General features: G+C 40.9%; 1 protein-coding gene and 1 long non-coding RNA gene across 2 annotated transcripts; both read right to left on the minus strand.

Moving 5' to 3' along the window:
* Positions 1 to 17,646: 17,646 nt before the first annotated feature.
* On the minus strand, positions 17,647 to 33,809 carry LOC136866821 (acidic leucine-rich nuclear phosphoprotein 32 family member B-like). Its single transcript, XM_067143926.2, has 2 exons — positions 33,676 to 33,809; positions 17,647 to 18,612 (listed from the first exon to the last, which is right to left on the minus strand). Exons 1-2 carry the CDS (start codon positions 33,748 to 33,750, stop codon positions 18,196 to 18,198), a joined length of 492 nt encoding a protein of 163 aa, XP_067000027.2. The 5' UTR covers positions 33,751 to 33,809; the 3' UTR covers positions 17,647 to 18,195.
* Positions 33,810 to 44,866: 11,057 nt separating this feature from the next.
* On the minus strand, positions 44,867 to 69,056 carry LOC136866415 (uncharacterized). Its single transcript, XR_010859543.2, has 3 exons — positions 68,930 to 69,056; positions 54,649 to 54,854; positions 44,867 to 44,995 (listed from the first exon to the last, which is right to left on the minus strand). It is a non-coding gene; the product is annotated as an uncharacterized lncRNA (long non-coding RNA).
* Positions 69,057 to 72,089: the final 3,033 nt, after the last annotated feature.

Here is a 72,089-nt window from a genome sequence, read left to right on the forward strand (position 1 = left end):
ACTGTTTTATTTATGACAGGGATTGTCTCTCGTCCGTTTGCCAGGGCTGCGAGCTTGTCCCCCGCCATTTATTGTCAGATTTCATTACTACAGGATATTAATTTCCACCTTTTATTTTTCGGTACAGCGTATTTGTAATTCTTTTTCCTTCTATCATACATAGCCTATACACAAAGACTATTTTGAAAGAGAATTACAAGTGTTTCTTCGAAAGAAGTCATTATATCGTGCACAACACACAATGTTTACCTCTGCTCTGATTGGCTGGTTCTTAAAGTTAACGTAAAATTAACCGCAAGAGCTTGGAGTTTGCAATCCCTTAATTTTACGGACTCGCAGTTAAGTTTACGTCGGCGCATTGTGAATGGATCCATTAGATAAGATGGCCGCTAACTTCTAAGTTAACGTTAATTTTAAGTTTACGTTACGTTACGTTTGCATTGTGAATGGGGCTTAACTACGACGTGCGCTGCGTTGCCACAGTTACCTCCCTCTGCGGCATATCATCCTTTAAAACAGGGTGAGTGTCTAATAAAACACGTTGGCCTAATGCAATTCAGTAAACTTTGACCCGTTCCTCGAGCTAAGACAGAACACGTCGCTGCCGATAAATATGAGATCTCATAATCAAAAGCAATAACTAAACCATCAACTGCTGACAACAATATCAACAAATAAATAACATGTAAAGAATTGCAGTTATGGAAAAAGTTATATCTATCAATCAGTCTTAAGGAAGTTATAATACAGAATAGAACAGAACCCACATTTATATTTGTATTATTTAACGCCGATTGTTAACGGTACTCTTCAAGAATGAAACTAAGAAAATTGTCCAACTAAACTAATAACAAACATAATATCCGGAAAACAAATACATGAAGCAATAACAACAAAGCAAACACAAAGCAAACTGAGGGCAAAACAACCACGTGGCGATAGTATCCCTAACATGTGGCGTCACTGGGATCGTCACCATGGCAACAGACCATTTTCGAGCGGCGTTAGTCATTTTTTTTCTCGCTGCTAGCGCTAAACCATACATTTCATCTCTCGTGGGCCGTAGTATAGACAGAAATCGTTGACAACGAACATACGTTTTTCTTTCTTTTTGGCGGGGGGAAGGAAAGTAACCTGTTACATGTTGCTAGAGGCGTGTAAGAGAAGGAAAGGAGTTCGACACTGGAGACAGCGGGGCTGTTAGATATTTCATTGGTAACCTAAATCCGCTGTCCCTCTATGTACCACATTTCCTGCACGCAAGGATACATCTTACTAGTGAAGAGCCCTATACGAACTGTACGGCCGCAAGGAAGTAAATATTCCCCAAGTAGTATAAAATACTCGTTGATTAATTAATGCGTATCAATTAGTATTCAACTGTGTCCTGTTTATATGTACTGTACATAAGTTCAGTACTCTGCTCGCAGATACAAAAGCCCTGGAGGAGCATATTGTGTTCGAAACACTCTGACAGCATGCACACTCTAATTGAAGTGCGACAAACGATAATTTATCACTAATTGCACAGTAAATAACTAACCATAATGGTCGAAAAGTGATTTTTGATACAGCTATTTACTCGTATAATTGTTTCGAATTCAATCCTTGGCTAATTTCTGTTCTCTGTTGTACAAACACATAACCTCCTGAGCATCGGGCATTTTTTTAAGTTAAATTTCCTGATATTGATTCCTTTTTACCAAATATGACACTAATCTGCACAAGGGAAATTCTTATTCTCTTAAATTGACTGATACTAACCGGTTTTCTTACACAATGTACTGATGTTTTCTGAACTGGCGTTACACACACGGATACACGTTTCTTCTAACTAACACTTCTGATCAGTATTTCGATCATTTCATAATTACAAAAATCTTTAGGGAAAGGTAAACTTAATGAGCGAATAACGTTGATCTGTGTGAAGTCTGGTGGCTCCATCTTGTTTGTATCTCTGCAACTGAGTTTTGGTCGAAAACAGCGAAATTTCATGAGATCATACCAACATTAAGTACATTTCCCAGCAACTGAAACGCAAGCATACCCTCGACTTTTTTTTTTTTTTTCGTGAGGAGTTGAATGATTAACTTCATTGTCCTTTTGGAAGAAAACTGGGCCAAAAAAGTACAGTATAAAGGAAGGAAATCTTGCAATTTTACATAATTGTTGACCCTCGGAAGTTCTAGTTTCACTTAGAAACTGGACCACAAGGATGTGACTTTATATTTCCAGATTCTGATATGCATTGGCCGGGATTCGAACCGCAACCGTCTTGGAGAAAAGCTGGTGACAATACCTCTCGGTTATCACGCTCAACCCCGTGTTGTAGAAGAGAATGTCGTAATTAGTCTATATTGCTCCTACTAGACAGTACACGCGCTGTTTAGTACTTGCACATGTATAATCCATCCTTCCTCCGAGTAAAGGTCTTTACTCGCCTGGTCTTTTGACGAGCAAATATGAACGGAAATTGTATAAAGAGTATTGACGTAAATGCTTTAGCCACTGATCTATTTAGCTCTACGTAATTGGACAGTTCGGAAGTACAGAACAGTAGTACAGAGATAAACCATTCGGCTCTCCCGTCTGATATATTCCCAGAGAACTGATCTTTGCTACACTGTAGGTTGTTTTAAAATACGTAACGTTTTACTTTGCTTTGATATTAAAGTGATAACTATTTTTCTATCGTAAAACACAAATGTGTGTACAAGTTATGAAATCAACAAGCGAGTTAGGCATGTTGTCACGTAGTTGAGAGCTTGCATTCGGGAGTTGGTGGGTTTGAATCCCATCTTCGTCAGCACTGAAGATAGTTTTCCGTGGTTTCTCATTTTCACACCAGCCAAATCCGCTGTCCCTCTATGGACTACATTTCCTGCACGCGAGGGTACATCTTACTAGCGAAAAGCCCTATACAACTGTACGGGCGCAAGGAAGTGAATATTCTCCAAGTAGTATAAAGTACTCGGTGATTAATTAATGCGTATCAATTAGTATTCAACTGTGTCCTGTTTATATGTCCAAAATCTCACATACATTGGCCGGAATTCGAACCACAACCGTCTTGGAGAGAAGCTAGTGACAATGCCTCTCGGTTATCAGTATCACGCTCCACTTCCGTGTTGTGTTAGTGCCTTAATGACGGCCACGACCGCTTCCTTTCCCATTCTAGTCCTTTCCCATTTTTGCGTTGCCGGAAACTTTACATGGGTAAGTCCTACGTTAAACAACTAACGTACTGTACCTCCGTAATCTTAAGAGTCCGTAATACCTTTCATCCACTAGAAGTTTCTTCAATTTAAAGGAATGATTTTGGGGCAAAAATGGTAGATGGAGACTAAGGTATTTGCATGACTAATTACAGTGAGGGTCAAGTGCAACAGAGATAAGCACAACAAGAGGTATAGTTAGTAATTCCAGTGGCGGCTGAGCGAGCCTGCTTTTATGGCAGTAGTGTGGAGACAGCACGGCACATTCTAAGGTAGCGCGACCAGAAAAGTTGTACTGGCACCCTCAATAAATATCCCTGGACGTAATTTCCCAACAAACTAACTTAAGACTGCTCTATCGATTGTGCTTATGAAATTAAACTAAAAGAAATTGGTTTGCGGTGTAAATCTAAACTGCTTTTTCCGTTGGCACTGGATGTCGGATGACGTACCTGATTGTTTGGGCTGAATCTAGCTACACATTTTCCGCCTCCGTAGCGTAACGGTTAGCACTATTAGCTGCCGTCCTCGGTGGCCCGGGTTCGATTCCCGGTACTGTCAGAAATTTAAGAATGGCAGGAGGGCTGGTGTGTGGTTGAAATTGTACATGCTGCTCACCTCAATTGGGGGGTGTGCCTGAAAAGAGCTGCACCACCTCAGGATTAGGACACGAGTTTATTTTACTTACCTACACATGACAAAAACGAAATCCAAGATAAGTTACGAAGCACCAAAGTAAAGGCCCCTGACGTCTTTTAGGCGAGGCACTCGGTATAATCAGTATTGGAACAGTGGTCACACATTTACCTACAGGATGAACTACTCAATCTGTTTTCAAATACCATTGATTTTGAATGTTTATTCTACCTGTATCGTAAAATCAAATTCTCCTGAATCAATCAATCAATAAATCAATCAATCAATCAATGAATACTGATCTGCATTTAGGGCAGTCGCCCAGGTGGCAGATTCCCTATCTGTTGCTTTCCTAACATTTTCTTAAATGATTTCAACGAAATTGGAAATTTATTGAACATCTCCCTTGGTAAGTTATTCCAATCCTTAACTCCCCTTCCTATAAATTAATATTCGCCCCAATTTGTTCTCTTGAATTCCACCTTTATCTTCATATTGCGATCTTTTAATTTCTCTGGCTTGGAATTCTCTCGAACCTGTGACGTCATCTGTCCTTTGCTGAGGCCACTGCCGTGAACAGGCTAGCGAAGACGCACGTGAGCGGGCCGCCTATCCACCTCCTGCCAAACTCGTAGAAACATCACCTGATTGCGAGTTGAAGCATGTTGTTCATTTATAACACAAAATACTCAAATAATTGATGTACCCGATACATTTGTAACACAATCGTAATCATTTATTTAAGACATTCACTGTGTAGTTTATACAGGCAAATTCTTCGTAACGAGTTATTTCTGAAATTACAGTCCGTGGAAAAATTATCAACGTGTCCCCTCTGTGCAATTTACATTTAGGAATATTCGCTTCTCAGGCAGTTTGCTTGATAATTAATTTTCCGCTCATATTTTTAAAGTGAAGTATACTAGGTACCCTTACAGAAGAACTGTTTCACTAATATTCATGATCGGTGATTTTCAATAGTATGCCATGAATGGAAATATTTGTATTTCAGTAAAATACGAGGGTGGTTTAGTAAATAAGGTAACTAGACACGCAATTCATTTCCACGTACAAAGTACCATTATTACACATTATTACACATCCCCCTATTTGTTTAAATACTTGTCAGGGTCAAATCTCAGATGTTAGGATACGACTACTCGCTGAACGTTACTGTTCGACCTAAAGCCTATTCACCTAGTTACTTATACAGGGTGTATCCGTGATGATGGTAAAAACTTTCAGGGACGATGGACGACGGCAAATGGATCAATTTGAGATAAGGAACCATATTCTGGGAACGATCGAGTCAAACGTTTAGCAAAATTCTACTCATTTAAGTCCGTTCACCTGCACAAGTTTCAAAAGCTGCTCCATTTACAACAAATGTTGGAAAGGGCGTTTCCTGCGTCAATGCGGGCATGACATTGTCGCACATAGTTCTGTTGTACCCGTTCGAAAATCCCCGGAATCGTTTGTACAGTGTCGCAGGCAGTAGTGAGAATTCTTGCCATGAGATCCTCTTGAGTCTCGACAGGTGTCTCATACACAAGGCTTTTCACATGGCCCCACAAGAAGAAATCAAGTGGGTTGAGATCAGGTAAACGAGCGGGCCATGAAACAGGACCCCCTCTTCATATCCACTTTGCAGAGAATGTCTGATTCAGGTGTTCACCAACCCTCAGTCCAAAGTGAGGTGGGGTTCCATCATGTTGGAACCACATCCGCTCACGAAAGGAAAGTGGGACGTTTTCTATGAACGTGGGTGGTACATCTCTGACAAGGGAACTGTTCATACTGTCATATCGAAATCGACAATGAAATTTCGCAGAGACCATGAGGAGACCCATAAAATAGCGATGAACAAACGTTTAGCTGCCATTTTCGAAATGGATGGTTCCGAAACTTTGATTTTAAAAAATTCCGTGTGACAACGCAGCTTACTGGACAACCCTTGCTTCTTGTTGACTCGCGCGGTGCATAGCGGAGTGGAGTTAGCATTTGTGCCGGAGAGAGGGAGAGAGAGAACGAACTGGTAGGCTGTCACGCGCCAAGGTCACTTTGTTACGGAACGAATGTGAAACGCAAAATGAGGTGCGTTAATCGCGTGATAAAAACACAAATATTTTTGGCACAATGCACAACAAACGTTCACGTGAGGCCACATTTTTCTTCACAGTTTTCTTTACTTGTTTGAAGACAATATTTCGCAGGCACTTCGAACACGGGAGGTCTCTCCGTTGGATAATTGGTTGCGGACCACGAATGTTTAATCATGTCCTTGAACCGCGGGGAAGAAAAATTGAAAATGAATGAAGGACTGCATTTTTAGTATGCTGTTTCTCTGATAAACATCAAACTGAAAGTCTTCACAAGTCGGCACAATATCTGTTAAGCGGCGATACAAAGCCCTCCACTGCCGGAAGAAAAACTTGTCCAAGGGCTGTATTTTCCCTGTAGTTCCGGGAAGAATCTGGATAATTTATATACTGTTGCCTGGAGGAATGTCTTCAAGACAGTTCTTATCACTATAAGTAGTCCAGGAATCTAGTAGTAGCAAACATTTCTCTTCCGCAAATGGGAACAAGGATTCTTTAAACCAATAATTTAATTCCTTTCTCCCCATTTTCCATGATTTTGTGGCTGTCACAATTATATTTCTGGCATGAAACATTTTTTTTGAAAACTCTCGGACCGAAATTTCCAGTTGCCTCCTGTAGTACAATGAATAATTTCGGGAAAAGAGTACCGGCCATACTAATTGTAGGCATAATTGTGTACGAATGGGTGAGTGCACTAACTGATTGAGCAACTGTTTCTATATGTTTATCACCAACAAACGATAGAGTCCTTTTCGCTTTCATTTCGCGCATGAAACCACTCTGATCGGTATTGTATATTGAAGAAGGGGTTGTAGTCTAAAAATCGCTCTGTGGTTGCTTCCACAAATTTCTTTGCGACTTATAATTTTTGTCTTCTTCTGACAGATACGTACGGGATGCACATTTCTTAATTTTTCTACTTTTTATTCTGTACTTTTTCTTAAAACAACTCAACCAACTACCACATGCGCTGAAATTCGTTCGCTCCATTGAAATCTCTCTTGAAATTACCAAGGCCCACAGTCACAGGAATTCATCGCATACATTCCACTTCAGTTTTCTTGCTTCCGTAAAGCGAGAAAATAATTGTGTATGGATCTATTTCCTGTATTCAACGGGGCTTACTGATGTAGATTCTAATTGGTTCTTCCACCTGTACAGTTGTCGTGAACTTTTGCGAACAGTGGTTAATGAAAGCCACTTCTTAACCCCCTACCCCTTATTTAACCAAAAATTTACAGCTTTTCTCTTGTACGCAAGATGTACAGTTTGTTCCACTTTCTTCTGTGGATTGGAAACATAGCCTGAACTAGTAGATTTCCTAGGTCACTGCAGTGTCTCTTCACTGGATCGATGGGAATCAGACTCGGGGCTCAAAATCGGATCCGTAACACATCTTGTTCCTGGTAATGGTGTGCTGCCTTCTCTTTCAGATAATGCAGGTGAGGTGTCGCTGCTTCCACTATCACTTTCACTGTCACTGTTTCTCTCCAGACACAACTTCGAGACGATGCTGGCATCCATGGGATGATTTTCAATTAGTTCGATCAAATGTCGACCCATCTCTCTTTCTTCCGCAGTTATTTTACGGGAAGTGGGGAAACCTTTTTCACGGAAATAACGTAAAGCATACTCTACAATATTAGCCGGATTCATGACTGCTCTTTGCAAAGAACATGTGTCAACTGGCTAGCGCAAAAAGTTCAAGGTAACCCGGTCGCTTCAGCTGGTCACCAGGGCTGTCCACGTCGAGCCATACGCTAACGCGTGCAATTCTCTTAGAGATTCCTGTATCGATTTCAGGACCTTACAGATCGAAGTGGCAGCTGAATGTTTGTACATTGCTTTCTTATGGACCCATCATCCTCTCTTTCTTTCTATTTGCTTTACGTCGCACCGACACAGATATGTCTTATGGCGACGATGAGATAGGAAAGGCCTAGGAAGTGGAAGGAAGCGGCCGTGGCCTTAATTAAGGTACAGCCCCGGCATTTGCCTGGTGTGAAATGGGAAACTACGGAAAACCATCTTCAGGGCTGCCGACAGTGGGGCTCGAACCCACTATCTCCCGATTACTGGATACTGGACGCACTTAAGTGACTGCAGCTATCGAGTTCGGTATCAACCCCTCTACCAAATTTCCTTGTCGATTTCGATATGACAGTATGGACAGTTCCCTTATCACTACCACTGCGTACACTGCTACATTTAGGCGGGGAGGAAGAACAACTTGGATTATTAATAACTTTTGACTCAAACGCTTCCGGACTACAGTTCCTTATCTCAAGGTGATCCATTTGCCCTCCTCTATCATCCCTGAAAGTTTGTAACATCGTCACGGTTACATCCTGTATAATCATACAATACGATTAATAAAGATCAAGCCAGGCCCTAGTATTCATACTAGGTTTTCTCGGTCATCGGATTCTGAGGGACCGACAACATCATGCGGGAATGTGTCGGAGCTTCCCAACTCTCTTCGCCCAAAGGAAAAACATTTAATTGGCACTTTAAACATCAACACGCTTTGCAAAATTGGGAAGTTGAAGCACTTAACAGACACATTAGACCAATTCAACATCCAAATTCTGGCACTCCAAGAAACTAGGTACAGTGACGAAAATCATTTTGAATCAGGAAACTATAGAATTTATAAAGGTAAATCAGCTACCCTCCTCTCTAACAAAATATTACAATTTGGCACTGGTTTTGCAGTGAGAAAAAGTATCACAAATTCGGTATTATACTTTACATCTCCTTCTGAAAGAATTTCGCTAATGACAATCAAATCAGGAAACAAAGCTTGTACAATAATCAATGCACATGCACCTACAAACAATTACAATCAAAAAGACCCACAGAAGGTAGATGACTTCTGGGAATTACTAGAAGAAACTACAGCCAAAATTCCAAAACATCATGTCAAAATTCTGCTGTGGGACTTCAATGCACAAATTGGCAAAGAGAAGAAATTTAGGACCACTGTAGGACTTTACCCTGCTCACAAAAGAACCAATAAAAATGGAGAACGTTTAATTGGCTTCTGCGAGAATTTCGATCAAAAATTGATGTCAACCCATTTCCTGGCACTTCCACAAAAGAAAATGACATGGAGATCCCCGAACATGCATTTAGGAGAATTTCAACTAGACCATGTGGCTATTTTCAAGAAAAACAAAAAAAACAAAAACAAATTATGAACGTTAAAGTCAAAAATGGAATTATTGACCCCGACCACCACCTACCTCTTGTCAAAGCAAAGTTTCAACCCAACAGGAAGAAAACCAAAACAATCAGAAACCCAAGAATCGACCCTGAATTTCTGAGACAGAACTCAACTTCCTTGCGAATATCTCCAACGATGCTCCTTCAAACTGGCTAGAACTCAAGGACACACTCTTGAAAGCTTCACAAAACATCAGCAACCCCCCAAGGAAACGCAAACACAGGTGGTGGAATGACACCTGTGACAAGGCCATAGAAGTCAGAATTAGGTCCTGGCTAAACTGGAGTTCCCATAAAACTGATCAAAATCGTGAAGAATTTTTCAAAACACAGAAACAAACCTCAATCATCAGATCTGAAAAACGAATATATGATCAAAACAGACTGGCAAAAATCGAAGAAGATTTCAAGAAAAACAATTCACGGAACTTCTACAGAACATTCAGAGAAGAATTATCCAATTACCAGGCACCTAGCCTCAGTTTCAAATGTACAGAAGGGACTTTGGAAACAAGTAATAAGGGAAATTGTGAACTCCTCGTAAACCATTTCATGGACCTTTTAAACTGTCAATCTCCGAAAGAACAATTCACCTATGAAAAACCAACACCAAATCCAGATACAGAACCCCCCACATTACAAGAAGTCAAACAAATAATCAGAGATTTAAAATAAAACAAAGCACCAGGAGAAGATGGAATAATCGTTGAAATGTTGAAAATTGGTGGTGACAAACTGGCCCAGAGTATTCAAAAAATCTTACAGAACATCTGGTCTTCTGAAGAAATTCCGGAGGATTGGAAATGTGCATTGATTCCCCACTTCACAAGAAAGGAGACAAATCAGATATTAATAACTACAGAGGAATTTCTCTCCTCTCACTCGTATATAAAATCTCTAAATCTCTGTTTAATAGATTAGAGAAACAAACAGACCACCTGATCGGAGATTCAGGCTGGATTCCGAAAAGGGAGATCCTGCGCAGAACAAATCCTAAACCTAAAAACCATACTACAGATTCGCAAAACCAAACAAACAGTAATCACCTTTGTTGACTTCAAAAAGGCGTATGATTCCATAGATCGGCAGACCCTGTTCAACATATTAGAGGAATTTCAAGTCGACAGGAAAACGAGGGAATTGATTAAACAAACTTTGACCAACACAACATCAAAAGTTAACCGAAACAGACTTTCAACGTATTAGGTCGTGTTACGTACATGTAGTACGTGTTGAAGAGATGTTAAGTACAGAACAAAAATGGCCAGCCGGACACCAGTGGGTGGTTGTGGGTTCGGATCCCACTGGTGTCCGGACACCAGTGGGTGGTTGTGGGTTCGAATCCCACTGGTGTCCAGCTGGCCATTTTTGTTCTGTACTTAACATCTCTTCAACACGTACTACATGTACGTAACACGACGTAATACGTTGAAAGTCTGTTTCGATTACAATGCGGTCGTGAAAATTCAATATTCATCAAAAGTTAAGTTCTTGGGAGAAATTTCTGAACCGTTCGAAATCAGAACTGGTGTCCGACAGGGAGATGGACTATCCCCACTACTATTCAATTTAGTTTTGGAAAAAGTGATTCGTGAATGGAGAAAATAAACTAAAGGTATGAACATTGGCAGACTTCTTAAAGACAAAATTCACCTTGATTGCTTAGCTTTCGCAAATGACCTTGCGATCCTTTCGAACAACAGACAAGAAGCAATCCACTCCATAGAAAAGTTGCATGAAATAGCCGCAAAAACCAGACTTCAAATTTCATTTGCGAAGATACAGTTTATGGAAGGAACTAAATCAAGATTCGACAATCAACCATTAATCACCAAATGTGGAATAATTTCCCAAGTAGACAAATTCAAGTATCTAGATGAAATTATTCAGCCAACAGGGTTAAATCAGGAAGCTAACAAAGAAAGAACTGCTAAACTGCAAAGGGCTTACAAAATCACATGGAACAGGTACAACAAAAGATGTATATCAAAAAATGCAAAATTACGACACTACAATACAGTTATCAAACCAGAGGCAATTTATGCATCTGAAACACTGATCATTGGCGGCAGGTCACAAATGAAAAGCATTGAGAAACAAGAGAGGAAAATTCTCAGAAAAATCCTTCGACCAAAGTTCAAAAATGGATTTTGGATGAAAAAGAAACCACACGAAATTTTCAATTCACAGAAAAAATCACAGATACCATCAGAAAGAGACGACTAAAATTCTACGGACACCTACACAGAATGGATAACAACAGGCTGACAAAGAAAATTCCAAATCTAACTTTAAACCTGAAAATCCGCAACAATTGGTTAGTAGAAATTCATGAAGATCTACAAGAAATGGGTATTGAGGACGAAAACATTCAAGATAGAATGAAATTTAAAAGCTTAGTAAACAAACATAAATTTGCAGAGAAAACAACAAGAAAAAATACAGGCTGGATAGAAACACGCAGAAAGGAACACAGTGAAAATATGAAGAGATATTGGGAAGAAAAGAAGAAGAATCATTGTGCAAAATAAGTTCAAACGCGCTCCACAGTTGGGCACAATGAATCAAAAAAAAATGGTCAATGTTCAATTTGGATACGACGGTCTCTTCTCGCCCAGTGGCAACACAGTACCAACTCACGTGAGCTGTTGACAGAGGGAGACCTAGTGTTGCCGTACATCAACACGGCGCCCATCCACAGCAACACCGATCGTATTGTACAACATTTTGAAATTCTGATGAAAACTTTAGATTTTAAAATAGGACCACACAACGCTACCAACGATTGACCTCATTTCAGCCCACCATCTGACAACTGATAATTGTACCGGCTAACGGGTAGACTATTAAGTGTATTATTTCGGTATGAAATTGAATGAAAGTGAGAACAGTTCACATGTGAGAGTTCTTAATTGACTTAACCACCTACGTATCCACCGTTAAGAAAATGTTTCAAGTACAGTGTACATGCTTTTAATTACACTATTTAGTTCAAGCTCCATTGACCAATCCGGTATAACAATATCAGGAACTTCAACAAACCAACAGTTATCTATCGCCAAAATTGTATCGATTTCTCGATATAACTTTCATTTTATCGCACTTACGTCCCCCTATGCTTATAAAATAGATGGGATTAATGCAGTGAAACATCTTCACTTGACCACGTACCGCACAATCAATAAGATGTAACTTTGTCATTCAAAACAAGCCGGCATCCGATATTTTGGTAGACTGCTGCCTTGAGATTTTAACATTATCTCTACCACGTACAAAGATTTAATTCGTATAAAAGAATGTTTAGATAGGTCCACCTGTTCAATACTTATCGTGCTAATTATACTCAAAGTTCATTAAAACATTAGGACGTTTCTGCCTTTAATTTTGGTCATCTTCAGCTGTGATACCATGCCATAAATTTAGTAGAGTGACGTCTTTACATCGTGTCATTCGATTTACAATGAAGAATTTACTGTAACATTCTCAAACCCACAAACCAGCAAAGCAATGTGCATAGGAAAGACGACACTCGTTTTTTTGCAAAATTAATGTGTCTTATTTTTAACATATATGTCTTTTATGTTGTATCTTTGTAAATGGCACTCCACTTTCAAAGTGATTACATCAATTTTTACACAGTTCAAAAAAATAGGGAAACATGTTTTTGAACGTATGCCATGCTCCACAAAACAATACCCCAAACCCAGGTATATTACCAACTAAACCTTTATTATTTCCCGTTGTATACAAAAGAACATCGATGGATTCGCGTCCATCTTCAGAACACAAACGGAGATTTCCAAATAGGGGCGAAAACAAAGTGATAACAATCCTTAAGGGTGGATTTATATCGCAGTTGGAGAGCTTCAGTATGGTGTATGTCCTCCACGAGCATTTATCACAGCTTGGCACCTACGTGGCATGCTCCGTATAAGTCGACCGAGGTCACGTTGCGGTATCAGATCCCATTCTTTAATGAGAGCCTGTTCGAGGTCTTGGAGAGTCGGTGGTGGAACAGGACGCCCACGAACACTACCGTTTAGCCTATCCCACACATGCTCGATGGGATTAAAGTCGGGACTCACTGCTGGCCATTCCATCTCTTGAATGTTCAGTTCTCGCAAAACAGCTCTGGTGATGCGCACTACATGAGCCGTGGCGTTGTCATGCATGAGTACGAATTCAGGGCCAACACCGTATGCAGCAACCAACACATGCTGCAGCAGTATCTGCTCGATGTACCCCGCAGCGGTAAGATTACTACGGACGACGACAAGATCCGTACGGCCATCAATACTGATGCTACCCCACATCATCACAGAACATTGTCAGAATCGGTCGCCTTCCTGGAGAACATGTGGTATGTACTGCTCACCACGGCGTCTCCATACATGTTGATGTCCATCACGCTATGTCAGGGGAAATCTGTACTCGTCTCAGAACAACACAGGTCTCCATTGGCGAAGTTGCCATTTGACGTGGGTACGCGCAAACAGAAGGCGACCTGCGCGATGTTGCTGCGTTAAACGGGGCACTCGAACAGGACGTCTGGGTCGTAAAGACACTTCCCTTAACCAGTTCCTTACTGTCTGGTCAGACACTGTGACTCCAGTGACCCTCCTGAGGTCTTGTTGCAGTTCTCTGGCAGTTGCTGAACGACTCCGCAACGCACAAATGGTCAGATATCGGTCATCCTGTGGGGTTGCCATGCGTCCACGACCTTGTCCAACCCACTTTGTGAACTGGTATCTATCATTGTAGCGATTCCATAAGCGTTGAATAAATAACGGAGAGACATTTAGATCCACAGCAACACGACGAAAAGTCCATCCTTCCTAGATCAAAGTGACGGCCCTTGCGACTTGAACCTCGTTAAGATGTCTCGCGAGATGTGCTGGTTTACGTACAGCGTGTTCAAGTGAATGCAGTAGTCTGTGTACCTCACAACGGCACAGGACGCACCACTATTCACTTTGTTTTGAGGGGTCACCTGACATTTTAATGCATGGCTAAGCCTACAGATGGAGTACAACTTCGATTTGACATACTCTAAGTAGCTAAGATCTCACGGTATGCTGTACGACCTTTGGAACCCCATCTACCAAATTAGCGTTCACATACCAGATGTTACAAAACATGTTCCGCTATTTTTTAATCTATGTACTATAGCAGAAGGTGGCTAAAATTGAAGGCCGAAACATTTCCCTTGGAAAATTGGTATTGTCTTGCTGGGAGTGCACCTCCTGACATTCGTCGGGAGATAGCGGCATAGAGCGAGAAGAAAAAAGTTGATACATCTGAATCTCACCCTCTGCGTGATCACCAGCCAGCTTGTCCATGTTTGACTTCAAGGAAAAATTTTTTGAGAAAAACGGAGGCACACCAAGCCCGAATTTGTAAATGACGAGGGTGGTTGGTTCAAACGCTCAGAAAAATGGCTGACTCCAATCGAAGATCTCCCTCTTGGTCATACAGAAAGTTGGCTAACGTGGAAATCTCTCAATAGATTGTGCTCAGGTGTTACAAGATGCAAATATAATCTGCTGAACTGGGGATCACGTAGACTCGCCGTTACGTGATTGTGGTTCTCCACAGACAACGCCTCATCTTCTCCATTGCAAACTGTGTCCAACTTCATGTACTATCAAAGACCTCATGCAAACGAAACCTGGATCCCTGGCAAACAATATACGTTTTTCTTCTGCCAACGCAGCATCTACTTTTCCAAGCACCGTGCTCGACAGGAAGTAACCTATAGAGTCCAAACCTATCATACTGTATTGGAACATCTTTCTTTTTAAAGTTAGTATTGTTATTGTTGTATATTATTATTTTTTGTTTGTACAGTTTGTATTCGTATGTATATAGTAGTGCTTCTGATACCATAAATAAATAAATAATGTTTTAATATAATTAGCACGATAAATATTGAGCATTCTTTTATAAGAATTGAATCCCTGTACATTACATTTTCAATACAGATACATGGAATTTTCGTACAAATACTGTACAGTGACTGTCGTCTTCATAGGGCAATGCCAGATGATAGTACCGTGGAACTACAGTGTCAGATTAAACTCGGGACTGGTACAGAGTGTGACATTTGAAATCAAATTAAGACCATATAAGTGATTAATCGTCTTCGAGCTATTTGAATATTTGTCCTACCATCAAACAATGGGAAACGTTTGTATTTTCGAGGATATTGCAGCACATGGAATTTATTCCGAAGTATAGCACTTCAAATAGCTGGGAACAGTCAGAGAACGTGAGCCACTTATTATTACGGTCAGGATTTGACAGATACCCCCAACAGGTAGGATTAATTTACACTGAATGTTTTAACACAATGGGTTAAACATTTCAGAGTCTGACTACTGCCAAAACACGAATGCACATGTGCCACTGAAGCTCAATTTCACACTATTAATTTTACATTCCCGCGGACTTTTGCTTCAAGTGAATTTGATTTTACATTGCAGGTAGAATAAACATTCAAAATCAATGGTACTTTATGTACCGGGAGGTACAGCTCAACGCCGCGCATTCAAAATTTGCGCCTAAATAAACTCACCTATCGAACAAAAGTGGAAACTACTACAACAGGAACTTGGAACTTTAATCAGAAGGTGTCACCACCGTGAAATCAAGTAATTGTTTTGTTGTGAAGTTTCCTAAACTGACTGAATTTCTCCTTGTTTTGTTTGCCATTCATCAAGAAGTTTGGACATTTTTTCTACAGGTGACACTCCTAAAAACTATGATCATGCACTCTGGTGCAAAGTGAAAGAACTTATAATTTAAAGAATTTTTGTATTTCTAGGTTGTCCATAACTGATCTATGTTCATTTATTTTTGGGTTGGCAATACATACTTTTCTTTCCGCCAGTTTTTAATCTAGCCAATCACTAATTTTTGTAATTAATTTTCAACCAATCCCGCATTTCTTGTTTACTTTGAATCTGCCAATAAAAATGAAGAGGGTGTGTCCTGATTAGTCTTGAATGATCTCGAACCTTCCCTGAGGGTTTATAAACTGCGGCTTTTAGCGTTTCCTGACCAATTGATCGTCATCTTTCTGAGTGTGTGTGTGTGTGTGTTAAGCAGGACGCGGGCGGCCTCTTTCGTTGGCAGCTAGAACATCTACAAGGTAACGGCAACATAACTTTATTCTTTCTTGCTATCTCAGCAGTTTAATCCGAGCGAAAAGTCCGAATCTATAACTATGTAACCTACTTTCCTGAAATGTAAATCATCTTTCGGCTAATGTGAAAACTTCGTAAACCATTTAATTGTAAATCGGGGATAGAGAGTGAATGACCCTCTCGAGCTCCCCTTAATCTTGGTTTGAGGTGACTACGTTTTGTAACTGTTTTTCATTCTGTAATGTGGTAAAGTAATTTCTATACGAGTCACCTCAGTAGTTTGGGAATAGCCCCTGTTTTATCGGCTTAGAGCCCTTTAGGTTTTCAAGTTTCCATTGCCTTGGAGCGCAGTGTATGCCTGTATTCCTTTGTTGTTTAGGCCAGTTATTTAACCTGTTCTTTTCCATGAAGGCCTCGGAGGTTGGGTATTAAATACCCCTGTATAAAATCATTTTTCAAATTATAAGTTGTGCCTTGAGAGGCCAGTGATTGTAAGTTGATGTTGCTTTGAGTAGGCTTGGAAAACTGAGAGCCTGTTAGCTCTTTTTCAAAGTTTTTGTAAGATTAACGAGTGCCTCTAGAAGGCTAGAAATTGTATTTTGGGAGCAAGTGCTCCGTGAATTAGGGGATTTCTGCCCTTGAATAAATATGTGCTCTTTTGTAAATTTGAGCTGGGGGCTCAGAAATTGTAAAGCGAGGGGCCTGAAGACCAGGATCTGTAAAGTTCACTAATTTTGGATTTTCCTTGTTTTGTTTCAAGATTGCCATTGTACCTGATGTTTCATTGTTATGAAAAATCGTTAAGTTTGAAGTCCTAAAAGAAATATAACCTTTGTTAAAGTTTTAAATCAATTCTTGATATCGTAGTTAGACCCATTCAAGCCCGCACCTTCTTTAACCTCTTTCTGCTCCACGGGTATCCCCGTAACACATTAAAACAAAGTGAGCCGTTCATCCCCTAGGTAAAAGTGTGACTACGTGGCTGGGACAGTGGAGATTGCGTTGACTTCCGAATTAACTCGAGCGTGGGATGGAAAAGGTTAAATGAAAAATTAAGCCTTACATTACCGAAAATGTTCTTCTCCATATAGGTTGAGGATGGTTACCTAGCTGTACTTGCTCTTAAAACAAGAACCATCACCACCTCTGTATAGGTTATAAATACCTGTATATAGGATTTGTTTTCATTTATACACTTTTATTTAATTAATTATGTAATTGTGTAATTATTTGCTGAATCGCTAAAATAAGTACAACTCAAGCTCCAGATTACCTCTGTATACATTCTGGAGCTCTCGTTATATGACAACAGAAAGTATTGAATGCATGTGCACTTTTGAATTAATTTTGTTCATTTACTACTTGTTACATATTGTTACAAATATATCCTATCAGCAACGAAAGACTGAAAGACGTATACATTGAATATATGACAGTAAGCTGAGGTAATGGGAAAACTTAATGAAAGTAAATTCGTTACAACACAATCAAGTTAGTCTGAGCATTACAGGGTTAACACAGTATTCACTCTCTTCATTCCCCCTGTGAAGTTACCCCAGAATGAAATTTTTAAATATTTATTTCTTCATTTTAGTTTTATTTCTAGACTAGAGGCTAAAGGTTTTGTTAGTACTTCAAAGAAAGTGTAGATATTATATAAAATAGACCTTAATTCCACTACTATTTCCTAATGTCTGTATTTTAAGCTCAAACTCTAATTTCTACTACATGGTGATGTTCTTCCTTATGTCTATCATCCGTCTCGACATCTACTTCGTTTTCTTCACAGTGCTCACATTCATTATCGTCATTGCTTTCGTGATGATGGTGATGGTCATCATCTGTATCATTATATCCTGCATGGGCTCTTTCTTAGAAAGACATACCTACATGTATTTCACCACCTGTTTTTCTACCTTCTTCTCCGCCATCACCATTTGTTCTGTTCTCGTACTCATGATTCAATGTTTCATCATTTTCTCTGCTGCCTTGTCCTTCTCCATACTCACTTGTTCCTCCAGAAGCTTCATTTCCTTCATCTCGTTGGCCGCTATTATCCGCACTGTATTTTCTCGTGCTTCCAACATGTGTTTCGTCACTATCACCTCCCTCACTGGATTCTTCGTAGCTATCGTCACTCGATGCATCGTCATCTTCAGGAGATTCCTCTTGATATCCTTCACCATCCTTTCTTTCTGTATGAGTTTCCTGTACATGGATTCCATAATCGGATTCGTCTTCATTTACTACACCTCCACAAGCTCGCTCTCGTTCAGGAGAGTCTTGTTCCTGAAAACAAGAAACAAAAAATAATTAATAGAATAAATCTGAACAAAACATAAGTGTAGATACACTTGCTTCGATTGAATCTTGAAGAAAATCCGTGCACTATCTAATTGGTGGTGGTGGTGATTATTGTCTCGTGGTCAACAATCGTCTCTTTAATCAGAAGAGACAGAAAAATAGAGATCCAATCCTTCGAAGAACGAAGGTGTCGGTAAATGAGAGGGAAGATCCACGAAAGGCGTGGAAATGAAAGAATCCCAACCCTCGAAAAACTAACACAATCGAAGTCGGAAGATAACAATATTTGACTAGAGGAGGTCGGATAGGAAATATGACAGTCAGTAGCCTGTGACAAATAAGTTAGAAGCAATGTCACACTCGGCCTGTCTCCCCGTGGTTTTCCAACTCACGCTTCCAAATTCGCCCGTTTAGTTGAATCTTCAGACAAGGAGAGGATACTGTATATGTGATCTAATGCACCCACCAAAACTGGACAACCATCTCATCTTAACACCTATCACAGCAAAAAAATTGAGAATGTTGACCCTTCGAACCACCCTAACTCCCCACTGAGAGCTCGGAACATTCTTTTGCGTGAGAAAGTCGATAGCCAAGCTGTAATACTTGTTTCGCTTAGAAAGTTTCAGGATATTTCGTCATCAGCACTGTATTTTGTGACAGATCCCCAATTGACGAGGGCGTTGAATTAATCCATGGTATCCCCCGCGAGTCGTAATAGGCATTTAAAATTCTCACATATGCTGACTCCTCACTTTCATCTTGCCTCTCAGAACTTCCTTGGTCAAGTCTTGTTCTCTTCCTACCCCGACGATATTAGGATTCAATGCCATTTCCTTCGCGTACCTTTCACTTTTTTGTCGATACTACCATTCTTCGAGGAATTTGGTCCATTTCCATTTTGTCCTCTTATTAAGGAGAAGATAGTTGACCAGTTGTACTTTCTCAGAAAAATCATCACTACCATCATCAGCAGCAATGTCCGCATATTACACTAGTGTCAAAAAGTTAAGCATAATCACTAAACGAGGCCATACCGCCTGATATTGATGTCAGACGGATTGCTGAACAAACGGAAGCTGAATCATACACCATATGTCACACAACTTGTCCAAAAAAAAAAAAGTGTCAGAAAGGTTCTGATAGCTAAGGTACACCTTTGATAACAACTAACAAAACTTGGCAATGTCTTCCACAACAAAATATGCTGTTAATAGGGAGTATGGTTACCCATAACGGCCACACATGCTTCGCAGCGACGTGCCATGCTCTCTATCAGATGGTCCAAGAGCTCTTGTGGCAGTCGATCCCATTCCTCCGAAAGGGCATTGCGAAGGTCTTGGAGGGTCCTTGGTGGAGGCTGACGGGATGAAATTCGCCTCCCCAATGCATACCAGGCATGTTCTATAGGATTCTGATCCGCAGACCTCGCTGGCCAGTCCATGAGATGAATGTCTTCCCCAGCCAGAAATTCATCCACCAGAGCAGCGCGCTGCGGTCGGGCATTAAAGTCCACTAAGAGGAAGTCTGGACCAATCACACCTCTGAAGAGTCGAACATGTGGTCTCAGTACCTCATCCCTGTATCTCCGAGCATTAACAGTATTCCTCGGACCACCCATGAAAATGTGCAGGTCCGTACGGCCATTCAACATGATGCCGCTCCACACCATGACGCTACCACCACCACCAACATACTGGTTCCGTTCTACGATGTGGTTGTATCGGCTACCCGGTTCTCTCCAGATTAATGTGCGACGGGAATCGTTCTGCAAACTGAAGCGGGATTCATCTGTGAAGAGCACATGCCTCCATTCATTAATGGTGGTTTCGATGTTGAAGGCTCCGCAGTAAACGGGCCCGCGTCTGTGCTGGAGAGGGCGGGACGCATACCGCTGGATGTAGGGAAAACAGCCCTGCTGTTCTGACCTCCGGTACACAGTTTGCCGGCAAACGGCAACCCCTGACACGGCTGCAAGCTCCGCCGACAATTGTCCTGCAGGTGCACTCCGAATTCTTCGGGCGGTTAAGGTCAGATATCGGTCCCGCTGTGGAGTGATTACCCCTGGCCGACCTGGTACTAGCCTACAACTAACATCTCCTGTGTCTCGAAATGGTTTCGAAAGCCTGGAAATGAATCTTTGTGGCACAATCAATGATACTGCGACTTTGGTCTGTGTCTGGTCTGATTCCAGGCGACCGAGTATTCTGCCCTGCAAAACGGGGTCCAAATGGCGTCGTTGCGCCATTATGTCGCCACGTTCACCACGAGGCTACACTCCGCACATTATAACAGGGCAAATACGACTGAGGGAATATAGGGCGCAAGCACTGGCTGTGTTGACCTGTTGTCGTGCGATTTGCGGTCTGTTTCCTGTTGCCCTGCTTACCCGTAACTTATGCTTAACTTTTGGACACTAGTGTACAAAACAGCTTCAGTCAAATCGAGGAGGTACAGAGGCGGTCCCGTGATAGTCTCCGAAGGTGCCGAGCATGTATGAAATCCATCCATCTATCCATCCATCCGCCCATCCATCCATTCGTCCGTCCGTCCATCCTTCCGTCCTTTCATCCTTGATCTGAATTTAGGGCTGTCGCCCAGGTGACAGATTCCCCATCAGTTATTTACCGAGTCTTTTCGAAAATGATTTCAAGGAGCTTGGAATTTATCGAATTTCCCTTAATGAATTGTTCCAGTCCCTAACTCCTCTTTCTATAAATGAATATTATTGCCCCAATTTATCCTCTAGAATTCCATATTTATCTTCATGTTATGATATTTCTTACCTTTAATAGATTCGCTCAAGCTTACTTGTCTACTGATGCCATTGTACGCCATCTACCGACTGACAACTAGGAACATATCACTTAGTTGAGAAGCTCGTCTCCTCACTCCCCGATCTTCCCAGTCCAAAGTTTACATCATTTTCTTCACACTACACTTTTTTCGTAAATCACCCGAAACAAATCGCGCTACGTTCGTGTGGATATTTTCCAGTTCTCGCATCAAGTAATTTTGGTGTGGGTCCCATACACTGGAACCATCTATATATAGCAAATAACATGTCGTGACTGACTGGCTGACTGACTGACTGGCTGACTGACTGACTGACTGACTGACTGACTGACTGACTGACTGACTGGCTGGCTGGCTGGCTGGCTGGCTGGCTGGCTGACCGACCGACCGACCGACCGACCGACCGACCGACCGACTGACCGACCGACGGACGGACGGACGGACGGACGGACGGACGGACCGACTAGCTGGCTGGCTGGCTGGCTGGCTGGCTGACTGACTGACTGGCTGGCTGGCTGGCTGACCGACCGACCGACCGACAGACCGACGGACGGACGGACGGACGGACGGACTGGCTGGCTGGCTGGCTGACTGACTGACTGACTGGCTGGCTGGCTGGCTAGCTGACTGACCGACCGACCGACCAACCGACCGACCGACCGACCGACCGACCGACCGACCGACGGACGGACTGGCTGGCTGGCTGGCTGGCTGATCATCGCCTAGTCAAAACTACTGGACATAAATAAGTGAAATTAGGGGATACATTTATATTATAGTGTAGGTGCTCACTATGAAAGGGTTTTTTGGATATTCCGTCCCTAGCGGGGTGATAAAGGGGGGGCGGGATGACATTTTAAATTGAGAATATCTAGATCTCAAAAACTTAACAGTTTAAAGACATGAAAATTGGCATTTGGAATCTCCATTAAAAATAAACAAAAACACATTTCTTTGTTTTCGGAAAATTTACTTAAGGGGTAAAACTAAGTGAAAATGTGGTTTGAATAATTTTTATGAGGATACTTATATCTCGAAAACTGAAGATGTTTCAGACGTGAAAATTGGTACATGGGATCTCCTTTAAAAATGAAGGAAAACGTATGGTTTTCTTTTCGGAAACTCACTTAAGATGGGGTTAAAAGAAGTGAAATTGGGGTGAATATTTAAAATTAGTTACACAAGTAAAAATTAGTACTTGGAATCTCCCTTAAAAATAAAGAAACACATAGGCCTATATTTGTCGACTTGAGCGAGGACTGTTTCTCACATGTAGAGTTCTATGTGACATGTTCCAGAGTTACCTCTGCCAGTAGCCGGGTCATCTTAGCCCCAAAAGGTAATACCACAAACGTGATTTAGAAGGAGGTTCTGGAGGTAAATGAAATGCAATTTTTACTACGTTTTTTTACTTTAGGGATTTTCAGATAATGTCGTAGTGCTGTGATTAATGTTATCAAATTACGAAATCCACGCAAGCCAAGCCGACTCTAAGAAGTGTTCTGTCAGAGACTTGTACGTTCTGTACATTCTTACTATATCCACTAAATACCCTCATAAACACATGAAGGTCGGTGACTGCAGAGCGTGCTTCGGCTGATACGACGGCTCTGCACTCCGACCGACCAACCGAGCAGAGGAGGGATGGCCGCGGCTCCGCAGTGGCTCTATGCCTCTGCTTTCGGGAGACGGAGAGCTGTTGGTCCCCACCGTCGGCTGTCCTGAGAATGGTTTTCCGTGGTTTTCCATTCTCCTGCACTAAGGTGAATAGTGGAACATTTCCTAGTCTAGGCCACGGCTGCCAACCCTCTTACCTTCTCCACACATCTTCTTCACCGTAACAAATCGCCTGGGCCGAGAGACAGCGTTACCGTCTAGGAGGCCCGCCTCCCCCTTCAAGGGAGGATAAAAACATTTTAGTAATAGTAGTACCACATGAAGGGGTCTGTAACTTTTATTTACAACCATGTTAATGTTAAGTACTTACAGTGATCCCAGTGAGGTAATTTCACCCTACCAACACAGTAATTAAAACTGTGGGGACTTCTCCCATACAACCAGACTTTTAATCCCGTTCACCATCATACCATAAGCTGTTAATGGTGGGAATTTTGAGCACCTGGTGTAACTATCTGTTCGAATTCGTCACTCTCTTAAGATGTACATTAAACCTTCTACCATTTCAATGTGTTTTCCAACATGTGTTCTCATTACGATACAATTAGTAGAATGCTTCAGTGTCCTTTTATTTAGTTAATACTGTGGCGCTGAATATTTCGCTAGGGGTAAAGTGTTAATTTTTTTTTGTGCTAGGGGCTTTACGTGGCACCGACACAGATAGGTCTTATGGCGACGATGGGATAGGAAAGGCCTAGCAGTTGGAAGGAAGCGGCCGTGGCCTTAATTAAGGTACAGCCCCAGCATTTGCCTGGTGTGAAAATGGGAAACCACGGAAAACCATTTTCAGGGCTGCCGATAGTGGGATTCGAACCTACTATCTCCCAGATGCAAGCTCACAGCCGCGCGCCTCTACGCGCACGGCCAACTAGCCCGGTAAGTGTTAATTTAAGCCCTATTATGGACACAGACATTTTGTCGCACATGAACATTCCTTTAGGATATAACGTTCGGTACTTTCATTGCGTAGTCGTTCATTTGCTCACTGGAAAGCGAGGATGATTACTGATTACGCGTGTTGTCGTTTACATAGGAGTACGGCAGCAGCGGAAGGACACAGCATGGGAAGTACCGGCAATCGTCACGGGCAGTCCCTGTGCAGAGGTTCACAATGCATTTCCTCGAGAACGGTGGAAGCTACAAATACGAGATGAGCGACATTTTAATCTTCTCGCTAATTTAAGAGTCGTGTTTCTGTGCATGAGTTATCCTCCACCTCGTGTACTGGGTGTCTTAGGAGGAATGGTTAATATTCAGGGATATTAATTAATAATTAATGTTGTTTGATTTACGTCCCTTTAACTACTTTTGCGGCTTTCGGAGACGCCGAGGTCCCGGAATTTAGTCCCGCAGGATTTCTTTTACGTGTTAGTAAATCTACCGACGCGAGGATAACGTATTTGAGCACCTTCAAATAACACCGGACTGAGCCAGGTTCGAACCCGCCAAGTTGGGGTCCCCCCTGTGGGTGGGGAACACAGACCAAGAATACACCCTAGGTATCCTCTGCCTGTCTTAAGAGGCGGCTGAAAGGGGTGACCAGGGGATGATTGAATTAGAACCATGAAACTACTTGTGATTACCATCACGCGGGGAAGTCATGGGTCACCTTTACTTGCGAGTAGTACCACTATGTTTGGCACACAATAGGTTTGTGATCAGTAGCAACAGAGAGCGGTTCACTGTGGGTTTCCAGTATCTGTGATTAGTACACCTATGTGAGGTACACCATGGGTTTACGTTGCTTACGAGTGAAGCCATTATGTGAGAAGCACCATAGGTCAGTTTACCTGTACGACGAACAATACTTGTGAGTAGTCCCATAATGTTTGGAACACCGTGAGTTTACGCTATCTTTGACTGGCAACGCAACTGGAGAAATACCATGGTTCTACTTTACTAGCGATAAGTGCCGTTATGAGGGACCGTTGACCTGGATATTGAACCCAGTTAGTCAACAAGCATCATCGATTCAGGACTGTGTTTTGGCAGCAGTCCCTTGGTCAGTAATATTGTTTCTGGGAAGGTGAGACATTGCGGGTCGGATCCACTTTTTAAATTGATATTCTTCCATTCGTTGTTCATAATCACGTTTTGAATTCTGGTCAGTGGATGAATTTTGTACTTTTAAATTGTCATTGCGTTTCGTCTCATTTCGTACCATTAGGGGCCGATGACCTAGATGTTAGACCCCTGTATATAACAAGCATCATCATCGTCATCATCATCATCATCATCATCATCATCAAGTTGGGGTCAGAAGGCCAGCGTCTCAACCGTCTGACCCACTCAGCCCGGCATTCAGGGATATGACAGGAACGATCATTTGAAGCAAGAATCTTCATCTGGAGGTATGCCCTATTCTGAATGGTTTCCTAGATAGAAATTGAATGTGCATTTGTTTCTGGGCACGTATGTGTCTTATACGCCCAACCTCTTCGACGTTTTATTCTTGCCTAGCCTACCTCGTTGCTTTCAACCTCTTTGCTCAGGATGTCTTTCTGCCATTAAACTAGCCCGTTGAAAGTGCATATGTCCATGGTGTGTTATGAGTGAGCTAGTGCGGGAGATTGTAACTTATTCAGTACGTTTGAAACTAAAACATTATGACGATTACCTTTGAAGAACAAGGATCGAGCAAGAAATTAAATGTTACACTCGTTAGATACATACATACATACATACATACACAGTGCGAGTTAGATGAGTGGTTTGGATCACGTGCCTGTGATACTGTATTCGGGAGATAGTGGGTTCCAGGCCCATCATACAACGGCAGCCCTGAAGATGGTTTCCCGTGGTTTTCGATTTTCGCAACAAGTACATGCTTGGGGTCTATTTTAATTAAGGCTGTTACCTTCGCTATCTTTTATTATTATTATTATTATTATTATTATTATTATTATTATTATTATTATTGTCCGACTCGTTGGCTGAATGGTCAGCGTACTGGCCTTCGGTTCAGAGGGTCCCGGGTTTGATTCCCGACTGGGTCGAGGATTTTAATCGCTTCTGATTAATTCTTCTGCCTCGGGGACTGGGTGTATGTGTTCGTTCCAAAACTCTCCTCATCATATTCAGATAACATACCACACTACCAACCACCACAGAAACACGCAATAGTGATTACATCCCTCCATATAGGGTTGGGGTCAGGAAGGGCATCCGGCTGTGAAACAGGGCCAAATCCACATGTGCGACGCAGTTCGCACCCGTGACCCCACAGGTGTGGGAAAAGCGGTAGGAAAAGAATATTATTATTATTATTATTATTATTATTATTATTATTATTATTATTAATCGTATGGCACACAACAAAACAACATGGATACATACATATTTACACAGTTCACAAATTAATGTCAGGCTCATTTGATATTGCTCTGAGTCAGGTGTTACGTGCACAAAATACCTGAGGTAGTCGTGGTAAGTTCTCAAAGGACACTAACTACGTTTACGGTTCTTGGAGACACCGAGGTGCCCGTATACTGTCCCTCAGGAGTCCTTTAACGTGCTTGTAAATGTACCGATACGAGTCTGACGTACAGTATCTGAGCGCCTTCAAATAGTACGTTACTGAGCCAGGATCAAACATTCCAAGTCAGCGCTCTACCATCTTTACTCGTCCGGGCGTCGAATTAGTCTCTTGCTCCTCTTACTCTCTATGGCTAAGTCCCCTAAGTAACCCACCCTACTCCATCGTGGTGGTGACTATTGTTTTAAGACAAAGTCCAACAACCCAACCATCCTCTGTTAACACTAATTAGGGGAAAGATGAAAACAAAACGGTACTTGGAAAATAAAGAAATCGACGAAAGGGAGAGTACAACCACAAAAAGCGGGAAAATGAAGGATGCTCTATAGACTTAATGTTAAAAGAAGCGCTTTGACAGCTAGCGCAGTAGGGGAGGAGCTACTGTGGTGCCGTTGCTGAGAAGTAAAAAATTCTGGCAACTCCCAGCAACTCCAAGTGGACAGCAGGCTCGTCTCCATAGTGACCGCAGTGGGTCCGCCCACGTTTCCATGGCAACCATAGCCATACTGTAAAAAACATTGGCGTCATTTTTTATAAGTACTGTACTTAAACTGGACGGAGCACACGACGAAAATTTGCCAATGATTGTAATTCTTTCTTTGCACACCTTTTAAAGTTTACGGGATCTTTCACTAAACACGGGGAAGTTACTTGTTCAGAACTTAATTCCAGCCATCTTCGATTATGGTGACGTAATATACAACAACCTGAACAAAACAGTTAATGCTAAGCTTCAGTGGACTTATAATACATGAGTCTGTTTTATATCAAATATACCCAGGTATTGTCTTATATCACCCTGTCTTGAACAGATGTCGTGGTTATATTTGGCAAAGAGAAGAAACCTTCACGCCGTCTTGCTTGTCCACAACATCCTCCATACAGACAGACCAAGTTATCTGAGAACGGATCTTAAATACTTGTCATCTGCAAACAGTATACCTATGTGGTCAGAAACCTCTTCCCTGCTGAGCTTCCTAATTTATCGCATGACAAGTAACGGCAACTCCTTCATATTTGCAACCATACGCTCCTGAAATTCCCTTCCAGCTGTAATTAAGGACATACATAGTAGATAGGTACTTAAAAAGAGATGTTGTAAATGGTACATAGACTTAAGGAATCTGTATATAATGCCATGGTTTGTCTTCATAGTGACTCTCAGAAATTTGCATTTCTTTCATAACTATTATTTAAGTTTAATTTCATAACCTTGAGATTCTGTATTACCAGGCGAGATGGCCGTGCGGTTAGGGGTGCGCAGCTTGCATCCGGGAGATAGTGGGTTCGAACCCCACTGTCGGAAGCCCTGAAGATGGCTTTCCGTGTTTTCCCATTTTCACACCAGGCAAATGCTGGGGCTGTATCTTAATTAAGGCCACGGCCGCTTCCTTCCCACTCCTAGGCTTTTCCTGTCCCATCGTCGCGACATAAGGCAAAGTGAAAAAATAATCTGTACTTTGCACAATGCAGAACTTATACGAGAGTTTGGCATAACAGCAGGCTTGATAACCTGAGCCACGCCATATAAAATAAGTTAAACAAAATTAGTACCCCCTTCTGTCCAGCCAGCCAGATAGTAAAAGAACCCTCCCTCCATTAGCTGTGAAAACGCTTATTTTAATATTAGTACTCTAGGTCTCAAAACCTAATACCATAGGCTTCGGAAGAGAACGAAGGTTGACCAATTGAGGCCAGATAGATATTATATATATATTATAACTGACCAAAAATTGTTACTTACAATTATCAACTAATTTGATATAAATACTGTATATGGAAGCGAGAAGGCTGGAAGTGGAAGCAATACCAGATTCCTCAAAGGGCCAAATGGTTACCAAACGACGCTCCCTAATGACGGCCTCCTTGGGATTACCCTTCTAGTCATCTCTTATGATACATACGGTCGATACAATCCTGGGGTGTATCCTCCTCCAGTGGTGGTGATTAGTGGGGTGAAGGAGCAGCTTCCCCCTCTTTGTAGGGAAAATATTACGTTTTTATTCCATTTTAGCCTCCTAAAACTAGGAAAAATAGGTATTATTTTTAATTATTTCCTTACGTTTAATGATTAATCAAGATATTTATCGGAAATACGCGGCTAACCAATTTGTACAGCGCCATAACAAGTAGAGGAGACTCGCGCAGCGTTGTGCCGCGAGCTGTGACGTAGGGTAGCAGGGGTATATTTTTTCCAAGATCATGGACTCTGATGTATGATTTACCCGCTTGCCGCACATTCGTCAGTTTGGCAGTTTCACTCAGGCAATGTGTCTGTTACTTTGTTACTGTGGAGTCAAATACTAAATGATTTTCAATTGTTTAGTCAGGATGTGCTCCTACTGAATTGCAATACATGTGTAATTATTGTTCATTTATTGAAAGGCGTATAGTATAGAATCAAAATCTTAAATAAAACTGTTAACACCGCACAAGACTTCGGACCTTTACTTCTTCGTCGAAATTTGCTCAGGGAACATCAAAAGCTTACAATTGTAGCCATTTTGTTCAACTTTTTGCTATCCATAAGTTTTGTGCCCCCTCCTCCCACAAACGCACACATACATACATACATACGCTACTGTCCACCTACTTCCATCTCACATGACATCACTACCGATGCCGGTTTATACGTACAGTGCTAGCCATCGATTTCATACCGACTACACTCCTGCCATTGTTTCCACTGTTTGCACTAGGTATCATTCTCTAGATTTTCATGTCTGTTACTTCCAAATTACGAATAAAATATTCTTAATCTACCCAGCTATCACTCCCGGACAGGAAATTCTGTCTAAAAGCAGACTGATGTATGATAATAGCGTCCATCCCAAGTGTGAGCTCTCTGCATTAGTCTTGATACACCTTGATTAAGTTTTACTTACTGTTCTCCTATCCCGAAAGATAACATATTCTAAGTAACCTACTTGAAATTATCAACGTGGCCCAGTTTTGTATTTCCTACCTGATATTAAATTCTCCGAGCTTTCTTCTCTACTGACATCGCTTTAGTTTTGGAATGTTAATGATCGTATCATAGTCGCTACTAACTCTTTCCACGCTTCAATATACGTATTACGCTCTTTCGGAGTAAATTATCGACGTAAGTCAAGTTGTTTAATATATTTCCACCGTGCTGAAACCCCCTCTGCCAATATACAGCTTCCAACAAGTGATCAATCATGAGCAATAAGGATGAAATATTACAGCCTTGTCTAACACCTGTAACTACTTTGAACCGAGAACTCGTTCTTCCATTAATTTTCACGAAGGCCTTATTCCTACCTAAATGCCTTTCATTCCTTACGATAATGATCTTTATTATTTTTCTTCAGCGTTTGTCCCTCCTGTTGGCGGGTCGGTTGTTCTGCATTTCATCCAGGCTGCCAATATCCTTGCATTGACTTCTTCGACAAGTCGGCTATGATCAGTGATCGTGGAGCCAAGATACTTGAATCCTGTCACTCGCAGCAGGTCCTCAACGTCTACCTGAATGGTTTCGTTTGCTTGTGGATCTGACGTCATAAATTAAGTCTTCCTTTTATTTAGACGCGGGCCGTATTGCGCCAGCCGATCGCTCCGTTCTTGGATTTGGCATTGCAGAACAATCTGGGTCTCAGAGGCCAAAAGGACATCATCTGCGTAGAGGACCGTCCATGGGAAAGAACGGTGCAGGTCTGCTGTTGCAGTGTCCATCACTAGAATGGAGAATGCATGGTGAACGCCTGAACATAGCTCTTGCGGCGGCCTGAGGTCCCCGAGGTCCCGGAATTTTGTCCCGCAGGAGTTCTATCTATTCAGTCCGGAGAGAGAAAGAAAGAAAGAAAGAGAGAAAGCAGAACATGGTGAAGGTGCTTTTCCTTTAAGAGGAAGTACAGCTGTGTAACCATCCCCTGTTATTACTAATTAGACTTTCCGAAAAACGAAAGTATCCCTAAAAGGAATGGAAGGTCCACGATGGGGTTGAAAACTAAAAACTCCCTACTTCTTGCAAGCATAATACCGCGGCGGTCAAAACAGAACAAGTGTTGACTTATAGACGTGGCGGAGAAGAAAAGTGAAAATGAGGAACTGTGATAAGTAAGTGGATGTTACGCCAAACTCAACCTGGGAGCCCCGTGGTCTTCCAACCCAAGCTTTTAAGTTGAAATCCCCTGGCGTCCCCTGTTTAGTCGCCTCTTAAGGCAAGGATGGAATACCGAGGATGTATTCTACTCCATATACCCACAGAAGGATTCAATTCCTCTAACTATGAGACTGGATGTTCGTGTTCATTTAATTTTTAAGGGGAGGATCCAAATTTACATATGATATATAGATGACAATATACTCGTAGGCCTACCTGCGATTCATCTAAAGTTTGCGGAGAGTGACGGAGAACAAAGCCAGAAGACAGATTATTATTATTATTATTATTATTATTATTATTATTATTATTATTATTATTATTATTATTATTATTATTATTATTATTATTATTGAAGCCTCCGTGGCTCAGGCGGCAGCGCGTCGGCCTCTCACCACTGGGTTCCGTGGTTTAAATCCCGGTCATTGCATGTGAGGTTTGTGCTGGACAGAGCGCAGGCGGGACAGGTTTTCCTCCAGGTACTCCGGTAATGCCTGCCATCTTTCAATCCAGCAACAGTCTCCAATATTATGTCATTTCATCTGCCAGTCGTTAATCATTGCCCCAGAGGAGTGCGACAGGCTTTGGCAGCCGGCACAATTCCTATCCTTACCACAAGATGTGGCTTCATTCATTTCATCCCTGACACGGTCAATGATTGGAAAACAGGTTGTAGGTTTACATGCTCCTTATTTATTATTATCATAGCTCTGTCTGTGGATCATTGGTAGAGTTTATGGCCTCCGGATCCCAAGATAGCGGGTTGAAACTCGGATGTGGTAGTCGATTTTCGAAGGGTGGACACTCCATGTCATTCGATGTCGGCATGTAAATGGTCTCTGGTAACACCTTCGGTGTCTACGTGACAAAATTAATTAAAACTCAGTCTTATACGCCCAAGAGAGATTCCATTTTCTCTGCCATCTGGTAGGCATGGAGTAAAACGGAACGTCGAAATTGATTAGCAAGCAGCAAGATGGCGTAATATTAAAATGCTTGCATTTGGTAACTGAAACAATACGGTTAATACTCGTATTACAGCCGAACCTCTCTTCTGCAGAAACCGCCGGTTCCATGGGAAAATGTCCGGTACGAGGGGTGTCCGCTCAAACAAGGCTGTAAAAATTAATCGTAGATTTTAACGGCAAAGAACACTCACCTTGAATAGAAGCATACATCTAAATAATTTCTAGTAAAATATTTTCCTGGGAGATATTACAAGTGATTTAACAGCTTTTGAATGAATTACAGCTTCGGGAAGTAATCTTTCAGCTCGATGTACAAATATAGCACATTATTCTTTACTGCAATAATCTCGAATAGGTAATAATGACCCAGCGTGACACACAAATTCTGTATTCATTTAACATCAATTTTCAGGTTATTTGCGATTTCTCACGCCTTTCCTTGCATCATTGGCCCGCTCACTTACACTTTCTTTGCTCGAATGTTAACTTCTACGAAAACTGACTCCCATTTTCTTTTCATTCCTCGATTTGAATTTTCCTCCCAGCACTTAAAATGACATTTATATTCTTCACAATTGTATTTTCGCGCAGTTTAATTTTTCACGGAGTTTTTCTCACAACATTTTCTCTTGTCTCGAGATCTAAACACGCTCATCTCCCCTACTCATGCTATGGTATTTCTGCCTCAACGATCATCACATTAAAGTCTCTTCCATGTCGAGACTAACTAAACTACCTAACCTCAACCTTACCAGTGACAATCTGACTTATGAATAGAACGATGCGGTAACTGAGTAAACAGTCGCTGGTAGCACTCCCGGGCAACTAGAATTCTCAGAACACAAGACAACCCTAAAGAAATGTTTGGAAACAGTCTTGCACAGAACAGTTAACTTCTCGGCTATTTCAGCATTCCTACCCGTATGTACGTTGCATCTCTCTTCTCCTTGGACTCGAAATAGTAAAAATATTCAAAAGGAATTCCCGTATATCTGCAGAATTTTATCAAGAGAAAGAATGAGGTAGCTTCCTTTAAAGAAATTGTCCTGGACCACATAAAGCCCTTAATACAATTGGACGAGACTAATGGCAATGTCCTGTGATTGGAATTCGAGGTGTCCGTTTAAATGAGGCTATTTTAAACTCGTGTCTTAATATGTAAAATAAATTCGGCTCCATTGAAAAATGTCCGTGGAGAGTTGTCCGCTGAATAAAGGTGTCCGTTACGGCGGGTTCGATTGTATTATTATTACTAGTTGACGTACCCGTGCTTCGCTACGGAATTCTACATTGCATAATATACAGAATTCTAGCTCTTTACTTCTCTATAGGACCAATTACACAGGTATTTAAAAATTAAATTTCAGGCGTCATCCCCTAAACTACCATATCATCCAGGATGAATAACATTTTTTATAGCCTAGACTCTATTCCCTTATTCCCCGATTTTACATGCTGGTTTTCATTAAAATCTGTTTATCCATTTTTTCGTGATTTAGACTTAGCAACAAAAATTGAAAATCGTGAATATCTCTGTTATCATAGCCAGTACGGTAAAAATGTATAAGATATAAATTATCATAAATAAAATTTTCAGACAGACAGACAGACAGACAGACAGACAGACAGACAGACAGACAGACAGACAGACAGACAGACAGACAGACAGACAGACAGACAGACAGACAGACAGACAGACAGACAGACAGATAAAAATGATGGACAATGAAAAATTGCATTTTATTACTCTGGACACGACCGATACAGAAATGCCATTCGTTTTAAATTCTGAGCAATGTACAGACAAAACTCTTATTTTATATATAGATTATTATTATTATTATTATTATTATTATTATTATTATTATTATTATTATTATTATTATCATCATCATCAGAAAGTCTCCGTTTCCGATGCAGTTATGTAGAAGAGTGGCATACTCTACCTCATGAGCCAGTATCACTATCACGGGAACAAATATGGTGCCCCAGAAGAACAGAAGTAGTAGCGTGTACTGCATGGTGAAGTTAGGTGAGGAACAATAGTCGCTGCTGGCAGCTAGTTTCCTTTATACGCCAATTAGCGTCAGACTTACCTCAAACAGATCACGAAATACTCATCTTAGAATCATTTTGCATGTCCCATTCTCTTTAAGAGAAAACAATCTGCAGTAAAGTCAACTCCATCGCTTCGGTACGAAATAGAACATTTGTTTGAGTGAGGCCATTAACTGACAAGCGAACAATAGCTCTAGGATGAGTTTAGTGTTCTACTGTAAGTCACCTCTAGTTACGCTAATATTGAACACCTGCAAGAAAACATCTTGCTGACATCGAACGTGGATTAACTTTTAGAAATACGTGTATCTTTACTAAGAAATGGAAGTGGAAGTACAGTGATGTATAGAGGTGGTCTGCCAGATATTCAGCCCAAAGACTAGTTATATCCTCAAAAAGCACCACCGAAGATTATGTGGTTATAAAAAACCTAAAATAGCGCTATAATGAGGAATACTACCCAAAATGAGAGGGTGAGGTACTTTGCCATTGCTTTCCTCCCTGCAAGAGGAAGCAATATTTCTGCACGTCCAACCTTATGAGTAGCATTTTTCACTGCATGCAGACGCACGTCATGCTCCCAATGTTGTAAGTTATTACTCAGTATACTTTCCCAGTATTAAATGAGACTCAAACTTTGGTGGAAGCTACAGTATACTTTTCTCTGGCCTGTGTCAAAAGACGTAAAAATAATATTTTCTTTTTAACAATTTGTTTTACGTCGCACCGACACAGATAGGTCTTATGGTGACGATGGGAGAGTGAAGGCCTAGGAGTGGGAAGTAAGCGGCCGTGGCCTTAATTAAGGTACAGCTCCACCATTTGCCTGGTGTGAAAATGGGAAACGACGGAAAACCATCTTCAGGGCTGCTGACAGTGAGGTTCGAACCCATTATCTCGCGAATGCAAATACTCCATCAAGAAATAGCTACGGAAGACTGAAAGGTAGACATAAAAATAAAAATATACATGAGTTAATGAGGCACTCGAAGGCACCCTAGAAATGTATAACTTGAAACTAAAATCCCTATAAAATATCCTCACAAATCTCTGAGGGGACCGAGCTAATGGGGTTCGAAATTGTGATTCAGAAGCAAAACAGCGCAGTGCGCAAGCCTAAGGATTTTCTTCAGCCAGATTTAAACTCGTTTTCCAAAGTGACGACCTATAATTTTCGTGTTTTTAAATTTTGCGTAGATCCAGACTAAATCTTACCATAAAATATCGAGAATGTGTTGTAGGATTCGTTCGAGGTATTAAAGAGATAGCCGGTAGTGGTGATCATTGTTTTAAAAGAAAGTACATCTGGTCTCTCTTAATAATAATCAAAAGGAGAAAGAGTTCCGTCTCTTCGAAGAGTGAAGATATACGGTAAAGATAGACTAAGGCCATAAATTTTACACGGAAATGAAAAACAGCACACCTAGCAAACCTAATACCGTTGGAGTCGGAAGAGAATACGGGATGATCAAGGTGGCGCTGGTGATTGGTAGATATTAAGAATTACAACCGGGCAAACATCCTCTGTCATCTTACACTAATCAGAGGTATATGGAAGATCCCCTGCCCTCCAAAGAGCTTAACCACCCTGGGAAGAGGATACGAATTTACATTTTATTAAGAGATGGTTGTCATTATTGTTGTTTAAGAGGATGTACAACTGAGCAGCTATCCTCCCATACAACTAGTTAGAGAAGAAACGGAGAAGATAGTATTTTCATTTATAGTATTAATAACTATTACATGCAGTTAATTTTTGCTGTGCTGGCCACGCGGTGTAGACGTAGCGTGCGTGCCTCTTACCTGGAGACCTAGGGTTCGATTCCCGGCCAGTTCAAGGATTTTTACTGGATCTGAGAGCTGCTTCATGCTCTACTCGGCCTACGTGAGCAATCTGACGATAATATAGTGGCCCCGGTATAGAAAGCCAAGAATAACGAAGGAAAGGATTCGACGTGCCAAGCACACGACACCTCGTAATCTGCAGGCCTTCGGGATGAGCAGCGGGCACTTGGCAGGCCATGAACCTTCGGGGCTGTGGTGCCAATAGGGTTTGATTTGCCTTTTGCTAGTACTGAAAAATACGAAAAGTATTCCATTTAACGAAGTGTTAAAGAAATATTTAAAATATTTACTAATTTTTTTTGTATGTATGTTTAGTCATCAGCCCGAAGGCTAGTTGGATCCTCAACAGCTCCGCCATCAGCTGTCATAGATGACCTAGGCATCGCTGAAGAGCGTATTAGGGAAATGAGGAGTGAGGTAGTTCCCCGTTGCTTTCCTCACCCGAGCCAAAAGTTGCTATCACATATCAGTCTGCCAAGCCCACTGAAATGCATGCACCAACCGATCCTATGAGCAATATTTTCACACCATTCATAGCAGAGACTGGCTGCATAAGGAATGGCATTACTAGCAGCGCTCATACCTCAGTCACTTTCATATTGTCAAAGCTAAGTATAAGACAGAGACAGATCAATGAAAGTAACAAAATTGCTCTAGCCTAGACCAGAAGACATAGTGCACTATAAACACTAAGTCCCACCAGCAAAGGCACTACTAAAATATATCCCATAAATATTACTTGGACGTATTTTTAAAGTTGGACAACCTTAGCCTTCGGAGGTATTTCCTGTACCTCAAGTAACTTTTGTAGAGTCAAGGATACCTCATAATATATATCTTTACTACATATATTTTGTCTGTTTTCACCTTCTTTTTATTTCTTTTCCAATATTTCTCTGTTAATATTTGTATTGCATAATGTTGCTGTTTTTTTCGCGTTTCTTCCATTCTGTATTTAATAGCTTAGCAAGACTGTAAAGTTCACGTTCATTTTCAGTTTACCTATCTCTTTCCAATTTTTATATTTCCTGGAATATCTTGGCTCTAAAGACATGGAGTAGCTCCTTCCTCAAACCCCTCCGATTGGTAGATATCGTTAATAAACAATAAAAATAATATTGGTGAAAATTTACAAACCTTTTTGAGTCACAGTTTTGGAAATATCTCCTCTACTACGACACCGCCTAGGGAAAAACTGGTTGCCGACCCACGTTCACAATTCGATTACCTGGTTGCCCTTTCAGTCAACTCTTGCAACAGCCAGGAGTAACGTGGTGGTAGTGAGGCTTCTATTCCACTATTAAACATAAATTTTATGATTGTCGAATTAAAACGTGCCGCAAACTTCACGTGCACTTTGCAGAGAGAGCTTAATTGTAACATACCGAGCTACTGTTCATCAACGTTTAGCTTGGTAGATCTCTTACTATCATCATCTCAGTACAAAATTGGTCTACTCTATTATTAGGTCCCTAATTTACATTGCTCTGCGGTATTCAAGAACTGCTTTGCAACTTCCGCCAATAGTTGACGGAAGTTACAACCTACCATCATTAAATGCGCTGCTCCTTTCCAGACAGTTAGCAATGTTTCTGAGAACACTTGTAGAACACATCTTCTTAATGGTGAGACAAATGAGGTGGAGGATTTAGCAGCGGAACGTATGTAGTAGTAATTACATGGGCAATATCCAGGATGTACCAAACTTCCAGCGATGATGGAGGACGGCAAGTGGATCATTTTGAGATAAGGAACCATATTCCGGAAACGATCCAGTCAAAAGTTAAGCAAAATTCTACTCATTTAAATCCTTTTACCTGCACTAGTTTCCCAAGCTGCTCCATTTACAACAAATGTTCGGAATGGCGTCCCCCTGCGTCAATGCAGGCATGGCAACGTCGCACAAAGTTCTGTCGTACCCGTTCGAATATCCCCGGTGTCGTTTGAACAGCGTCGCAGGCAGCGAGAATTCTTGCCAAGAGATTCTCTTCTATTTGCTTTACGTCGCACCGACACAGATATGTCTTATGGCGACGATGAGGTAGGAGAGGCCTAGGAATGGGAAGGAAGTGGCCGTGGCCTTGATTAAGGTACAGCCCCAGCATTTGCCTGGTGTGAAAATGGGAAACCACGGAAAACCATCTTCAGGGCTGCAGAAAGTGGGGTTCGAACCCACTATCTCCCGATTACTGGATACTGGCCGCACTTAAGCGACTGCAGCTATCGAGCTCGGTAAGGAAGATCCTCTTCGGTCTCGACAGGTGTCTCATACACAAGGCTTTTCACATGGCCTTACAAGAAGAAATCAAATTGGATGAGATAAGGCGAACTACTACGGAACGAAATTCCGACACCCCGGCGTCTGTTAAGAACGGACGAACGTTAAACAGCTTGGATTATTGGTAACGTTTGACTCGAACGATTCCTTACCCGATAACCGCGCTGTTAGCCGCAAGATCAACTCCCAGCCTGGAGGATCACCGACTCTTCTGTTACGGTTACCATATCTTCACCAAGATATCTCTATTTTAATGCGCCTGAAACTTGCCCTTGGCCCCTCTACCCAATCTGGAATAGGACATGCTTGAAGCACTAACAGAAAGACCGCCAGCTATGCAAATCTCGAATTTTACCAGAGACACGGACTGGGTATGTGTGAATCCATGAAGAGAAAAATACCAGTTTGTAACTCTCCCTATTTATCGAGCCTTGGGACCATCCCCTAGTACGGTTGGATTACCCTACAGGCGTCTGGGTTATAAAGTGAGTTCCTCTCATCGGTTGGGCGGCAGGCGCGTCCAGCTCACCTGCCTCCCGTTGACTCATCACTTCCCGTTACACAGCGCAGCGACAGCACTTCGCACTTCGCAGTTCAGGTCCGTGCTGACAACGTGTATTAAGTGTTCATCTGTCACTCCAACTGTTCTCGAGTTGTGAAGTGTTACTTTGGGGTGTAATATTCTCATAACGCCTCCACATGTGAAAATGGTAGAGGAAATGGAATATATGTACGATAATTATATGAAAACAGAATCTTGCAGGGAATTCGTCAGGCAATTTGTAATACAATTTCGAGGCGTATGCCCTCCACATAGAGAGACCGTGCGGAAACTCATAAACAAATTGAGATGAATTGGTTCTTTACTCGACAAGAAGCGACGTGTTAAGAAAACGTGTACCTAACGAGGAAAAAAGTAAATGAAATCGCAGAAATATTAGAACATACGCCTAAAAAATTCTTAAAACGACTTGGAGAAGAAGCCGAGGCTTCGGAGAGCTCAGCATGACGGGCTACAACAATGTTAAAATGTGTGTATCGAGTAGGAGAGCATTTCCAGCGTCTCCCGTCATGAGGTTCGACCTTATTTTTTTAAATTTTCAATTACTAATATTCTTGTCTGACTCGTTGGCTGAATGGTCAGCGTACTGGCCTTCTGTTCAGAAGGTCCCGGGTTCGATTCCCGGCCGGGTCGGGGATTTTAACCTTCATCGGTTAATTCCAATGGCCCGGGGGTTGGCTGTTTGTACTGTCCCCAACATCCCTGCAACTCACACACCACACATAACACTATCCTCTACCACAATAACACGCAGTTAGCTACACATGGCAGATGCCGCCCACCCTCATCGGAGGGTCTGCCTTACAAGGGTTGCACTCGTCTAGAAATAGCCACACGAAATTTAAAAACTAATATTCTTCATTTTAATTGTTATCTCATGCCATGCACGGATAAAGTGAACGAAGTGGTGTACTTGTTGCTATGTCGCGGAGCGGGGAGTGATGAGTCAACTGGCGGCAGATAAGCTGGATACGCCTGCCGGCCAACCAATGAGCGAAATTCACTGTATGGTGCGTACTGGTGATTATTTTCAGCGTTCTGAAATCAGAAATTTATCATTTTAATTTGTTCATTTAGTATTTTGTAGAGTTAAAACATTTTGTAGTTTAGTGTTCTATAGATAAATATACAATTTGAATTAAGTCTGATAACTAGACCTAGATAATCTTTATAATATTAATGTGAATTTAAAATAGCATTTGTAAGAGATAACAATAAAAAAGTACATTAAATATAATAAAATTGTACACTATTTTAAATTGATATAGACTAAAGCATAATAGGGAAGGATTTGTTTTTCTATTGATGCAAAATCACAATAATAAAATATACGGAACTGATTTACGTTCATGAAATAAACTACACAGTGGAACATACCTAAATATCTTCTTCTGGCATTCGTATTCCATTACTACTTACACTCAGATTGTATTAACTGAAATATATTTCAGCATCTACAATCTTGGTAGGTCTCCAGGTATACTGTGCAATAACTTGGACAAACTTTGTGTATTTACTGTAAACATAGCAGCCAACAGTTGTGCAGATAATGAAGAGGGCAACAAACACCTCGGTTCATGTACTAGAAGAAGAATGCAATGAAACTATTCGCCAAGAACTTCAAAATATAGACACTACTCAGACTCCAGTCGACATGGAACTACCTCGCCAACACTCAACAGAATTCACATCGAACATGGAATCTACACGGAGAGCCTCTTCAAGTGGGATAGAGTTTACACACCTCAGTGGCTGTGGCACTGAAATTGAGATCATACAGCACAATAATATGCAAAGATGCAAGCTGAGGGCCTATCAGGGAAACACTAGTGACGTCTTTGCTGCCATACAGGCAGCTATTGAACTAAAAGTGTTTTCCCTTTAGGTTAAATTATTGGTCAAAATAAATAATATAATTTGAAATCTAGGCAAATTGCATTATAGTTGCTGGACTTTGGCTAATCGGGATCTAATGTTAAAACAAGAGGTTTATACACATTTTCCTAGGCATATCGCGGTTGTACGGAAGAGGGTTGGTAAAATCTTGAAATTAAATTGACTGACGAGATATTGTGATTCGTAGTTTCAGCATCAGACTGTGTTACTGTTAAATACAGCTTCTACCGTTTACGAAATAGACATAATATTTCAGGTTCCTTTGAAATTTTAACGGTTGTAATATATTGTGATTATAGACAGAGATCTATTTTCTTACCTTCCTTGTGTTATGGCGTGTTTGTCATTATTCTATACGATGACTATGTAATACATTTTAAATAAATATTTTAGGTGTTATTCATGAAAACTCTATCTCATTATTGAGACTTGAATAACCAGTGTTAAATATTTCGAAATCTGCCTAGGCTAATTTCGATTAATATGAAATGTATTACTCACATTTAAATATGCCTTGACAAAATGGGTTCTGCCTTTGACATACACATACTTATAACAGTGGCACTTCTATATCGTTTAAGTCCAAGTTCAGCCACTAACGGTATGGGGGTGAGAAGAGGTGAAATTATTACATTTCTTTTGAAAAAATGGTCATAGACACATCCTTCAATAAAATGTGTCATGCGATATTACCAAGCAATAGTGCTGGCTCTGATGTGAAGTGTTGATGGATGGCCATAATATACTGATCTACGGCCTGTGCAGCTCTCAAGGTACTGTTGCTAGGTAACATCACGTCACACAGTTTGTTACATGACACTATTTCATTACATACGCTGTCGGATGTCAACCCACTCTAGGACATAGTGTCAAAAAGGTAATTTTAGGAGCAGTTATCTGTTAAAAGATAAAGACTGTGGAATTAACTGCCTGCCCCGTGGTGTAGGGGTTGCGTGCCTCCCTCTTATCCGGAGGCCCCGGGTTCGATTCCCGTCCAGGTCAGGGATTTTTACCTGGAACTGAGGGATGGATCGAGGGCCACTCAACCTACGTGATTACAATTGAGAAGCTATCTGACGGTGAGATGGCGGCCCCGGTCTAGAAAACTAAGAATAACGGCCGTGAGGATTCGTCGTGCTGACCACACGGCACCTCGTAATCTGCAGGACTTCGGGCTGAGCAGCGTTGCTTGGTGTGCTATGACTCTTCGACCTGTTGCACCATGGGGTTTTAGTGAGAATATTAAGCGCCTCCATATCCTCTATTTGCATCTATCTGTGTGGTTTCCTTTGGTAACACGCTTCTTATCAATAATTGATTATAAGCTGTGTCTAATCGTCGTCCCTTAGGTCTCTATCTATTTATTTTACTCTCCCTTATCGATTTCATGATTTTCCTATGTAACCCAGTCTCCTCCATTCGCATCACATGACACCACCAAAGTCTACTTACACAGACCGATTCAATGCATCAGATGTATACCAAACGTACCATTTATCTCTACATTACGAGTACCCTCTTGCTATTCTCCAATCTATCCGTACCAGCAATCATTATCGCTATTATCATCCCCATTCCTTTCAGCTTATGAATAATATATCCTCAGTCCACCCAGATTTCACTACCCTTGAGTAAAACAAATACTAAAAAATAAGTCGAGATATGTAGAAACCTTTCTGCTAAATCTGGAGAGGCACATAACTGTGTGTTTTACTCAACCTATAACAATACTGAATACCAGATTCATTCCTGGGAGCGAAGATGTCCGTTCTATCTCACTTAGCGCCGAGTTTGCGTTTTACAGAGGCGTTTACTCAGCGGACCTCAGCGTGTCCTATGCGATTCTGAATAAATAACTCGATGTTCTTGATATAATCACATTTTTAACAATTTGAGATTAATCCACAATTCTCTCAATTTTCGTATCAACGTTACCTCTGTACCACTAATAGGAAAATGTTCGAAGAATACCTCATACAGTCCATACGCAGACTAGAATTAGAATGATCAGTGACCAACTTTTAAAGTGAATTTCCCTCGTGATAATCTGAGAAGCACGAATGTCACAATGGTATTATCTCAGTTTATGGCGTGTTTTAAGGTACAATATCGAACGTTGCTGTCATGTTTGGAAGTTACTAAGCACTGCAGTATTCTAGTACAGGGTCTCTCATTTAAACTGAGACCGTCAAAGTGGCGTCTTTACTCTCGGATACGTAAGCTGCAGTATGGGAGGTGTGCGCATAGTTCTTGACCTTGCAAGCAGCCTGCACGTGTTCGACCCGGCAAGCATCAGTCGCCAATCTGAACCATAGATGTTAACATGGTGAGACAGTTATCATTACAATACCGTATTTTCGTATGTAAACGTTCCGGTTTCATCTTAATGATCGTGTGAACAGTCATAACCCGCATTATGATAGTAAGACTGGCGTTTGGTGTGCTGTTGGTGCAAGACGAATAATTGTTCCTACTTTTTTCTAGACGACAGTAAATGCAGAGATATACCAAGATGAAATTTTGACGCCGATTTTCCATCAGTTAACGGACGAAGAACGAACTCGTGGGTGGTTTCCACAAGATTCAAACCCTGTTCACACAGCAAAAGATTCCCTTCTTACAATCTCAGAAGTGTTTGCAGACAGGGTGATCAGTGCTGATATATTGCCCCTCGTTCTCCAGATCTAACAGTGTGTGAGTTTTTTACTTGTGGGGTAAACTGAAATAAAGAAGTGTCTGGAACAAACGATCACACATTGGAGGAACCGAAAGAAGACATTACAAATGAAATGAGGAATATTACAGCGGCAGAACTCACTCGCGCCAGCCAGAATGTGGTTACCAGATACAGTGCCTGTATAGGGGAGAGTCCTACAGTACCGGCCACCTTAACTTTTTTGCTTATAAAAATTAAAAAGTTGTACGGTATGAGATTTAACCTTGTACTTCATTAAATGCTTTTGCAATGCCATGGTGTGATTTCCATAGAACCTTACTAAAATTTTATAATATTTTAAAATACAACAAAGATTAATTTCCAAGGACTACAAAAATAATCTTCCAGTACCGGCCAGATACTATTTTCTGAGATACATATGTCTAATAAATTACTAACATCAAACAAATTCGGAATGAACTCGACAACACATAATTATTGGAATTAACATCCACTAACTTCAAGTTTGATTTAATTTTTGCAATAATTACAAATAAAATACAAAATATTTTCTTAGTCTACACATCCAACACGCGCCAACATTTCGTACACTGCACCCATTCTTGATTCAATGACTCACAGCAAATAATGCATAATGTGTTTTCTTCAATCTCCTTAGTATTTACATAATAATCATAGTAAAACTGCTTTCCGGCAGTTTTGTTTTACTTATTGAACTGGTGAGGTACTTTTCAATGCTCGGCCAAAGCGAATGCTAATTGTAATTTTTTTCCAGCTCAGGAACATGAAGATTATCTAGATCCTTCAAATAAGCAACCAACTGATTTTGCATATCGTAATCAAAGGATGTTTTAATTCTTCCCATCTGAACAGTTAGATCCACAGCCACACCAACTCTAAATGCTCTCAGATGAGCTCCTAATGTACTTCTTGGCGCACAAAAAGCCTCAGCAGCCTGCCTTGAAGTCATTTTGTTAAACATAATTTAGTTTCGTGCCAACTTCATCCCGTCCTCGGCCCACTTTCATTTTATTTTACCCCCTTTTGTCGGTCATTTCACTCTGGAAAGTGATAAGAAGTAGATATTATTTTATTTCTTTAACAGTCCTATTGGCCGGTACTGGAAGACATCTGGTTGGCTGGTACTGTACGACACTCACGTGAAGGAACTTCCCCAACTGGATATTGTTTAATAGACGATGTCGTGAAACTTTTACCAGCTATAGCGTCCTCAAGGAATGTATATAATATATAAGTAAAGATAAAATCAACAGCTCACCTGGAAATGGAGTACCTGGGGCATGAAAATAACTTTTTGCGCGCGATCGTAAGCCGGTCAACGTACAATACTCGCATCTCACAAACGACTTAACGCTAAACGAAACCCCCAAAGTATGACACGCGGGAATGTAGCATCCTTCATATGCCACGTGTAAGATACTGCCATATAGCACCTAAAACGAGAACCAGCAATGGCCGGTACTGTACGACTCTATCCTAACACAGGAAGGACGACATTTCCAGCATCTTTTATAAGGCAAGATTTCGTATAAGATTGTATACACGCTTAAAGCAGGACGAACGCACGGGTTATAAGTTTGTCTGAGGCAGCTGCCGTAGCGCAGAAGACAAACAACGTGAGTTTGATCTTAGCCTATACGAGAAACTCTGTAGAGCATTGTTAAACCATCTAACATATAGAGTGCTGAGTGTCTTGGGTTCGATCGAAGCACGACTGACAATTGAATCTCGGAACAGAGTTCCAGAGACTACATTATATTACACTCTATTCACTTTAATAGATATGGGTGGACAAATATATAACCTTCAGTTCCAATAAGGATTTATTCAAACAGGAATATACACAAATGTTATATCATAATTCATGTTACAATAATGTGCTGATTTAGATGTATTCTGCTGTATTTGTGCAGTAGTGGTTCAAAACACCTGAAAAAGAAGAACGACATCTAATCAATCACCAACTCCTTATGGATATTGTGTACACGCTTTAAACTAAGGTTACTGAATAATAGCTAATGAGAATTATGTGTGTCTTTAAGCACAAAGGTATTCGTAACAATGATTCGAAGGTTGTTGGGAGAGAACATGGTAGGCCAAGGTGTAATGAATCGGCTTAGGTGGTAGGGGTGTGAGGTAAAGGAAGGCAGATAGATTATCTGAAAAATCTATTATTTTTTTTTTTTTGCTATTTGCTTTACGTCGCACCGACACAGATATGTCTTAAGGCGACGATGGGATAGGAAAGGCCTAGGAAGTGGAAGGAAGCGGCCGTGGCCTTATTTTAGGTTCAGCCCCGCCTTTTGCCTGGCGTGAAAATGGGAAACCACGTAAAGCCATCTTCAGGGCTGCCGACAGTGGGGCTCAAACCCACTATCTCCCGATTACTGGATACTGGCCGCAATTAAGCGACTGCAGCTATCGAGCTCGGTATCTGAAAATTCAAACGAATGTACGAGAAGCGTATGGCGACCTAGGAGACAATGGTGAAATTATACATTTTTAAAACATCTACGTAAGTGGTATAGAAGCAGAAAATGCCACAAACTCAAAGATATTTGGAACCAAATATTGAAAAGAAATACTATATTACTAATACGAACTAGTGTGACATAAACTGGATTGTGATCGTATCCATTTTCGGTATTCAAAATAATTGACCCGGCGAGTTGACCGTGCGGTTAGAAGCGCGCAGCTGTGAGCTTGCATCCGGGAGATAAAGGGTTCGAATCCCATTGTCGGCAGCCCTAAAGATAATTTTCCGTGGTTTCCCAATTTCACATCCGGCAAAAGCTGGCGCTGTACCCTAATCAAGGCCACGGCCGCTCCCTTCCCCCTCCTATTCCCTTCCTGTCCCATCTTCGCCATAATATTTCCCTGTGTCGGTGCGACTAAAGCAATTTCTAAATATGTATATATGAAAATAATTGTCTTTTCAGTTTCTCTCACAATATACTTTTATCTATTCTGTTTTCTGACTATTTGCTTTACATAGCACCAACACAAAGATATCTTATGGGGGCGATGGGAAAGGGAAGGGATAGGATTACTAAGGAAGTGAGCGTGGTCTTAATTAAGTTACAGCCTGATGTGAAAATGAGAAGCTACGGGAAAATCATATTCTGAGCTGCCGAAAATTGGATTCGAACCCGCTATCTTCAGGAAACAAACTAACTGTTACACGACCTGAACAGCACAGCCAAAAGAGGAAGAGCACCGATTTTAAGAAAAGGTATGTAGCCTATGTATCGTCAAAAGAAAGGGAAAGGTCATGATTAAGAGGGTGCAAATGAAAGAGTCTCTGTGTCTTGTAGAGAACGAGAGTTGAAGGAGGGAGGCTGGAGAGAAAGAATGAAAGCAGCGAGACTAGCACAAGTAGGTGGAAGCAGTAATGCACTCAGCTAAGTGTCCTTCGGTCACCAAGCCATACCCCAAAGTTGAGAGCCACTGACGATTCTCGGCATTGTTGCGTGGATCTCAGATCAATCTCCATAAATTTTTATTGCTGTGCTTTTGGATTATTATTATTATTATTATTATTATTATTATTATTATTATTATTATTATTATTATTATTATTATTATTATTATTATTATTATTATTATTAACAAATACATCGCAACGGGGAAATATCCTGGTGGCAATGGTCACTTACAGTAGTGTAATAAGAAAATAAAGTTAAAACATAATTACAAAACAACAACAACAACAACAAGAAACTACAGCAACAAAAGTATGTTAAAACAAGCGATTCCATGGAAAGAAAATGCGACAAGAAATGCTGCTAGTTTAACATTCTAAATCCACCATCATATACAATTTCACACACAACTTAAGTATTTCCACTGATTAACACTACGGCTTACTACAAGCTGAAGTAAAGGTAAAAAATTAATTACCCAGCGAAATGAAAGAAAATATTACAAGAAATGCTACTAGTTTAACATTCTAAATCCAGCATCATCATATTCACCGACTGGAAGCGGTAGTGGCGTGGTGTGAGGGATACTATACCATTTTGATAAACATTGGTACATTATTGGACAGGGTTTGGAATTAAGCTCACTCCCTTCCTCACATACGCTCCCCACAAAAAATAATTTGCACTTGAATGGCAACACATCTCCCTTAAATAGGCCTATAGCTAATTTCCATTTTTAATAAATTTCCCATTAGTATATTAAATGTTGCTTTCATCCCGACCGATAAACGCCAAGCGTGACGTTTCTTGAGAACAACTGACTGAATACCAAACCTATGAGCAAACTGGAAAAATGCTAGTTAAATATAGTAAAAAATTTCTTACTTACAAATATTTCGTTAAATTTAAGAAAATTTATTCTCATTTCCTAATCGATTGCTGGTACTACTAATAACCTTAACCCATAAACATATAATCTTCGGATTTCTCCTGATTGGTGTTAAGAGGGGGAGGATGATCAACTGTAACATCCTCTTAACCTGGCACAGGAGGCGAGGTTACTAGGAACGGAAGCGGGTGCGTGGTGAGATTTCCCTCAGCCATGAAATAAATGAAGATAATCATTTTTATTGTACATTTTTAGATTTAATTGGTTACGTAAAGCTTTCTATATTTATTTTCATAATAATTATTGCAGCTTTACAATTTGTTAGTTGGGCATTCTACCTTTTTTTAATCAGTATCACCAATATATCTTTAACGTGTTACTATTTCACGCATTTTTCGCCTTTTTTAGATTGTATAGTGTGTTACGATCTTGTAATTATAGTGCAATAGTAATTCCTAAGAAAAGAGGGAGGAGGAAGACTCCCATCAACCATATGTTAATGTGCAGTGATAAAATACCAGGCCAAGCAGAGTGCAGGGAAGCGTGAGGTAGGAGATGATTACGCCGTCCGATTATCGTGATCAAGCAACATCAAGCAATAAATATATATCGCAAGACATCAGCGGAGTAACGCACAGAATATATTTTGGGCCTTTTCCCAAGAGGTGTTCCGTGGTAGGGACACTTAGAATAAATGGGAGGGGGTACAAGAATGACAACACCCGAAATGACAGGTTACAAGTAACAAATTGCATTATAATAACATCAAGAAAGAAAGACAACATGTGTTATACAAGAGTGAATAAAATAGATGTCCTTGGTATACACAGGTACAAGAAAAATGGGAATATCAGACGATCAAACAAAAGTTATTATTATTTTTTGGGGGTTAAAATACAAAATAACTAGATCAGAAGGATTTTTACGTGAGTTGAAGTCATGAAAAATTGTACCACGAAGAAATTTTGGGAAAGCATGATCAATTTTACACAAGTAGAATGGAACATTCCCTAAGGTATTAGGAGGCCAAGTAAAACAACATTTTATCCCCCAAAGATCAACACACTTCACTTCAAATAGGAGAGGATAGAATGTTTCACAAGCCAGAGAAGGTATACTATCTGATTCGCAGACCACGATTTTACCATTGAATAGCTTTTAAAATATTCATAATGTAACATAGAAGGAAATGAGGGAGGAAAGGTAGAGGGAAAACACCAGTAAAAGAAAAAAATAAGAAGGCGAAAGAACGGGAATGGAAGAATAGGTAGGGATCAGGCTGCAAAGTCTCAGTTCAAAATGATGGAATACATCGTTCACAACACGGCACAAAAAGGTTCCAGGTCACTTATAAGGTTGCTGATCCACAACTCCTTTTCCTTCACACTCAGACAATAGGTCACAGAAGTGAGAGTTAGTGCACCATAAATTTGTTGAGTCCTGAAGGGACTAAAGTTCAGAGCCAAAAATAGTGGCAAGGCCTATCGAGGCAAGAAAAGGGCAAATATGAAACCATAATAATAATAATAATAATAATAATAATAATAATAATAATAATAATAATAATAATAATAATAATAATAATAATAATAATAATAATAATAATAATAATAATAAGTCTGCTCACCCGGTCTGAAAAAGAAGATTTAAGTGAGGTAAAAATCAGCACGGACCAGCCGTGCGGAAAGTACAAGTTCCCACTGCTTATTACAATATGCAAAGCACACTTGAAGGGAGGCGGCGAGTTATATAGGCCAGGGAAGGCAGGCCTAGAAAGTACTGGAGACAGATGACGTCAAGATGTGGCGCCGAGAGGGGCGAGAGCCCAAGCAGTAGTGAGGGAGAGTAGCAAGCAGACGGAACGAAAGCAGAGCAGTATAATGTCTACAGGAACGGAGCGATGAAATATGCACAAGGTAAGGGAGCACGTACTAAGTGCACAAACTTTGTATAGTGTCTTCAGAGAGAAACAAATATTATGCTTCCGTTGCCGAATTTAAAGTCTATGCTTGTCCTCTGGCACCTGGTAGATGTCTCACGAGATTCTTATGGCTAGTTTGATGTGCCGTGTTTCTGCAGTGTGCATCCCAAGTACACTCCCTTTATATATGGGTCTATTTTGTAACACTTGGTCAGAATTTGCAACAATGGCCTCAGTTTTAATTCCAGAAAGCTCGTTTTCACTATTTTGTACAATATTTTTAACATTATCACTGCAGCTGTCAATTATATCACCTGCTTCCTCCACCCTGTTCATAACGTTCTCCACTTGATCTATACACTGCAACAGTTTCCGTGCGTTCTCGTCACCCATAATTCAATATATTCTATTACAGTCAATATATTTACAGTATTCAACAACGTCAGAAATACCAACGTAACGAGGCGCACGGTGAGGGAAAATCTCACTGAATTGCAAGGATTACAAGAAAGCACCGCAAACGAATATAACGAACCTTCAGCAACATGCAACAGTTGCAGAATGATGCGGAAAACAGTGAAATTTGAATACCTAGAATACACTTGTGCAAAACCATTATGCAGTAGAATTTGACGAAATCAAAGAATGAGGGATTCCCTCACCACGCACCCGGTGCCGGGTTAAAAGAATCACAACCAGGAACACTGCTGGGAAGAGACAACAAGGGTGAACATCCTAAGAGTATAGAAATATATTACACGTCGGTATAATGTCATATTAAATTTATGCAGTTATTAAATAGAAGAAAATGTTTGATAATGTCTGCTTATATGACGCAATAGCCTAAGATGAAGACATCTTCAGGATTAGGATTCGAATCTCTCCCACCTCATCCCGAGTGTGTTGAGAGATGCATTGACTCTACTGAGCCGGGAAACAGACGAGAAAGTCTAACTGAGCATTGAACTGACTGTCTTCCGAGATGTCTTCCTGGAAATTATTAGAGGCACATGAATCCACTTTACAATGACCAAAACGCTTATCATCAGTCATGGCATAAACTTTTCACCGAAAAGCCAGAGTTTTATGACCACCTACTTGATACGATATAGGACCACGTTTATCACGCGAAACCGCGGTCACTGGGAAAGGCATCGATTCACCTAGGTGGTGGCATCCTGGTTCATTTGTTACGAAAAGCGTAACAGCAGGTCCTCCAGTTGGTGTACAGTGCTGGGCAATGGTAATGGTGATGTGCCACAAACCCGCTTCTCCAAGTCCAATCACGTCATTATGGCAAATTCACTATCACGTACCAGTCCTTCACAGTCCTGGCAGTGTAGTATTGTGTGTTGGAAGTAACCGTCACCGTCAGAAGGGAATACTGTTGGCATGTACCGATGGACTTGGTTCCTAGTAACGTCGAAATCCCACCTCTACAGTCACATGCGCAGCAGTATTCGATGACCCGTGTGCTCTTAAACATTGGCCTGGTCTTCACCGTTGTACCTGTTGGCGATTTCTAGAACTGTGGTCCATAGGTCACTTGGAACAATACGCAAGAGCCTCGTCTGGACACTAACATCAATGATCCGGTGTCAACACCTGGCTGGACGATGCGTCGTTGTTTGCCAAATGTTGCACCAGTTTCGATACGTGCTCCCAAAAGCACGTGCCGTTACACAGATGCTGGTAAGAAGGCGCCGTACCATCACAATTTTCCTTCTATCAAACACGAAGAGATCCTCCGATTTCTCCATTCTGATGGCGTAGACGCCACTAACAGCCAGACTGTAGACCTTTCCTACATATTCCATGCTACCAGCACGTCACGTGTTACTCTCCCCGCTCCAACCTCTCTAAATATTCTGGTTTGGGGTGGTGATAATGGAATGGCTCATCGCTGTATAAACCTAGTCACGTATAGAGAACAGGGACATTAAAAGGAAACCATATTAAGATAACTCAGTGGCACGTGAATGTGATAAGAGAGCGAGCAATAAGAAAAGGAAACTACGACAAACATGAAAGCACAAAGAGACGACGACGATCTCCACAACTTATCAATCACACTGCTGTTCTCAAATAGATGAGCTCTCTCCACGTCTTTCATTTTATCCAGTAGTTCCAGGATTACAACTGAAAATCTGTCAGCCCCTCAGAGAGTGTTGCTACCCCAACTTCTGATGAAGAAACGCAACCATAAATGAGCGAATCAGGCTTGAGGAGAAATGGATATGGGCCCTTTAGGGCTCTCATATTGGAAGTATGGATAAGAGACTATGGGGCACCTAGCTGATCCTGGCATTCTCCCACTTACTCTTGTCAGGTCAGTCACTATTATCATTCCTGGGATAGATGTGGAGAGAATGCATTTTGATGACGACAAAGTCGTAAGATGTGGATATTTTCCTCTGTCACTTATGATTCCATGCTTTTGTCCTTGTCACTCTTCCTGTTGTTCCCGCTTCTCACACTGGCGTGTCACTGTTTATATCCTATGATGTGTTCATTTCATGTTTCCACCTTTCTATGTGCGTCTTAGTTTATCATTTGTTTGAACCTTTCCATTATACATGCACACGATACTCAAGAATGGTTTTGGACGATTGCTTCTTTTAAGGATTTTGGATTTTTAAAACTGTTGTACGTTCTTCAGATTTCTCTTTCCGCCTCTTTGACCTTCAATCGTCCACCCTGGTAGAGTAGCAGGTTCGATTGCCGGTACTCTCAGAAGTTTTAAGATCGGCAGGAGGGCTGGTATTTGGTGAAAAAGATACATGCAGCTCGCCATCAATTTGGGTGTGCCTTAAAATAGCTGCAACATTTCGGATCGAGGACACGAGTTTGCTTTAAGAGACTACTGTTTGCTTTATGGGTGAGGGTGGACTCGTTCGGTACTTTTACATTTCAAGTGTGCTGTTATTCAGGGACTACTGTTCCCGTTTGGTGTATTGATTTATATTTCAGTTTAATAAAAAACATTTGTGTTTATTTCCTTCAAATTTTAAATCCATTCATTGGATCAGTGGTAGAGTGTCAACCTCCAGATTCTAAGATCGTGGATTCAAATCAGGTATAGGAATTCGGACGTTTGACGGGCGGAATAAATGTCCATTCGGCTCGCCATGTCGTACAGTATGGGCACGTATAAGATCTCTGGTGACACATTTTATATTTACCAAACTAAATTAAAACTCAGCTATAAATCACCACCAGAGTTCCGATTCTCTGCCATGTGGTGGGGTAAAACGAAACAATGAAATAAGCATGCATTCAAATTGAATAGAGTCAAATCAATCAAAGAATTCGAATGACAATATCGGCAATCTTCGAGATAGTTTTTTGTAGTTTACCGCTTTCATATGAGGTAAATGCATGGCTACAGTCACCACTTTTCTTATCCTAGCAGCGCCGAAAACCGCTAACTGCCAGTGTGACGGTAAACACTAACAAAAGTAAAAGTAGGCACTGATGCTTCCCGGCCTGACCAATAATTTAACACTGACCTTTGAGGTCTGACTCAGGAAAAGTCAGCCACAGAAAAACAACTGAGCTCCTATCCTCAGTTATCCTAAAATGTTCTTCCATAGCTTTTCAATTCAGCTCCATGTGATTACCAGGGTTGTATTTAAGTGTGGGACATTCTCTTCGCAGGCGGGTCATAATTAACTACTAGAGTTCGGAAGTTTATGACCTAAAGAAATTTCGGAATCGTCGTCCACCGAGAGCCTTTTCCAGCTTACCGAACACATTATAATCGCATGACGCTAAATATGGACTGTACGGAGGATGTTGCCACTCCTACTTGGATCGCTGCAGCAGTTCGGAAGTTTTGCGGGCCGTGTGAAGTGTTTGAGTTATCGTGCGACTATCAACTACTGGCCAAGATTTTAGTGAACAGAATCAGAACTATCCTCCCTTCATTAATTACTAATGGACAGGTATGCACACAACATATTACATAATCTACTGGCAATTCGAGATGTAATCATATATCATTCAGTGTGTGACAATGCTTCAGGAGCACTGGCTAGCATTGACCTCAGCAAAGCATTCGATAGGATAATACACACTTATCTTTGGAAAGTGTTAAAAAGTTTCGATTTTCAAACAGTATCATAGAAACAATAAAGCGCTTATAGCACAAGGTATCCTCACGAGTTATGATTAATGGATTTCTCTCAGCCAAATTTTCAATAAACAAATCAATTAGACAAGGATAGCCATTATCAATGCCACTTTTTGTTTTAGCAAAAGAACCCCTGATTCAAAGTTTGAAAAATTATTTAACCGGACTAATCGTGCAATTTTCCATGCGATTATCATATGTTCGGTAAGGTAGAAAAGGATGAGGAGGTATAAACAGCTGTCTCCAGATGGTTACATAGCGCTGGAGGGGATTACTACGCATCCGGAATTGAAAAGATGGTTGACCGTTCCGAAAAATATTTACAGTCTCTTGGGGACTATGTGGAAAAAATGAACTCACATTGTATGTTGTCATAACGTGTTTCCTATGTGTAGGTGGTTTAGTAAATGGCCAAAACTTGGAAGTGTTACTTACGTTTTGATTCGCCCTCGAACTCTAGGTACATTAAAACTTTATACATTTATTCAGTAGCATAGCCCTGATATGCAGTTGTCACTCTCTTTTCGTAAAGCAGGACCAAATAAATGAAGTATTAGCATGCATTCAGCCTGCGTCCGTACAGCATCACATTCTCGGAATCACCTCCTCTAAACCTGCGGCCTGTATGTTTCGGAAAACGAAAGAAAAATACTACAGTATTTTGATATCCTTCGTTTCAAACTCTGCGCAGATAACACGTACCTTGCTGAAAACAACGCCTCAATTTAAACAAAAATTCTTAAAATATAACCAAATATGAGCTTACAGTATGTCAATAAATGACCAAACAACGATCAAAACAGTAAAAATGGCCCAAAATATGCATTTATATGCAACATAAAATACCTTTAAATGGGGTCAGAGACCCGCCACTCATAACTATATTTCAGGGTTAGGTTAAAATGACATCAGGAAAGAAATATGACTTTTCAATAGCACCCGAACTTCATAAATTACAATACTATTGCACAACGACTTTATGGGTTTTAAGACAGAACATAAATAAAAAAATTATACAGGGTTATTGAATTATATTTTACAAGCCATTGGAACCGAAAAACAACCGCAGTAACATAAAATAAGTTGCCCAAGCGAAAATTGGAGCTATGATCAGAAGAAAAGCTGAGGTAAAAACCTATTGGTAAATCCCTATGCTTGTTATGACTGAAAATGTTAAATATGCCATTAAAATAAATAATAAAATAATATTCTACTTGCCTGTAAGGTTCCCATTTCCGACGATCACATCAGATCACTTACTAGCGTCCGCCATACCCACCTACTCCTCCCAACCCAGGCCCGAAACCTGGATATCCATGTCCACCTACTCCTCCAAACGTAGGTCCGAAATTACTTGATCCGTATGGATTTCCATGTCCACTTGAATATTGACCTCCCAGCTCTTTTTGTCGAACTGCATTACCCTGAAAAACATATACAATATTTATTTATTTACGTTTCCTTTTTGTTAATCATTTTACAACAGAATTTGATTTGAATTACACTAGTCTCCTCAAAAAATATAGTTAAAAAACACGCACAGCAAGACTGCAATAGGTAAATATATATTCACACAGAGGGCGTATCCAATCCGGTCGGTAGATGCGGAGTGGGTCTCGGCCCTCAAGTGGCCATGGCTGGCCCGTTGTCAAATAGCTCTACACTCTGACCGGCCAACCGAGCAGAGGAGGTGTGTCTACGGCTCTACCGTGGCTCTACGCCTCAGCATTCGGGAGACGGGACAGGGTTGGACCTCACGACTGTCCCCAACTGTCGACTGTCCTGAAAATGGTTTTCTGTGGTTTTCCATTCTCCTGCACTAAGGCGAATGCTGGGACAGGCCCTGCGAAATCGGTACGAGCCACTCCAGGTAGAGCAACAGAGTTAATATGAGGAACAGGGAACTGTTGCTGAGATGTGTGGAAGTAGGAGGAAGGGAAAAGATAAGAAAGGGAAATGTGGAGTAGAGGATAGGAAAAGATAGGTGGAACAGGGTCATGGAAAGGAGAAAAGGGAGGAGGAAGTAGCTTCTTCAGCTATCAGAAAAGACAGGGCTGACCAGGACGGGAGGCAATCAAATGATGTGGGTAGGGTTGAGGCTCTGGTCATGGAGGATTCCATCGTTCGATATGTGAGGAAAGTGTGTGGAGGAAAGGGAACCACGGTAGAGTGTTATCCAGGAATTAGGTTGAGGCAGATATTGAGGAAAGTAGAACAGAGCGAGGAGGAGAAGGAAAAGGTGGTAGTGTTTCACGTTGGTACCAACAATGTAAGGCAAGCTGATATAAGTACCAACATAGTTGGGGATGTGTGGGATCCGATAAATGCAGCACGGGTGAAGTTTAAGGAAGCGGAGATTCTCATCAGTGGAATTCTGTGTCGGGGCGATTCTGACTGGAGGGAGATTGCGGACTTAAATGAGACTATCGAGTGAGCATGTGGGAAACTGGGACTGAAATGTCTAGATCCTAATGGGTGGGTCGGAGATAGGAATCTGCGCTCAGATGGCCTTCACTTAAACCGCAGTGGTACGTATAAGTTAGGAAATTTGTTCGGAAGAGTAATAGGGAGATACATTCAGGGAAACGGGATTGTCTAGGGAGCAGTTATAAGGGTACAGAGATTTGAAAGTCAAGTAGGGATGACATAAAAATGTTATTGAACTGTAGAAGTATTGTATAGAAAGGAAACGAATTAAGTCATTTAATAGATATATACATACCAGATATTGTAATAGGAGTTGAATAATGGCTGAGAAATGATGTAATGGATGCAGAAATTTTCTCACAGAACTGGAGAGTGTATCGTAGAGATAGGACAGGAATGGTGTGAGGGGGAGTATTCATTTGGGTGAAAGAAGAATTATTGTAAGCTACGAAAAAGTTAAAGATGAGAAACATGAAATTCTAGGTTTAAGGCTAATTTCTAAAGATAATAGGCAACTTGACGTCTTTTGAGTGTTCAGACCGGGAAAGGGTAGTGCTGGCACGGATTCAGAATTATTTGATAAGATAATCAGCTATGTGGGAAAGGACATGGAAAGGAATGTGATTGTAGCGCGGGATCTGAATTTACCAAATGTCAATTGGGAAGGACATGCGAACGACAGAAAGCATAAGCTAATATGGGAAGGACAGCCGACTCAGAAAGTAATGGAACCAACTAGAGGGAAAAATATCCTGGATGTGGTGCTAGTAAAACCAGATGAGCTCTATAGAGGAAACGAAGTAATAGATGACATTAGTGATCATGCCGCTGATTTTGTCGTAGTTAAAATAAATGTTTTAGAAAGTAAGGTCTTAAAAGTAGGACTATTACGCAGTACCACATGGCTGATAAAGCAGGCATGGGGCAGTTTTTAAATAGTAACTATAATCGATGGAAAACGGTAAATAAAAATGTAACCAGACTCTGGGATGGGTTTAAAGCAATTATTTGAATTTGAAATCATTTAAGAAAAGGCTAGGAAAACAACAGATAGGGAATCTGTCACCTGCGCGACTGCCCTAAGTGCAGATCAGTATTGATTGATTGATAGGCCACGGCCGCCAACCCCCTCCCCTTCTCCGAGCATCTCCTTCACCGTAGCAAATTTCCCGGCCTGAAAGACGGCGTCACAGCCTAAGATGCTCGCCTCCCCCTTCAGGGGAGGAATGATAACATTTTAGTAATAGTATCCAATCTTGTGAAAAATAAGAGGAAGTGGATTGTACACCCCAAAACCATACTCAAATTGTACCTATGAACATTTGCCCTACGATCGGTCGTATATACCCTTCGTCGTGTGTAATTTTTTCTAACAGCAGCAATAATGTCATACGTAGAAGACGAATGGCAGCAGAAGAGACAAAGCACACCTCAACTAACAATTAACAGTCAGAGTAGTGTTACTGCTATTGATTGATATAAAACATCACATTTTGTTTTCTTCCGGCTTGGCTGTATTAGGGCATTCGGGGCTTAGGCTTTCATCCTCCTTTTCTGATTCACTATTCCCTCATTCTTCGTGTGATATAGCCATCAAACTTGATAGACTAAATACAGTAGTGTTAATACAAAGTGGTGAATAGCTGCATTATTGTAGGTCATGCGGTAAAGCTGTAACAGATGACCAATCATCACAGATATATAGTTACAACGGTCTCCCAGGTGCCAGAATCCCTATCAGTTGTCTATCCCGACTTTTCTAAAATGCAGAACTTGAAAATGTATTGAACAATTCCCTTGATAAATGATTCCAATCCCTATTTCCTATAAAAGGATATTTACTCCAATTTGTTCTCTTGAATTCAATCTTTATCTATGTACTAGCTAAAGACAACCCGCTTCACAGGGTTATCTGAACAGTACATCCGGCCGTTTTCTCTATACAGGGTGGTCAGAAACAACGTGAACCAGATATAATCCCGTGCTACAAGGTTACTAAAAGGGGAAGAACATTCAAGACTGACAACAGATTTCAGAATTAAAGTTACAAATTTTTAGTCACCCGATTAGAATAGAAGGGGAGGTTTCCGAGGGTAACCACTCGTGCTACCTTACATTTGATTAATTTCCCAGTGGGGAATACAATTTTAAGTCCGAAAATAGTTGGCCGCGGTTAGCGGTGAGAGAAGGTTGTCTGCTCTGCATTCTCCTGCTGTATAGTCGCTCGTGTCACAACAGTGTACTTGTTAAGAAAACTGCGAGTTGTTTCGAGTTCTACTTGTGTGAATTCGTTTAATTGTTTTCAGTGAAACAGTGAAAAGATAAGTAATATCATGGCAACAAAATTTGCAAGGAGGAATACTCTGAAATGCATATTTGAACGTGAGAATAAGCCTTCGGCGTGGGATGTACATAATTGGTCCAGTCACTGCTGAAACTCTCATCAGACCAAATCGCCATGATCCAGCTGGACAATCTTTAAACTGCAGCATATATTACGGTTATTTCAACAGTGATTTACGAACGTTTGATATGTCACTATTCAGGGGTTCAGAAAATAATGTTAAGTGATGGTCGTATAGGATAAGTTACTGTGATGCCAGCTGACAGGGTACAAAAGAATGTTCGAATACTTAATGTTCCTTCGGAAGTGCCTATTGAGTCCATTTCATTTGCGTTAAGTAAATACGGGAAAGTGGTAGAACACAGGGAAAAGGAGTGGTAACAGCCATACCCCTTCTAAGTACTCAACGGTATACGTGCTATTAGAATGGAATTAAAAGACCCAATACCTTCCTTCTTATATATTGAAGGCTTTCGTGCACAGGTTATTTATGATGGCCAAACTAGGACATGCCTTGCTTGTAATTCGCCCAGTCACTTGAAACCGGAGTGTCCGCTACGACTGTATCGCTTTGCAGAGAGGAGGAATATAAACACTGCCACACACAGACCTGTTAACTCCTCCGTCAGTGAACTAGACCCCAGTATATCAGTTTCAACCTCGCTAAGCGAGCCACACAACAACGCCAGTAAACAAGCCCCGTGGGCAGATATACACAATGAGGAAAACACAGAACACAACCCGGCTATTGATAGGAATGAATCTCCTTCGGTCACGGAGAGTCAGAATAAACGTATGAAGACTGAGTTGGAACATAGCATTTCCAAATCGCTACCTTCTGAAATCCATGAACAAATTAATGCACTAAAGACGTGCCCTCCATATCCTTCGCCACAGTAAGCTCCACGCCTGCCCAGGAGATCGTGAATTACCTGATAGATACTCCAAGGACCCCCTTAATCCTGGATCTTAGCCAGACCCCGAACAACGCATCGATTTCCTCTAGGACGGAAAACGAATTTATGGTCAGTGTAGATACGCCCGATAGGGACTTAATAGATACCGAAATGGCAGAGGAAGGTGTGGAAACAGAAGAGTGTATTGGAAAAGAGAAACAACGCACCTAGAGTGAGAAACATAAATAAAACACACAATACGTCATCCACGGCGGCCAAAAGCTTGAAGGACAGTCAATCATCACACACTTCCTTAAGCCATAGGGACCCACGTATACATACAAGAAAGAAGAGTGCCGAGCGGACAGGGTCTAATTCTACATCGTCTGTACCTAACTGACTCTGCAACAACCCGTCTACGCAAACATGAATACAGTTTGCTTTCCCTCTCTGTCTTGTTATGATGAGTCCTCTTACAACGTACGCCACCCTTAATATTAATGGAGCAAGAAGTGTTACAACCTAAGCGCTGTTTAGTTGATTCGTGATGGAATATGATATTGATATCTCATTCCTCCAGAAGACAGCAATTCAGAGTTCGATATTGACAGACACCTTTATCATCTCCAGGGTCATCTAGAAGGAGATGATATCGCACATCTTATCTTGCTGCGAGCGTTAGACTATACTACACCAAACAAGACTCCAGGCTATGATGGGATCCCGTATGAATGGTATAAGGCATTTTGGAACATTATCGGTAAAGACCTGACACAAGTTATTAATTATGATACATTTGCAGAGGGAATTATCATCCTAACTCTCAAACTCTCCAATTGGACGTATATCAATGACTATAGACCTATTACAATATTAAATACCGACTACCAACTACTGGCCAAGATGTTAGCGAACAGAATCAGAACTATCCTCCTTTCATTAATTACTAATGGACAGGTTTGCATTATACTGTACCTGGGAAAAACATATTACATACTGGCAATTCGAGATGTAATCATATATCATTCAGTGTGTGACAGTTCTTCAGGAGCACTGGCTAGCATTGACCTCAGCAAAGCATTCGATAGGATAGTACACTCTTATCTTTGGAAAGTGTAAAAAAATTTCGATTTCCAAACAGTATCATAGAAACAATACAGCGCATATACCACAAGGCACCCTCACGAGTTATGATTAATGTATTTCTCTCAACCAAATTTTCAATAAACAAATCAATTAGACAAGGATGGCCTTTATCAATTGCACTTTTTGTTTTAGCAATAGAACCCCTGATTCAAAGTTTGAAAAATTCTTTAACCTGACTAACTATTAACAACGAATGCTTCACAGTACGTGCATACGCGGATGACATTACCCTACTGTTGACCAGTGAAGAACATGCTAATAATGCGCAAGAGACTCCCGAGGCCTTCTGTAAAGTGCCAGGGGCACAAGTGATTTATAGCAAATCCTCATTGTTGCTATTAGGTTCGAATGAAAATCGACAAATATTTGCCAACTCCCGGATTCCAATTGTAAACTACTGCAAGATATTGGGCATTACCTTCAGTAACGAGATTTCAGAGACGATAGAGACTAATTGGACTTCTGCTCTAAACACCCTACGGTTTCAGCTAAAGGAGGAACTTTCAAGGCGACTCAACATTTTCCAAAAAGTTTGCGCTGTCGAAGCTCTGGTCCCTTGCCCAAATTTCTCCAGCCTCACATGTCATTTGTCAACGTGTTGAAATGGCAATTGGATTTTATCTATGGAAAGGCTACAAATACAGGATAAGAAGAGACCAACTTCATCTGACTGAACAGGATGTGGCTTGCGCCTAAGTGCAGTCGAAATGAAATGCACAGCACTCTTTCTGTCACATATCATTCAAGCTTTGTACTCAAGAGGAGATGTATTTGAGAGTGCAGTGCTAAAATTGTGTATAACAACAAACCTGAAACAAAAATATCCATTTCGAAGCTGGTTCCGGAACACTCTCTCCATTCTACAACTTCCAGAAACAGAAATTACAGCTGGAAAGTTGGATAAAGCTAAAAATATATAAAACTTCAGATTGAAACAATATAAATGTATTCCAATAGTACAACAGAAATACCAACATCGTGACTGGAAGCAGATCTGGAAAAATATTTGGAACAAACGGTTCCCGATTGAATGGAGGGTATCGCTCTACATATACACAAATGAAATCATCCCGACGGGTGAGAAATTGAAACGGCATGGACAAGTATCTGATGACAAATGCCTGGTATGTCATCAGACGGACAGTCTCGTGCATCGAGTTACCACATGCGGCAATGCGGCACTTGTTTGGAGATGGACACTAAACGCTATCTACAGGATATCTGGGACAACAACAACCAGTGACAGAGTGAGGGAGATACTGAATCTGGAACTAAATCACGCACAGAACGAGTGAGGAAACGCTTGCATATGGATAATAGCTGGAGCCATTCACTACAATATCAAGGCGTACCCTCAGCATACAAGTGTGACTTTACCTGAATTTCTGGATCATCTCAGGAAAGAACGCTGGAAGATGGTCAGACAGAAGTGTCTTCAAGAAGCATTTGGAACACATTTTTAAAATTCTGAGTGCCTTGCTGTGTTTTGTGTAACATCTGTCAATTTTATGTTAATATGAAGTGTTTTGTGTTAGTATAATTGTGTAGTGTTAAATGATTTGAAGAATGATGATGACTGGAATAACTTCGTTTGCTCCTAGTGGGCAAAAGGAAAAAGTGATTTTTTTTTTTGCTAGGGACTTTACGTCGCACCGACACAGATAGGTCTCATGGCCACGATGGGATAGGAAAGGCTTAGGAGTTGGAAGGAAGCGGCCGTGGCCTTAATTAAGGTACAGCCCCAGCATTTGGCTGGTGTGAAAATGGGAAACCACGAGAAATCATTTTCAGGGCTGCCGATAGTGGGATTCGAACCTACTATCTCCCGGATGCAAGCTCTTATTCTGCTGTGAAAAACTTAATGTTCTCCTGTGTTAAATTTTAATTTGTTTAGATGCAAACTTATCAACGTTCTGTTTGCGGAATTATCCTATACTTTTTAATTTATTTTTTTCAAACAAAAAGAAAAACAATAAGAAGTTTGTGTAACTTGTTTAAGTTTAAATCTACCTAGAGTTTACTTGTTTTGAAATATTTGTAAGACATCGTCAATAAAAAAACCTGTGCAGAAGGCCCTACATTACTCGAAATTTTAGAAGAAATAATTTGATATCTCGCTCCGTTGTCATTTTATCAGCTGAAGAAATTAGCCAATCAGATTGCTTCACGGGCGGATTCAAATGGGCTTTGTGAGGGGGTGTTGTTTAATCTGCACGTGGCTTAGACAGTTGTTTCCCACCACCTTTTATAATACAGTCAACGTACATAAAAAATCGTGCTCCTCCAGTTGCTTGTTTTATTTTTATTATTTTTGCGGGGCACATAAATATCTTACATACTAAGTAAGTTCATAAAAATACATTCTTATACACTATAATTTACGTCTTGTTGTCTGGCGCATGCACAAATAGATTTTCTACTTGAGAAAGCCTTGTGAGTATTTTATTTCGTGTCAGAGTGTTGAGAAACTTAAAAATATAAATAAGGTATTATATACAAATAAAACAAAATACATTTCATGTCACAAAACATGTTTCACACAATGTCTGCCCAGAAATGGGCAACAGAAATTCCCTCTTCAGTGGCTTGAATCAAGTCTTGAAGTGTACAACGAACAGGGCAGGACTGACAGTCATACAGGTGTTGGGTAGTTAGTTGCTCCCCACAATCGCAGAAGTCTGACTGATCTTTCAGATAACCCCATCTTTTTAGGTTATCCTTGGATTTACCTACTCCACTCCTCAAACGATTCAGTGCCTTCCAGGTTGTCCATTCCAAATGATGACCAGAGGATGGAGATTCAGAAGGCACCATCCAATCAGAAAGATGGAGCCTTGAGAGCAACAAGAATCTTTCAGATTGTTACCGTAATAGTGGAACGTTTGACACAGAGCCATGCTGCCAGTCGCACTATAAGCTAATCTCACTGGAAATTGTAAGCGTTTGAACAAAATGACAAATCTTTTGAGATCACGGAAGGTATGGAAACCGATTTTCATTTTTCTTTTCCGGTTAGGATTACTGCCTCAATGATAATGTTAAGGAACTGTTCCAGTAAGTATCTGCTTTATATTCAGGAATTACAGAAAATACTCACAGATGTACACAAACAGCAAACTGTTATGGATCTGAGATCACCCTTCTCCTGCCATATGAATCATAGATGTTATATAAAACGAAGGAGTACACACCACAGCCTTCTAGAGCACATTCTCACCTTGCAAGCAGCCTGCACGTGTTCGACCCGGCAAGCATCAGTCGCCAGTCTGAATCTTAGCTGTTAACACGGCGAGACAGTTATCATTGCAACACCGTATTTTCGTATGTAAACGTTCTGATTTCATCTTAATGGCCGTGTGAACAGTCATAACTCTCGCTATTGGTGTGGAGAAAATACTAATGGTGTTTATGAAGCCCCTCATTATGATAGGATGATTAGTGTTTGGTGTGCTGTTAGTGCAATACGAATAACTGGGCCTATTATTTTCGAGACGACAGTAAATACATAGAGGTACCAAGATGATATTTTAACTCCGTTGTTCCATCAATTAACGGAAGAAGAACAATTGCGTGGGTGGTTTCAACAAGATTCAGCCCCTGCTCATACAGCAGAAGATTCTCTTCTAACAATCTCGGAAGTGTTTGCATACAGCGTGATCAGTGCTGGTCTGTTTGCCCCTCGTTATCCATATCTAACAGTGTGTGATTTCTTACTCGTTGGGTAAACTGAAAGAAAAAGTGCATGGAACAAATCCTCACACATTGGAGGTACAGAAAAAAGACCATTACCAATGAAATCAAAATTAGCACAGTGGCAAAACACACTCTCGTCAGCCTGAATATGGTTACAAGATTCAGTGCCTGTATAACCCAGAAAGGACGACACGTTCAGCATCTCTTATAAGGTAAGATTTCATATTAGGTTGTATATACGCTTGATGCAGGGGTGGCCGCGCGCGTCATACTGAGTTCATCTGAGGCAACTACCGTACCGCAGAGTACAAACCTCGTGCGTTCGTTGTGGGTTTCTAAGAGGGACCCTGTACAATGCCCTTTATACCACCTCAAAAAATTAGTCTATTTTAAGTACAGTGCAGACATGAATGTAAATCCTCGGAACAAACCTGTATCTCATACAATTTGCCAAGAGCCCGACTTACACCCCCTACAGATATACTGCGTAGGGCAATCCTCAGCCGTATTCCTAGGCTTCATGAAGGGTTTACGGAAAGATCCCAGTAGATCTCGTGGAGCTCAATAGGGACGATGAGACCTCTCGTTGATTTATGGGAAATCAATATCCATTTTGTTCGTTAGTTTTGCGGTCTGTTGTTGAATTTCGAACTTCTAACTAGTTCTACTACACAGCTCAATCGATAGTCTGTTTCTATAGGAGTACATCTCAGACAATGTGACTTTACTTTACATTTCAGTATTTCCTAGAAATCATCAGAGCAGACAAGAGCTAGTTGTACTAACTAGCCAAACACAGACAGCCATTCATGAATATACGGCCTTCCAATTAATTGCCAAGTCTCCTGGTGGTTACAACATATCAACTCTGTAAAAACAGTTTGGGTCCACATGAAGCGCTAAAACAGTAAACTGAAGGAAACATTCAGAACTTTCCGGACAAACCCTATTATTATTATTATTATTATTATTATTATTATTATTATTATTATTATTATTATTATTATTATTATTATTATTATTGTTACGGAGTTATCCGTGGAAGTCAGAGGTGAAAGAAGGTGCGGGCTGGAATAGGTCTAACTATAAGTTCGAACGATGAATTAAAATTTCAATAAAGGTTATATTTTCAAAACTTAACAATGGTAACATAGAATTTGAGCGTATAACAAATAACAACAAGTTAAATCAGGTACACAATCAAGAAGTCCAAGATAGGAGAAAAATTAAACCAGTTTCCACTAGGGGAAATAACAAAGAAGATCAGGTACAATGCCGCTTTACAAGAAAAGCACCAGTTAAGTAGTCTTTACAAATTATGGGCTACGGGCCCAAATTCATCAATCCTTGAGCTCTCAGCTCACAATCACAAAATACCAACGGGCAGGAAACCCTTAATTACCTCCGAGCCCTTGCTCCCGCTTAATAATACTAGAAAATGCCAGAAAGAGCGGACCTGCTCTCAATTTTACAAGCCTATCAAAGGCCACAACAGACCATTACACAAACTGCCATCACGGCATTATAAAGAAACAGGGGTATCTCGTACCCAATCTACTGGGCCTTAGTGTGTGAAAACTAGGTTAATTTAAATGGCCCAAAACCAAAAGGATGGAGGCGTGAACTTGCACTCCTAAATATACATTTTAAAACCTAAGTGGCTCTAGGCCGATACACAGGGGCTAATCCCAAGCTAGGGAGGTGACTCGTATGAGAAAACTTTAATACATTAATGAAGAGAAGAAACGGTTATGAAAACGTAGTCACCTCAACTTCAAATGAAGGGGAGCTCGACAGGGTAAAGCACTCTCTATCTCCGCTTTACAGTTAAAGAGATTTGTAGTTTTTACATAGACAGAGGAGGAATTTACATTTTAAAGTGGTAGGTTACATATTAAAGGTTTCGAACCTTCCCCTAGAGTTAAACTGCTGAGCTAGCCAGAAATAAAGATGTTAAAAGGCCATTACCTTGTTGAAGAGCTGCTGTCTGAAGAAAGAGGCGCTTCCCGCCCCCTGCTACATATTCACACACTAAATAAGATGTTATACTAGTGGCCCCGAGACAAGAAAATCAGCAGTTTTTATACCCTCGTGGAAAATTCGAGGCCTTTCAGGAATGAGTAGACACACCCCCTCAATTTTATTGGTTGACAGCTAAACCTTCATACAACTCGAGGAAGAAACACCTTATTGGTGGAAAATTAATTACAGAAATTCCTGATTGGCTACATTCAAAACAGGCGGAAAGAAAGGATTAATATTGCCAACCCACAAATGACAGAACAAAATTTAGTAAAGACAAAACTTATGAATAAAAAATTTCTTCCAGAGGGTTCATTCCATTGCGCCAGAGTGCATTAGCATAGTTTTTGGTAGAGACATATGTTAGAGAATGTCTATACTTCTTGATTAATGAAAACCAAAAACAAATTGAAAACACAGTGACATCTTCTGATAAACAGTAGAGTTAGTTCTGTTTTTAAAGTTCAGTGTTTCTCCTGTAGAGTAGTTTAAATTGGCGCAAGATTTGAACTTGCGTCGTAGAGGTGTACCGCCCGGTACAATTATTATTATTATTATTATTATTATTATTATTATTATTATTATTATTATTATTATTATTATTATTATTATTATTATTATAGTGTTTTCCATGGTCAGCAGGAGGAATGAAGGAAGCGTGTGGGGTGAATGTCTGGAGAGTGAACAAATTATATTACAAGTTACCCTAACGAGATTCGAGAAATTTGATTTATTTCTTTGCGGATTGATTAAAATAATTCTTTGCCAATGAATAACAGTAAAAAAGGGCATAGCTGCTCAAAAAATGATAGTTAACAATATAACTGACCTCTTCAGCTCTGCACACATGAAAAACAGTTCGTAAGCTCTAAACAGTTACAATAAATTGCGTATATTTCAGGCTAGTACGAACATCAGTGAAGGAATTCCCATCTCTTATATAATAGACTAGATGAACATATTATCTCTTTACCGGTACAATAAGCAGAGTACAAATCCGTACTAACAAAGGTTATCCACTATTTAAATAGAATTACTTAGTGGAAAATAGAGCATGTCTCTTGGTACACTTCTAATTGAACAGTTACTACCCGGTGACACATAGCACCAAGAATGCCTGTGTTGGGCAATACTATAAATTATTTAAAGTTAACATTACCCTCAACAAACAAGTACATGCAGAGACATATGACCCGTACTACGCGACCACTACAAACGAGAAAGGGTGTATTTACTAAAGGCCGGACTAAAAGGAGAAAATGCAGGCAGAAAACAAGCACTCCAACAAATACGAGGAAGAAAACCCTAAGCAGGCTTAAGGGCCAAAGAAACAGATGCTAATCCCATGCTAGAAGGTGACTAAAAGGGGAAGAACTTTTAAGACTGGCAACAGACTTCAGAATTATGAATTTACACATTTTTAGTCACCCGATTCGAATAGAACAGGAGGATTTCGAGGGTAACCACTCATGCTACCTTACATTTGATTAATTTTCCAGTCGGGAATACAATTTTAAGTCCGAAAGCTGTGCAGAATTCTCTACATTACTCGAAATTAAAATCCTAACTATTACATACTTCACGAAAAACCGCTGAAGTCTTTCCCGTACTTCACACGCCGGAACAGTCACTTATTTAGATTAATAATCCCACACCCTTTAGTTTTGGACCTCCTTCAGACCGTAACCCTTCCTTCCTCAGCTCGCACGGGAGCCGAGCTCAACCCTCCTTAAATACGCTCATAGTACCGCACTAGCTAGAGAAGACGCGGGGCCTAAAAATCGCTCCCTAATAAAGGGAGGAAGGGAGAAACATTTAGATCTTTACAATCCAAGGATATGATTGGTCGCCCACAACTTACAAATCACGTCCATGGTTGGTAAATAATTTAACTTTCTAGGTCTTGATAGGCTGGTAGAATGGAAGGGGGCGTCAGGGGTATAGTAGGCAACTTTGGAAACACAAAATATAACATGAGTGTAACGAAAGTTTCACCAATTTCAGCATTTAGTTTGGGCTTGACCCTCCAGATTTCATTCCAGCATCTACTACGTTATAGCCACCTAACGATCGGCGGAAAGCTTTGACAACAGTTCAAAAGTTCTGAGTTGCTATCAGAGATGGCCATAGTAGGAGATGCGCACAGAACAAACAGGAATAATAATAATAATAATTATTATTATTATAATCCCTTTACCTTCCAGGATTGGTTTATTCCTCGGACTCAGCGAGCGATCCCACTTCTACCGCCATAAGAGCAGTGTCCTGGAGCGTGATAAATTGGGTCGGGGCCATACAACTGTGGAAGAGGACCAATACCTCGCCCTGCTGCCTCACTTGCTGCGCTGAACAGGGGCCTTGCGGTGGGTGGGTGTGGGAGGGAAGATGGGAAGGGATAGACAAGGAAGAGGGAAGAAAGCGGTCGTGTTCTTAAGTTAGGTATCATCCCGGCATTTGCCTGGAGGAGAAGTGGGAAACCACGGGAAAACACTTCGAGGATGGCTGAGGCAGAACTCGAACTCCTACTCAGTTGATCTCCCGAGGCTGGTTGGACCCCGTTCCAGCCCTCGTACCAAATTTCAAATTTCGTGACAGTGCCGGGAAGTGAACCCGTGCCTCCGGGTGTGGCAACTAATCACACTAACCACTACACCACAGAGACGAGCTAATAACAATAATTTGTTTTTCGTCCCAATTTTACGGTTTAGGGAAACGCTAATATGACAGAATTTTGAGCACGTTTAAATACCGCTAGAATGAGCTGAGATTGAACCTGGCAGCCGTGAGTCAGTCAGAATGCCAGCGCTCAACCTTAGGCCTATTATTGTGCTTCTTGAAAGAGCAAAATGTCTGTTTACGTACCAAATCAAGAAACGGAAATAATTAACAGGAATATAGCTTGTTTGAGTACAGATATTTTCTCACCTTTAGATTTTACATTACGTTCCTTGAAAATGTGTATGTAACTTACGTGACGAGCATAGGAAGACACACAGATGGTGGCCAATATTACTAGGAGAAGTAGAGCACGATACATGTTGATAAATAATGTCTGAGAACTATGACAAACTAACATTCTAGTAGACTTTAAATACCTGTTGCTTATCCACTTAAGGAAGATAAGGTGAGGAACCCTGCTAAGGTAAACTACCCAATTACCATAAAAAGTCGCGTTGCAGTTGGAGAAAATTGTGCTAAGATAGGGCTATGCAATGATTAACCACCAAACTGACGTCAGTAACATTTTTCCTGAGTGTAATCATTTATCGTTTAGAGAAGGTCTACTACACAAGTGAGTCATTTACGATATCTAGTGATGATAGTTTGTGAACGTATATGAATCATTTTCAAGCAACGTAACTGCGCAGAAGTGTAACGTGACGTTGTAATAAAGATGTAGTGTCTACGAGTAAATAATTTATATCAATATTCAATAATTCAATTACGATATGTTGTTCCGATATATTTGTGGTATCGATATTCGAATCCCAGTCACTCCATATGAGATTTGTGCTGAAAAAAAAGCGGAGGTTGGACAGGTTTTTCTCTGGGTATTCCGGTTTTCCCTGTCATCCTTCATTCCAGTAACATTCTCCACTATCATTTCATTCCATCTGTCATTCATTAAACATTTCCCCAGAGGGGTGCGACACGCCGCGGCAGCCGGCACAATTCCTATCCTCGCCATCATTCATTCAATCCCTGACCCAGTCAATGACTGTAATGTAGGTTTTCATCATATTTGTGGTATCGATAGTATCTTAAGATATTACCGACATGGAAATGATCGTTAGAAAGAAATGAAGACTAGTGGTTTTAACCGAACAATGCATACAAAATTATAACTAAGAACAGTTAACTTCATGAGCAGACCATTTCCGTATATGAAAGACACGAACTATTTTTGTACATGTATATATAAAGATAATGACGATAACGAAGATTTTATTCCAAAAATTAGGTTCACAGCAGGAAACGTTAAATAAAAGCAAATTGCAAATGTTAAAAGCATATAAGCTCTTTAGAAGTTTTCAATATCGAAATCACCAGCGTTTTGCCCCAGTGTATCAGTGGGTTCATCAGCTGGAGAGCTACACCTTTCCAAGACGCTGGCGGCTACTAGGCCTCCTATTTAGGACAATCCAGTGACTGTGCCCTAGGGGAAACATGTGCGTCCACTTGAATAAATGCCTGCCTTTGGCCTTTATATCAAAAATTAAGTTCATAGAAGGAAACCATAATTTATCTCTTCTCTTAATCTGTTTACCCTCCAAAGTTGGTTTTTCCCTCGGACTTAGCGAAGGATCCCACCTCCACCGCCTCAAGGGCAGTGTCTTGGAGCTTCAGACTCTGGGTCAGGGGATACAACTGTGGAGGATGAACAGTACCTCTCCCAGGCAGCCTCACCTGCCATTTCTACCTGCTGCATATAGATAGCAAAGTACGGTAATAACGTGAGGAAGACGATGACGAACATTGGTTGCCTGGGTATCACAGTGCCAGTTTCCTGTCCATGCAAAATTGATGACACTAATTCCAAATAGACACCCAGTCCACAAACATAACCATGTTAAAAACGAAGAAGTTCTATATTCCTAGAAAATTGGGGGTTCTGCAAAAAGGAGTGCACGTAAATGCAAGACTTCCGAAGCCTCACGAACCTAATATCTTTTCAACTAGATTTAGTCAGGAAAGGTTGAATAGGAAGGACGGATTTGAAGACCCTGGTACGTGTAAGTGAAAGTAATGCCATCTTTAACAGCAGCCAAAAATCGTCACCAGCCCACACTCTCTAGTTGGGGGTCCCTCTGGGCATTATCACTTGAAGTCGTCTTACAATAGACAACAGAAGAGATATACTGGGGATTTATTTTACCGTCCACTGAGGGAAAGAGTCAAACAAGTCGTTACGAAGAAATAATACTTTTTCCTTTATTGACTTTAGGTACCAGAACAAACAGCCAGCTACAAATATTGTACATTGGAATACAAAATATAAACAATAAATTTTCTCTTGTCCTCAGTACAAGCGTATTTCGTCCGCCTCTCTGGTGTAACGGTTGGTGTGACGAGCTGCCACCCCCGGAGGCCCGGGGTCGATTCCTGGCTTTGCAACGAAATTTGAAACGTGGTACGAGGGATGGAACGGGGTCCACTCAGCCTCGGGAGGTCAGCTGAGTAAAGGGGTGTTCGATTCCCTCTCAAACATCCTCGAAGTGGTTTTCCGTGGTTTCCTACTTATCCTCCAGGCAAATGCCGGGATGGTACCTAACTTAAGGCCACGGTCACTTCCTTCCCTTTTCCTTGTCCCTCCCTTCCAATCTTCCCATCCCCCCACAAGGCCTCTGTTCAGCATCGCAGGTGAGGCCGCCTGGGCGAGGTAATGGTCATCCTCCCCAGTTGTATCGCTGACCCAGAGTCTGAAGCTCCAGGACACTGTCCATGAGACGGTAGAGGTGGGGTCCGCCGCTGATTCTGAGGGAAAAACCGACTCTGGAGGGTAAACAGATCAAGAAGAAGAAATATTCACTTGCAATAAATACACACGTATATATCTTCCATAATACTGTACTACCGAGCTCGATAGCTGCAGTCGCTTAAGTGCGGCCATTATCCAGTATTCGGGAGATAGTAGGTTCGAACTCCACTGTCGGCAGCGCTGAAGATGGTTTTCCTTGGTTTCCCATTTCACACCAGGCAAATGCTGGGACTGTACCTTAATTAAGGCCACGGCTGCTTCCTTCATACTCCTAGCCCTTTCCTGTACGATCGTCGCCATAAGACCTATCTGTGTCGGTGCGACGTATAGCAACTAGCAAAAATAACATTGTACTTGGATTTCGTAGTTTTAATAGTTCTGAGTCCTTACAAAACACCCTTTCTCACTATCTCTCTCTCTCACACACACACACACACACAAACACACACACACACAGAATTAATATAAACACTGCAACTGTAGTGTGTTAAGTTATTCTTTTCTGTTGTAGTGCGTCATACTTTATAGTCTGAAATCGGCGTCTTTTATAAGTTTGGCAATTGCTTTATACACCTCTGGTTGCTGGGATGATAAAATACACTGTATGTTGATTGGTGGTAGGAAGTTGATTAGAGGTGAATTTGTTATTATT

Source organism: Anabrus simplex, chromosome 3 (genome assembly GCF_040414725.1).
Source record: "Anabrus simplex isolate iqAnaSimp1 chromosome 3, ASM4041472v1, whole genome shotgun sequence".
In the NCBI taxonomy this organism is placed as follows: domain Eukaryota; kingdom Metazoa; phylum Arthropoda; class Insecta; order Orthoptera; family Tettigoniidae; genus Anabrus; species Anabrus simplex.

What these genes read in the sequence shown, in the direction of transcription:
- LOC136866821 (XM_067143926.2), bottom strand. Translation starts at nt 33,750, where the DNA reads ATGCAGTACACGCTACTACTTCTGTTCTTCTGGGGCACCATATTTGTT. An exon ending in TAGTGATACTGGCTCATGAG is followed by an intron (nt 18,613 to 33,675) that starts GTAGAGTATGCC and finishes TCTTGTTTTCAG; the next exon opens with GAACAAGACTCTCCTGAACG.